Below are 60,001 nucleotides of genomic sequence, written 5' to 3'. Positions count from 1 at the left end.
CGGCCACCAGTGGGTACTAGTAACACCCAGCAGTCTGTGTTCTGACATATGTGAGTCGTTCCACTCTGATCTGCGGTGTATGCACTCTGGGGTATTGATAACTTACCACTGCATTTGCCAACGGTACTTGTGCGCCACCGCCGGTGTCCGTAACCGCTATCGCGTGAATTAAAAAAAAATTAACGAAATAAGAAAAGAATTCCAGGATGAAACGGTGTTCGAACCTGGGCCCTCTGCGTTGGAGGCCAGCATTCTACCGCAGAGCCATGCCGGTGTTTGAAACTGCTTTGCAAAAAGACCATGTCGGGAAGGAACCACATTAACATATGTAATGTAACGTGGTAGAAGAGTAAAATAACAACCAGGCATCACACAACGCGAATTCTGTAAACAAGTGTCACACAATGGGAATTGCACAACGAGTGGGTTGTTGAATGCTTCCAACCCATTACAAAGCGATCTGCGATAATTCTTCATTGCCATCAGCCACAGCATCAACGAAGTGCACATAGTGCCTTACAGGTGTTTAGCGGGTACCAAGATTCTCCGCAAAATGATGAAAAATGGCATAGTGGCTGCTTCCCTGCTTCACAAAAATTATGATGATTTATAGCGTAATGGGTTTCTCGCAAGTGCACTTCTATTGGTTGCCAAGGAAGCCCATAAGGACCCCATGATCCATTTCCTCAGGGTCTCAATAAATTTGTTGACAGTGTGCACTCCATGTGTGTCTTTTAGATGTGAAGCATCTTATAGCGGAGTTCAATCCGGTGGTGGTGGTGGTGGTGGTGGTGGTGTGCGGCGTGACCACCCTTACTGCGCATGCGCATACCCTCTCCACACACCTCCTCTCCACCCCTCCTCTCCACTTCCCCTCTCCCATTCCCCCCTCAGCACTTTCCCTCTCCACTCCTCCTCTCCACTACCCCTCTCCCGTTTCCCCTCTCCCCTCTCCAATCTTTGAAACGCAGGCTAGACATGCCGAAATTCTCTCCTGCGCAACGCCGCGATGAGCACCAGGGCATGTGCGCACCCTCCCCCTCTCTCTCCTCTCCTACGCTACCGCCCTCTCGCGCGCCTGTCGACCGCGTTCCCCGCTCGCCCTGTGAGAATTAACGGCCAGGCTAGAGAGAAGACAAGACGCGCGTAGCGTTCCTCTTCGCGTTGCAAGACGCGAGGTCGGTAGCATGCCCAGCGAACGCCAACGGAACGCGATCGTGCAAGTGCTCCGGCTTCGCATCGCCTCATGGTCCCCGTTAGCGGGAAATGGTGCAATTTGTGTTCCCTGTCTACGTCTTTTACGCGCAACAGTTTACGAGGATGACAAACCAACAAGCCCAAGTCGACGCCCTTCTTAAGTCTCAATAAAGTTCTTTCTCTCTCTCACGTTAACGCATGTCATAGAGCATGGTGGGAGAGTGAAATAACGACCGGGCGTCACACAATGCGAATGATGTAACTAGAGGGTCGTTTAAAGCTTCCAAGCCATTACAAAGAATTCCGCAATAATTCTTCATCGTCATCAGCTGTCACATCAACAAAGTGCACATAATGCCTTGCAGATGGTACCTCGCTTCTCCGCAGAATGACGAGTAATGTCGTGGTGGGTGCTTTGTCAAATAGAATGCACAAAACTGTGCAAAGATTTCATAGCTAATGCTACTGATATCTATAGGGGGAACAAGGAGATTGGACTGTGCAAAATGCTAGAGAACTCCAGGAAAACATTTGCATCAGTGTTTCCAATGCCCAATCTATGCTACATCAAAGTGATTTCACTTACAATGCTCTAGCACTACCTACCGTAAAATTCCGAGCAAGCCCCCCCCCCGCCCCCAACGAAGTCGAAATTGCCGGCAAAGTGGGGGGGGGGGGGGGGCGCTATCTCAAAACAGCACCAAAATTCAAGATGGCGGCAAAAGTTTCACGATTGAAAAAAAAAAAAAAAAAGAAAAAAGAAAGCACGCAGTGTACATGGCTTAAAATTTTATTACAGGGAACATTATTTAGGCCCAGGATTTATTGTAGTTTGTAATCGCTTTCAAAACCATCAAAAGACTCCTCCGAGTCAGTTGCAAAAAACAGGTCGCAGCATTCCTCTTGAAGTCCGCCGCGGTCTTCTGGCACTACAGCTCCAACATCGGGCAGTCCGCTGTGCAGGTCGCCGTCTTCCGAGCCATCGAGCGCGTTACTAATGCCGCATCCCTTGAAGGACCGTGCCACTGTCTCCTCAGGTACAGCAGCCCACGCCTCGGCAACAAAATCGAGCACATAATAGCGCGACGGCTTCTTCAAGTTTCCTTTCGGTGTTCGCACTTCCTCACGCATATACTGCTCCCACAAACGCCGCAAGGTGGACTTGAATGGCTTATTCCAATACACGTCAGCAGGCTGCAGGATGCTCGTGCACCCCGCAGGCAGGTAAAGCTCGTTGGTGTCGTGCTCCTCGAAGGCATTTGTAGCGGCTTGCGTCTTATGGATGGGCGCCTGGTCCAACACTAGTAAGCATCGCACGTCGTCGCCACTGTTGCCTGGGCGCGTTGTCGCGGAGCGGTGGAAGGGGGGGGGGGGCGTTTTCCCGGAACGGCACGGATATTTGAAATTGCCAGTGAAGTTGGGGGGGGGGGGGGGTGCGCTTGCTCGAAATTTTACGGTAAAATAAATCATTTTTTATAAGTGTGGAACAAAATGTCAGCGGCTGGCCTCACACAGTTACCAATGCATGCGCGCCAGCATGCCGAGATGCACCCACAGCAACTGTGCACTGCTGCTACTGGCAAAGTCCTGGCCTTTTTGCAAAGGCATCAGTGATCCTATTCCTGTAATCCCTTGCTACGCCAGTAATGAAGTGACAGCGAAGTAAACCAATGCCCTTTGTTGTCGAGCTGTCCACAACCCATCAGACAATGTGCTGGTGCCATTTTACTTTGGAAGCCACGAGACGATGTCTGCTCGCATGCTTGCGAGGTTTGTGTGTGCGCATACTTAATGATGTTCAGAGAAAACATGCATCTAATGTTATCATTAGTAGAAACAGTGTAACTGAACTTAAAAAAATACGGCAATAAGAAATGCATCTGCAGCTTAGTGGTTAGACACGCCGACATTGGTTTTAGTCTGCTGAGCGAGGTGCCAGTTTGGTGGCATGTGTGCCATTACCAGGGAGTCTACCAAGTTGAAATTTCTAAATTCCCCGAGTTTTTCAGGTTTCCCCCCGAGTGTTTTTGCTAAAATACCCTGAGTGAAACAGAACTTTGTTTTATGTCAAGATGGGTAGACACCATGTCACTGGATGATGTCACTCTAGTACGCACGTTAAAAAATAAAAATGACTGAATCCCATTTGAATAGTACAGAGAACAGTTAAACCTCAATATAGCGAAGTTGGTAAAAGCGGCAATTCACATTGTTACTTCGTTAAACTGAAATTCGACCTTTCATGCACGGCATAGTTGCCGAAGGACTAACTTTAAACTGGAAATGCCACAAGAATGCTCGACTAATATGGCAACATGAAAAAGCTTTTTTTTTTTTTTGCCTGAAAAAAGTCAATTTTGTTGAGCTTGAGGTGCAGCAATCACAATTACATGCCTTGGCAGAGTGTCACATGTAAAGACAAAACAAATGCAGGTTTAACGCACTGTGGAATTACGCTTATTCTGCTGCTGCGGCTTGTTGTCAAATCCTTGCGTGTTGCCTAGAGAAGTGCAACGCCTTTGGTATCATGTTGCCCAGCCAGAACATTTGCTCTCCATGAATGCGCAACATCGAAAACCATCACATGTTAAAAAAAAAGAGTCCCAGTTTCACCGCGAAAGCAAAATAGTGAATCCGATGGCAACAAATAAGAATTTTATATGAATATAGGCTAGCAGCTCACTCCTTCAGGAAACGCAGCCGCTGCAGTAAGAGAAGTGACCTATCTATGGCTCAGGGGTGGATCTAGGTGCCTACTGTGGGAGCATGGGGGGTCCATTATCCGATCGGGTAGGGGGGGGGGTACAAAGGCTGAAGCCACAACCTCAGCAGTGCATTTTGGTGGGTCATGCATATTTACAACAGGCCAGAGGGGATTATGGCGGTGCCTCAGAAGCCTTCGTTGGAAATGTGCATAGGGAAGCAGGAAAGGGTAGATCGATGAGGAGCGAGATAGAGAGCAGGGACAAGATTCTCTTTATCCCTTTTGGGCAGTGGTAGGCAAAGAAACCTGACAAAGGGGGCAAACTCAACAGGCAGCCTGACAAAGGAGGTGGACAACAGGCACTGAAGGGAGGGGGCAGGGCCTGGCTAGGGGGGGGGGGATCACTGCTACCGCCTCCCCCTTCCTGGATCCGCCACTGCTATGGCTTCAATGGAAGTTTCGCAATTAGAGCACAACACCTACAAAGGTATGAGCCATCTGCTGATCCCCTCATACCGTGGCACACGTGACCACACCCGCTGGTACAAAGTATGCACTTCCTGTCGGACTCAAGCAGCCCCCCCTCCCCAACCCTCCGGCTCCTATCTCCATGTGCCCATCACGCGAAAGAGACGGTCGGCTCGTTTCATCTCTGCTTACGCCCCGTTCGTTGGCAGCGCTCAATCACTTTCACTCGCACAGAGTATACGATGCGCGGGGTGATGTAATCGTGATTTAGACTTGATAAGGAAGGTCATGGCGAAGGTGAAAAATTCGCCTGGAGTGTCTACATAATTGCTATAGCAAAAAAAAAAAAAAACATATATAGCAATATAGCTGTGGGCTAAGATCACATGAAAGCACGGCAACAGCCTGAATTACAGCACATCAGATTATGGTGGCCACGTTTCTGTTTTCCGGCAACACACGCCGAATTGAGCAAGTGGGGCCCATGCCAGTGTCGCGAATTTCGGTCGCCGCTATGCCTTGGCTCTGAAAAGTTTTGTAATTCGGCTTTGTAGCAAAACATCCACGTGGTGTGGCTGGTAATTGCGAGCTGCAGCCTCAAAAAATACCGGTCGACTGCCTAAAACTTGTTTCAGCAGTGCTCTCACCAGAAAAAAAAAAAGGAAAAAAAGAAGAAAAAAAAGCTTTCACTTGCTGTAAATGGGCCTGTTAGTTATGCTCGCTCTCGCCTGGAAATTTATTCTATTCTTCACAGAGTCCTAAATAGCATCTCTGAAGCTCGGGATCATTTATTTATTTATTTTATTTATTTGAAATACCCTCAAGGTACATACAGTATATTATAGAGGGGAGGGGCAAGTACACGATTATATGTAACATGGAACAAGATACGAAGAGAGAAGAAAGAAAAGCATAACAATAAATCAAGTGAGTACAGTATCAATATACAATAAAGACAAAAAGAAAAGGATAACACCGATATAAACACTGGTTATACAAAACATACCGCTGGATTGACTAAATCAGATATGAATCTGTAATGATAAGAAGACAAAGTACAAGAGCACGAGCGCAGAGCACCAAAGAAGAAGAGAAAAAGAAGAAAAAAAGAAGAAAAAGGCAGAATTTTACAACTCTAGATCATGTTCATAAGAGCATGTTTCAAAAGAATTGGATTGCGTATGTTCACTATAGATGATGGTAGGTTATTCCGATAACTGCCAACAAGCGTCGTTGTCTTTTTTTCTTGCCGATCGAGATGGCTTGCAAGGTACCAGCCTTTTTGATGACATCCGCTTCCTGAAGAATCGCGATCACTTGCAAGATAACTCAAGCTCGTTATATCTACTGCTACCACTTCTAGAACTAATCACACTTGTTTCTTGACATGCGGGGACAACAAAAACACCATATCAGATGCGAACGCACAGCACGCGCGACAAAGAATACAGAACTACACTGCGTAGTGACAGAAGACCCTAACATTGCGCGATACGATGCGCCGTGGTTCATGGTTCCTGAATGCCAAGCATTAGCTGGATTCTCTCCCACTCCACCGCTCTGAAGGCGAGGAGAGCATCGATGTGTGCCCCTTCCCCGCAGCGGCCGTTCGATTTGAAAACAAGTTCACAAAATCTCGAGCCAGCTTTACCGCGACTTTTGTTCCATTTCAATAAAGTTACTGTGGATTTTCTCTGGGAGCACAATTTCCTCGACTTTTCCCTGAGTATTTCCAGACTATTCAAAATCCCTGAGAATTCCCAGTTTTCCCGGTTAGTAGGCACCCTACATTACTTGCACAGAAAAAACGCCAGGCCTGCGCGGAAAGCGCAGCACAGTCACAGCGAAAGCTGGAAGAGCGGCATTTCTAGAGCCCGTTGTAAACTCTTTTGTGGCTACTAATACAAGTACACTTGCAAGGTACCCACTATGCCATAAATCATAATTTTTGTGAAGTTGGGAAGCACCCACTACACCATTATTCATCATTCTGCAGAGAAGCGAGGTATCCGCTACCAGAGCTGCCATTTCCACTTTTAATAAGCGGATTTGGGCTTTTTTTTTTCGCCGAGTCGCTTGTGGAATTTGCCAGTCGCTTGTCGCCTTTTTTGGGCTTATTTGCATTTTCCCAGCAAATATAGTTATCTAGTGATCATAACGTTCACTAATAGCTTGTAGATTACTTTGAGTAGTTGAGTGTAGAAGCCAAACATACGTTGGAGGAATCAACAAATAACGTTAGTCATGAACTGGCAAACGCACATTCAATCGAATGGAGACTTCCCTGGAGACAACGTTAAAAAGTAAACATGTGCTGTCGTTCATAGTTGCGCATATTTTCGCTGTACAAAATAAGGTGATGTTTTTCAAGTTCCCTTCGTATTCGGGTGACACTTTTATTAGTATCAAAATATTTTCAATAGTGGGAAAATTCATTAAGTTACTGCTTCTCTTGGGCTTCTTGCGAAAGTCGCACTGCTTTTTATGGGCTTCTTTTGTAATGATTGTGAGCTTCTTAACTTGGTAGAATCTGGCAACTCTGCCTGCTACACATCTGTAAGGCATTATGTGCACTTTGTTGATGCGGTGGCTGATGACGAAGAAGAATTATGGCTGAGTCCTTTGTAATGGCTCAGAAGCTTTAGATGGCACACTAGTTGCGAAATTCGCATTGTGTGACGCCCATTTTTCGTCGTTTCGCGGGCAACCGTGGTACCCGCTAAACACCTGTGATGCATTATGTGCCCTTTGTTGATGCTGTGCCTGATGACGAAGAATTATGCCTGAGCCTTTTGTAATGAGTTGGAAGCATTCAACAACCCACTTGTTGCGCAATTTGCATTGTGCGGTGACTGGTTACAGAATTCGCTCTGTGTGATGCTTGGTTGCTATTTTACTCTTCTACCATGCTATATTATACATATGTTAACGTCGTTCCTTCCCAAAATGAAGCCTGTATAGGGCCTTTTTGCAAAGAAGTTTCAAACACCGTCATGGCTCTGTGGTAGAATACTGGGCTGCCAGCCAGACGGCCCAGGTTCGAACCCTATTCCATCCTGGAGATTTTTTCTTATTTGTTTTTTTTTCTTATTTCGTGCGATAGCGGTTACGGAAACCGGCGGCAGCGGACAACTACAGCGCCAAAAACGGCCGTTGTTGTGATCTCGCTATAAAAATAATGCTTTCATGTAGGTAATTGCCAGACATGAGAGCAATTCTTCATCATGCAATACTTGAGCTGCCTGGAAACCCGCTTTGTGGCCGCAAAAGCGGCAAAACTGTGAAGTGTGTCCCAACAAGCAAACTGTCCAGGCTATGCACTCAGTTTATGTCATTGGAAGAAGCAATGCACAACCTTACCAGCCTATCGATCAGTCTTGTGAACCTGTGTGAGCAAATAGCGTATGTAATGGCACATGCCAGTAGGAATGGGCGCTTGGCTCCTTTCCCCATCACCTTGCTACCGCAGGCTGAAGGGAGGCAAGGGTGGAGAGTGGCACTCCCCCTTTGTGAGACTTACTTGCTTGCCCTAATGGTTCGTGTGTTCGTAACAACCATAACAAGTTCAGAAACCAGTTGCATGAGCCAGTATCGTAGCATATACTAAACAACGTAGTTTGCATGGGACATTTATGAAAGTGGCATCATCATGAGATTTGGATCAACCATCATCGTATCATTGAGATTCTACTACAAATGTGGCAAACATTTCCAAATCATGACCGATGGCTTATATCAGTCTATAAGGAAGAACAGTCATTGCATTCTGCCAGTACAGTACTAATCTGCCAGTACAGTACTAACACATGAGGCAGAACTGAAAAGCTAGTAATGAAACAAGAAGCAAGAGGCTGTTGTTGATTTGGTTTTTTGTAGCGCAAAAGCAGCTGAGGCTATGCTGTGCCAGGCACAGGGTGTTAGGTAATGAACGGTGAAATGATGTTGTTTAAAGCTTATTTAAAAAGCCACATTCTCTTAAGAAGTTCAGCACAGTGGACAAGGGTACGAGAGAATAATCTCCAAGAAATTGAGCAGAGTGGATAGGCGTGTGTTTGTATACAGTGGAACCTCGTTAATGCGTACCTGCCGGGAACGCCGCATAACTACACACTAAACGGTAGTACGCATTAACCACCAAGTAAAAATTTGCATCTCCTCGCGTACGCCATCGCCGCCAGCAAAGAAATAAATACAGCGCCACAGCAAATATTGCCTAAAGTACCCACTGCAAAGCCTTTTCTTTCTTTTTGCCAAACAGGAGAAAAGATTCTGGTACTCTCGCACGACCGTCCAATAGTGCCGACAGCGTGCGGTGGCGACGCCAAGGAGCATTTCGGAACTATTACAGGGTCCGGTATACGCAGTGGCCAACGTAGCGACAGAACGGACAGTGTCGGCTTTCCATGATATATGTGTGAGCGTCTGTACTGCGATCTGCTACTAAATGAAAACTGACACAGTTCCAGTGAAACGCCATACGGCTGCGTGGAGCCGATCGTCTCCTGGCTAGTTGCGTGCAGCGTGTCGCCTTCTCAGCTCAAGCCATCACTGCCGGGCCGCTTGCTGTACCGCATGCGTGCATTTGTCGTGGGAGTGTTCTTCGTACCCACTTCGCTCCAGACCGTGCATAGATGCGGCGATGAGCACAGATGAGCTTGTTCGGTTAACGCGGCGATGACGAACTTCCTGCAAGCGATGCGCACTCCGCGACGCTCTAGCGGTCCTGGCAGCGGACGGAAGCGCGTTTGGGTGGTCGCCCAATAAAAGCGTGCAGTATGGTTACAACAGCGCTATGCTTGCTGAACCATACGCGTGCGCTTAGCGTGATAGCGTCTATGCAAAGAGGTTTCTCGTCGCCCACGACTAGCAACGCTCAACTCCGCAACAGCGAGCGGCTTTCGATTCTACAAAGCGGCGCGCGCTTGAACATGACCCCGCACAACGAGGCGGTAGAGATCGGAGGCCCAGCGCGTTCAGGTTGTCGCCTATTAAAAGCGTGCAGTAGGCTTAAAGCAGTGCTGCGCCGCACGCGTGCCCGAGCAGATATGTGAAGATACTTATTGTGATAAGGTTGTCGGCGATAAGTCATGCTGGCGCGTTCGTCGGTGGCCGCCGCCTCACCTTCGTTCTTTCCCAATGCTTACCCGCAAAGGCGTCGCCGCAATCGTGCGGAAGTCGGAATCAGTGATCGACTGATCTACGCACTTCTCGAAAAGACTGAAAACCTTTGGCGGCACATTGTGGCGTTGGAAAATTCAGCGGCGCAGTGAAATTTTATGGCACAAAACGTTATTGTGGTACGCCGGGTACGCACTAACCGGTAGGCGTACGGCGAAGCACTACGGCTTAAGCGGTCAGCGAATGCATTAGGCTCTATGAGACTCGGTCGGGGATTCGTCGCAACTACGTTTTAACCGTTAGTACGCTTAAGGCGTGTACATATTAACGAGGTTCAGCTGTAGTTGGCCGAAATATTTTTGTCCCTGCATAGCTGGTATGGGGAATGTGATTATGATGTGCATAACTTTTCTTGACATTTTTCACAGGTTGGTTGTTCATGGTTTGTGAGTAAAAAGTTGTGTGTCAGGCGTGCGTGCACAATTTGGCATTGGCAGAAAATGACCTATAAAATTAATAGATGGGAAGAGTAAATAGGGAGCAAACACACCTAGGGGACAATAAGAGGAAAAAATGAAACTGGGCAGGCCATGCATTGCATAGGTCAGAAAACTATCTGAGCAACAGTCAGACCAAGGAATGGGAAGCACAGCCTAAAAGTTAGACTGTCACTGATGAAAAACTAGCATGCTTGCTGGCATAAGATAGAACAAAACAGGGTCAATTAAACATCTGGGAGGGGCTTTTGCCCAGCAGTGGACACAAAAGTAGGCTGATGATGATGCGGGACAATTATGTATTAATTGCACAGGAATGCCTCTACAAAGAATGCCTGCAACATCACCAAGTGACCCCAGAAAGGCATACATGGCATGGAGGCTTACCATTTCTTGTGAACTTCACTGCTGAATGTCTGGCCACCTTCCTCGCGCTGAAAATGTTGTTCTGCTTGTACTACAATAGCCCAGGCCACACGGAGAGCAAACTGAAATGAAAATTTGTGTCAGGTAAACATAGGGGGCACCCAACAATACATAGAATTGAAAAATGGTCAAAGAATATTGACCAGTGTTATCCGCAACATGACTATCCACACGAAGCACACAACTGCTCGGCCTTGGCAGTTCATCCAGAAGTGAAAATATAATGACCTTATACTGAAAAAACAAAAATTCAGTAAAGAAATTACAGGAAGGCTACTGTCATCATACAGCAATGAGTTTCCTGAATATCCATACAGTGCCACAGTAAAATATTACAGAAAGTGAGCACTGACCATGAACGCTGAAAGAATAAGTGCTAAAAATTGACAAGCACGAAAAGGAGAACAGACAAAGGACTGGCGCTACTAACAACTGTTTATTTTTGTCACACCCACCGAGCTCAATACATATCGACGCCAGATACATTCAAATTACATGCACCAGCAGTTGCTACGCCCTCCACGCTGTCTATGGCGTGCGTGCGAAAGAGAGGAAGCAAAGCGTCGATGGAGCACGCCAGGATCACCGCTGACAACTCAGGCACATGCGAACTGCACGGGACAAGAAAAGAAGAAGAGGTGCCGAACTCTGGTGGAGAAGAGAAAGGCATTCTTGCAGTGTATACATAGGCATTTTTCTCTGACTTGTTTGTTTATAGGGCACAAGTTCACCCAGTTTAAGCTATTAATTAGGGGTGTGCGAATATTCAAAATTTCGAATATTTTTCGAATAGTGTTTGCTGTTCGATTCGCACTGGAATTTTACTATTTGAACTATTTGAACTTCCCAAAAACAAATACAGTCAACGTCCGATTGAAATGGACCCCTTCAGATTTTTAATATGCTTCACCTTATTACACTCTCGCATTGCGGCAAAGCTGCCTTTCAAGCTCCGTTACGGTCGTGCTTTACCAAGACACAGTGAACGTCAGATTGGAAGTGGTCCCTAGATTTTTAATATGCTTCACCTCATCACACACCGGTATTGCGGCAAAGCTGCCTTTCTAGCTCCGTTACGGTCGACTTTACCAAGACAGTCAGCGTCCGATTGGAAGTGGTCCCTAGATTTTTAATATGCTTCCCCTCATCACAACCCGGTATTGCGGCAAAGCTGCCTTTCAAGCTCTGCTACGATCGTAAATGTACTAATTCAAGAAAGCGCTGGTTCGAACGTGCAGATGAAAGATGTGGCAGAGGTGGGGGCTCAATTAATGCTGTTTTGGACCTGAAATTTGGGCAAGAACTCAGAAAAATCAGAAGCCGAAGCTTTGTAGCATCCAAAATTTCAGATGTTCTTATATATTGACGTCTACGAGGCAGACTTGGAACTCGGACTTGAAGGAAGCATGCCCTTGTCCACCACATCATTTGGGCTTCCACAAAAGTTGAAAGAGGAGGAGAGGCTGAGGAAATGGCATCTTTGCCTATCATGTGTAAAGTGTTGTCGGCAACACCTTGGTTGCACCAAATCATGTACATAAATAGAATTCGGCCTCTACATTGCCTCATTCTTGATAAGACAACTATGAAACACCACCCCGCCAGTGCTTCATCAACCTAGCGAAAAGAAACACTTTCACGTTGCTATCTCATAAGAATATGCTTAGGAATCCTCTCTTAACTTTTTTTTTCTGAAATTTTGCTTTGAACTATTCGAAAAATATTCTAGAAATATTCGAGAAATATTCGAAAAATATTCGATTCGATTCGCACTACCACTTATATATTCGAATTCGCTTCGCACCCGAAATTTTCCTATTCGCACAGCTCTACTATTAATTAAAGTGTGCTTCTTGAACTTTGCATGACAATATAATCACGGTGTTGCGTGTGCACAACATCGCATTGGAAACATAGAGCAAAAAAATCAAGTATAATACAAAAAAAGTAATATGCGATAACACATATTATCGTCAATTTTTAGCGCTGATTCTTTCACTGTTCATGGATAGCCAACTATCCCAACAGTCTGTTCTGCTAAAGCCCTAACCAGAGCGACAAATTTGTGATATGTCGGACTCTTGTTCCCAAGCACACAAATAATGCGTGCAGGCACAATGTACGTTTTAAAAAACCCCTGACACCAAAATTTAACCTCGAAACCCATTACCAGATGCGATGGTGATCCCTAGAGGCCGGATTTTTTGGCTAAAGGAGCACATTTTAGGTGCCAAAAATAGGCAGGCAAAACAATGTTTTAGGCCCCCAATATCATAAATATAGGCGCAATAAATTTTTACATAAATGCAAATAATTTTAAAGGAAGATGTGTGCAACCTCTATTTACGACAGGAAAACAAAAAAAAATGAACGTAGCTTGCACTGGAGGTGCAATGCTAAAGAGACAGTGGAGCTGATGGGCACCCATCTAGTAATGGCTTCTGCTGTTTTGCCAAGTATTGCAAATTTTCTCTTTCTTTTTCCTTCTCTGTTTTTTTCCATGTATTTTTTTCTCAGTTTATTTCTATTTATTCATTTTTCTTTCTCTTTCTTTCTCCTCCTCTATTTCTCGCTCACTTGCTCCTTTTTTTTTTTTGTTGGGGTCTAACGTCCAAAAACTACAACATGATTATGAGAGACGCCGTAGTGGAGGGCTCCGGAAATATAGACCACCTGGGGTTCTTTAACATGCACCTAAATCTAAGTACACGGGCCTATAGCATTTTCGCCTTTGCTTCCTCCATCTTCTATCCCTCTCTTATCTTTCTCATTCTTCCTATGCCATGCTTTACTCTCTTCCCTCCTCCTCATGCTCACTTCCCTTTCCTGCCCCGCTTGCTACACTATACTATACAAGGCTATGCTAAGCTCTACTAGCATGCCTGGATAGCCGAGTGGTTAAGATGCTTGCCTTCGATCGAGGGCAAGTGGGTTCGTATCTCGCCTCGTGAACAATTTTTTTTCACGAAGAATTTCTCATTTTCTCTTTCTTTCTCTCACCCATCACGGTACTACAGGCCACACCGGAGAAATTGTTCTGGGAGCGAAGCAGAAGAGGACGAAGATGTAGAGAGTGCAATTCACGATGATGATCATTTCTGTTTATGACAGACAAATCATGATGAGCTTAAACAGCTTCGCTGTTAACCCTTTATTGCTTAAGGTGGTACACAGGCACCAACAGTTGAATGTAGCCGTGCAATTGTCCTTTGTCATGCACGCTTTGCAGAACACGGTCTCTCCGCTTATTCTGTAGCATGGTGAGTCACTGTCAAATCAACACACACCTCTGTGTCTTTTTCGGCATGACTGAAAATGGTAGAGCTGGAGCAGACATCCAGATCGCTAAAAGACCAGAAGGAGGGCCTTCTTCCTATTGGCCGGGTCAAATTGTGTAGAACCAGTTCCTCCCCTGGCGGTAAACACTTTAAAAAGTACACTGCAAACTAAACAAAGGCCACGTGGCCTTTGAAGTCTTTCTTAAATTTCGCATTCACCAACCGCTCGGACCATGTCGGTGCGGCTGGCGCACCCCATTTCACAACTGCTAGCGGTTGTTTTCGGGAATTGGTTGAACCAGAGGACAACATTGAACCCCATAGAGTTCCAAACTGTCAATGCTGCATGGAAACATGAATAATGAGCTCAAACTGTACCAGGAAGTGAAACTTGAGGTTAAATAGTGTTCACATAGGTGCTGGTTTTGAAAATAGGCATTTACAAGCACTTATATGCATACAGGCATGAATGCCAAAAATAGGCATTTATAGGCACTATAAAAACACTATAAAAGCCCTCAGCATGTAATTCGTGCTCATATAACAAAGTGGCACAATAAGAGCGTAAGGAACAAAATAGGCGTTTGCCTAAAATCCGGCCTCTAGTGATCCCCTATGGTACAGAATTCATCTGCTTTTCATGCTCAAGGCTTTAAATTGTGAACTGCTCTTTTTAATTTCCAAGCGCAGTTTTTTAAACATGGCAAGACAACAAGTATCTGTGTATATGCACATATTGGAAAAAGAAAAGCCTTGCAGTGGATATGTTAGGCAACATGAGTCAGCAAGCACAAATTTGGCACTTAGTTCATGCCGATGTACTCCTGGTTAGTGTGCAGTAATGCTGTGTTCCTGGCAGTCATAGACGTTTCACTGTGATGCAGTGAGGATTGCTAACAGCAGGAAGAACTAACCACTGTGCAGTACAACCTGCAGCTAATGTTGTCGAAAAGTGGACTGCCACGCTGTTTCAAGAATGTGAAAGGTGTTCCGGTCCAATATGCAGATTCCACAAGGAGCGAATAAAAAATAAATAGTAATTAAACATTTATGCATTCATCATGGCCTTAGGGAAGCAAATCATGCACTAAATCAACAGGCTTTCCAAGAAGCATGAAATCTTTAAATAAGCTTCAGGTAGGCACATTTTGTATTTCAAGTTATCGATATATCACATTTACCGTTTCCGTTTCGCTTCTTTTCTCTGTCCGTGTGTGTGGTTGCGCTGCCGGTAAATATGAAGTACAACCAACTGGCCCAAGTTTTCGTTTTATTACATCGATATATCAGTGTTTCACTGATGTAACTCCAGATTTATATGTCGTCATTGTTCTGGGTGACATATGCTTGGTTTTGCATCAGAAAAAGAAAAACCCCGAACAGAGTTGAACTGCTAGACACTCACCTGGCACTTAGAGGAAGAAAGTATGTGCCCATCCAACAGTGTATCTGCACATTGCATGCTGCTCAAATTTACATCATGTTAACCTTTTAGAAACATTGTCACGTGGATGGCCAGGAAAGAAAAGAAGTTCTTGGAAATGTCATAGAAGGGGACTCACTCTGCTGGGAAATGCAGCATCTGGATTCATAAGCAAGCTGGCCGCCAGCTGAATGAGGTCATTCAGAGAAGCGTGCTCAATGACTGCCACGGCACTGAGCAGCCCTCGCTCTAATGTGCCATCGTGCCTGTCCTTGCGCTGTAACCATGATAAGTGGCGCAGCAGAGCTGCCAATGTTGCCACCTGGTGCTCCTGCACAGTGTGAAGCAACATGCAAAGCAAAGGCTCAATCCTTATGACAAAGTATGTGCCAAAATGTAGCAACCTTTAAGTGTGGGATGTACAAATGGTCTCTTTCAAAAATCAATTACTGTTACATTATTTCTGGCAGTGCATGAAAAGAAACAGTACAGCCAAGTAGAGATATACGGAGCCTGAAGGGGGTCACAATTCTCTTAGTATACAAGATGTGGGCCCCAAGTAGCATGCACGCCTATAGTTTCCACTTTAATTAATGCATTGCATGGCTGCGTTGCAGTGAAGCTTACTAAAGCAAATGTCATATGTAACACAAGCCTTTAGTGAAAAATTTTGGGGACTCTTGAGCTTCGCCTTCAAGAGTAGAATGCGTAATCGGGCCCCGTTCGCATCGCCTTCTCAATCGCTAGCCTGGCTTCGCTTCTCAATAGACAGCTCAGCCATGCTGCAAGGAAGGGAACCATAGACCCTTTCAAGCTATCCTAGAATGCGTACTGTACAGTTGCAAATTGCCCACTATGCCATAATTCTGCCTTTTACCAATTGCCAAAGTACCCACTACACGTACATAAGGCAACACGCGCACCGATGCAGCTGTTCGCTGTCTGTGTTGATGTTGCTGCTGATGATGAATAATTACGCCTGAGCGCTTTGTCATGGGTAGAACTTTAAACCACCCGCTCATTCCTCAACTCATATGTTTTGACGCCTGGTGAAATTCTATCAGGGTTCGTACAGGTTTCAAAGGAGAAAATTCAAGGATATTCAAGGAATTCCCCTATTAGGAGGATTTTCAAGGCCCTCTTCGACAGGTAATCTTTTTTTCCCGTGTCGAAGATCTTGAGAAACAGTGCTCTCCTCTCAAAAGGTCTGACATTTCTTGCACAAAGAAAATACATGTCACAATACAAATGTCACAGAGGCGCATTTCTTCTCACCACAAGAAAACGCCTTTGCCACTTCACTGTCTGGGAACATGCGTTGAGGTAACTCCCCTGCTTGGGATGACGACTGGTACGAGAAGTGGAATGTGACGACTTTCAAGGTACAAAGAATTTCTGCGTCAGTGACAAGCTCGTGCGTTTTAGAAGCATCATTTAAGCTTGGCGACTGCAACGGAGACACTGTAGTGGACTGCTCTGTCGCAACAGGCATCAGGTAGCTTTTCAACGCGCTCCCTTGCCCCATCTTGATTGCGCCAATATGCTTGGCACTTTTCATCTGACTTTTTAAAGCGGATTCACCCATGGCAGTCACATCAAAAGTTTTGCCGCAAGGCTTGCACTTAGCTCGATGCGGATTCGTCTTGTCAGGTGCAATCCAGTGCTTGTAGTCGCGATGATGGAGCCTCATAGTCTGAAATTTGCTTTTTCCAGCACTGTTTCACATATCAACACATCACTTGCACCCCTTGCACTAACACGTAGAAGGCACACTCATTCCAAAAAGCGCTGGTAGCACAAGAACACGACTAGGTTAAAGCCCGTGCCCAAACGCGGACGCCACGTTGGACTAGTCAGACGGAGACAATGGACATGCGATAGCAATGGGGCGACTGCGCTCACAGCCGATACTACTTCCGCTAGCACTGGTGGTGACGTTTTAAGTCACTGACACGGCGTCTACAGTGAACGCTGCCGCCGAGCTCACACCAAGTCCAATGTGGCCAGGCGCCCAACGATAGTCGGCTAAATAGGTACAAAAATTGGGACGGTTTCTAGGCCGCATTTCAGAACTCAAACAAAAGACAAAAGTTCAGCAACGAAAACCGTTTTCACGATGACAAATACCAATTCAAATTTAGCATTCAACAAATTCAAGGTTTTTCAAGGACTGGTTTGAAATTCAAGGTTTTCAAGGGCCTTGAAAACAGACTTTCGATTTTCAAGGGTATTCAAGGGTTTCAAGGACCTGTGCACACCCTGTCTATGCATCTGCCATGCAATATCATATGTGTTAATGACGTTCCTCGTACTACCTAACATTCATATAGTGTTTTTTTTTTCCGAAGCAATTTCGAGCATGGGCGTGGCTCTGAGGTAGAACACCTGCTTGCCCCGTAGAAGGCCTTTGTTCAATTCCCAGTTCAACTGGAGATTTATTTTAATATTTATTAATTTGCATTTATTTTGATTTTCCAGTCATGGACAATGCTGATTTTTCGCTAACAACTAACGACACCGACACACCAACACTGAAATTTCTGCGAAACGAGCTCTTTAGCTCTATCGTGTTAAAAGTGTTGGAACTGTGTTGGGACAAGCCCCAAATCAACAGCTACAAAGTTTCCAATGAAGTCAATTGAACTTTGACCTCTGCTGACTTGCCTTGCATGAATTGTGCAAGACAACTGTCCCATCTGCAAGTTGGCCCAAAGAAGGTAAAGAAAAATTCACTTTAGAAGTGATACTGCAGTGAACCTTCTTTAAAGGGCCAGTAAACAGGCTCCAAATTTTTTTTACTTTTCCCAAAGAAGCTTGCAAATTCAGGCAGAAAGCCATGGTGATCACATGTTATGAGTATCACAGCACTGTGCGCCATGCACTCTCTCCATTTCCAAAAAAAAAAAATCACAGCATATCCACGGGGTGAATGATGATGAGTGGGGCGAAGCTCCGGAGGGAATCATCGGTAAACCGTGAAACTCTTCCGTGAAATTCGCCCAGTACATCATATAAAGAGTGTGAAACACCGTGTATATATTAAACATCAAACTTTTATTGTACTGTTGGTTTACGTGGTCCCTTCATTATCACTGCTTTGTGATCGGTGAAATGCAGGGAAAGTGTCCGCTCCCGTGCGAAAGAGAAAGCGCGCCAAGAGCGACCGCATTCCCTGCTCGCCCTGTGAGAATTAACGGCAAGGCTAGAGGGAAGACACGACGCGCGTAGCATTCCTCTTCATGTTCCACGACGCGAGGTCGGTAGCATGCCCAACGAAAGCCAACGGAACGCGATCGTGCAAGTGCTCCAGCTTCGCGAACAATGCACGGCGTTTACTGCACATAAAGCGTCCCAAAATCAAACATCTTGCTCAAGGTGTGCTTTGCATTTTTCGTAGAAATAATTTCTTTATCATGTACATTAAGACAAAAAGTTGAAAGCTCACTAGAATATATCGCCCGCAAGGTATGTCTTTTAGTGTGATTAAATCAAGAAACGCTACGATGTCTTGTAAATTATGATATCTAGTGAATTGCTCATCTAGTGAGCAATTCATTAAACTAGAGCTGGCTACATACATACTACTACTACTACTACTACTACTACTACTACTACTACTACTACTACTACTACTACTACTACTACTACTACTACTACAGAGGAGGGAACGACCAACACCCTAAGGAGCTTCGCCCCTAAAACCATTCCTGCGCCTCTCTCCAGTGCCTGTCCAGTCCTCCTCGTCCGCAATGTGATGCCCATGGGCCACTTTATGCACCAACCTCGTCAACTGATCCTTTGCACTACGAAAGGTCTCTTGTGGTGAGCTTATACTGTGATGGCGATGTCACTAAATCTGCCACTGGCTGTTGCTAATGCCGCAAATGTGGTTTCGGTTTCGTACTTGATCGACTCGATTTGCGAAACGTGCTTTCCAAATAATGTCTTAGCGCCACAAAATCAGTGCAATATAAAATTCATTAGTATCACCCGAAAAATGCCTCAATATCAAGTTATCCAGGCTTGTGGCCATACTGCACGTTACGTCACCCGCGTCACTACCCAACAGCTAGCAGCACAGTTTCATTTTCAGGCAGCTGCCAAGAAGTGCATGGATTGTCATGCAACATTTTAACGCGAAACCGCTACTTGGCCAGGTTTGCAAAAGCGCAAACTTGTATGGTGTCTGCAAAAGCCGTGCGCGGAAAACACATAACCTCTCCTACCGGCACTGATGCCGGCTCCAATGTGTACGGCACTGCTTTAGTTGTACCAAATCATGTAAACACAATGCGACCTCCGCATTTTCTCATTTTTTATAAGACCTCTAGTGAACACGACTTAGCAGCACCCCTCCAGTGCTTCATCAACCGAGCCAAAAGAAACGCTTTCATGTTCCTATCTCGTGAGAATATGCTTAGGAATTTTCTGCAAACTTTCTGTGATTTCACATCAAGGTATGAGAAAAATATTCGAGAAATATTAGAAAATATTCGATTCGATTTGCACTCAAGCCATATTTATTGAATTTGCTGGCACCCAAAATTTTGCTAATCGCACAGTTCTACTTAACACCCCATTGTCCAAAGGCAGCCACCAGCGCTTGCAAACCAGAGGCAATGAAAGCTTGGCGTTAAAGTATTGCACAATACTGACATTTTTACCAGTACTGAGGGCAGCAACGTCTACAAACAAATGATTGCAATGTTAATATGTCACAAGGGTAGAAAAATAAAAAACTCACAGCTTTTAGCTTGGGCAGCACACGAAGCACCAAGGAGCGGCCTTTCCGCACACCCACCACCTGAATGAAGCGTTCTTCAGAGGGCTGTACCTCAGCAAAAAGCTTTTCTGAAATTTCTAGACGACGCTCTGCAGAGCAGCTGCTATCCTCATACTCCAGAACTGCGGAGTAAAGCTGAAAAACCACAAGAACATCCAGAACACTTTAGCGACAATGATGTATCTAGGAGATAGGATCATTTTTTGAAATATCAGCCCTCCTTGTGGAATGGTGCAAAACACATCCTTTAGTGCCTCACAACAGTATGCGCTTATTGAAAAATGAGTCATCGCTGATACGCACAACCTATCATCAAACCTGTGAAATACTGCACCAGCAGCTAAAGGCACTATATTACATTTGTGCCTTAAATTTCTTGCATTTAAGACAGTTGTTGAGGCGGTATGAAGGCAACAACTCCTACAGAGTGCAGCATGCCAGTAATACGGACGTGCTTGGTGATTTGCACTGATGTTCCTGCACAACATGAACAACTTGGGAAATAGGTACTGAGTGCCACACAAACTGGCTGAACTATGCCCACATATTTCTGGACCACCAAAGCTCCCTTGTTGGGAAAAAGCACGCCAGGACTAATGTTAAGCACGTGATTTGCATAGTACAAGAAATTGCATAGGCATGTGGAATGGGTTATGCAATGCAGACAATTAGACAAATCAATCACTAAGTGCACAAACATGAGCCGTCGATACAAAAAGAATAATGTCATAATGCATTTACTGGGCATTGCTGGTCCTGCGAAAGCCAGCCTTTGCTTTCAGATATCATAATTCTGGGCAAGATTGGAGGTATGCTAGCGTGCAAGTTAGTCAAAATGTTGCACATAAGACAGAAACAAAAGATGTGCATCAGTGGCACTGCTGTGAACTTGTTTATTTATTTAGTGATACTACAGGCCAATACTTTGGCCCAAGCAGGAGGGGCATTACAAGGAAGAAGAACATACAAGCATGCATAAACAAACTGTAAAAGAACTTGTAGTTGGGCTAGTTGGTAGAACATTTCAAAATATCAGACCGCACGCACACACTCAGGCACAAAACTCGTACAGCGCTTACTTCCAACTATTTATTTATTGCACGAATGCTTGAACAAATACATCATGTGGCACATGCGCGCATTAACACCAGCAAAGCCAGTTGCACATATTATCAAGAACATAGTTTTTTTTAAATGCGGAGCATTTCTTAGTCGCACCTGTGGCATCGGCCGCTGTCCACACCCCCACTGCGCATGCTCGGCTCGTCTCGTGCCCGCAGCAAGCCTCTCCTCTCCCTCCTTCGCATGCTCGGCTCGTCTCGTGCCGGCAGCAGGCCTCTCCTCTCTCTCTCCCTCCCTCCTTCCTCTCCGTCCCTCCCTCCTCTCGATCGAACACAGGCGGTGTGCATATAAGCGGCGGAGCGCGCGTTCGGAATTCAGTCAAGGGCATCTTTACTTCGCTTTCGCTTGACTTGACGCTTTGCTTGACTCGACGCTTTGCTTGACTCGAGTAGATGCGATGGAAGCAACTGTACCTTCAATCAGCGTCCCACCACTCGTTGAAGGCAACGTTACCCCACCCTCACCGTCGTCGGCGTCAACAACAGCAAGCAACGCAGAAGACAAGGCTGCGAAGAGACGAGCATACGATGCTGAACGCAAGCGTTTGAAGCGAGCTGCGGACCCGGAACTTCGTGCACGAGAAGCTGCTGCGAGACGGCAACGACGGGCTGTGGATCCTGAACGTCGTGCTCGAGAAGCAGCAACCGTTCGTGAACGTCGAGCAGCGGATCCATCACTCGGGCAGTGCGCGCTTCTGCGAAACCCAATTACGCAACATTCATGTGATACCCCCACCACTCTGCAACGCATTTACTCAAGTTCCCCCCGTGGGAAGATGCGGGCAACATTTTTTCCTTTTTCAGTGATGCTACCGAGGACTTCTGATTTGGAGCAATTTTTGGAGCAGCAAAATTTTCATTATGGAGCACTTTGGAGCAGCAAGAAGTTCCATGTTGGAGCACGATGGAGCAGCTAATTTCACATCCTGGAGTACACTGGAGAAGTATGTTGCACTTACATTCAATCATCTGAATGAATATTTTAGGACTCTTATGAAAAGCTAGAAATATTTCGATTCATTGCAAATCTCATGGAGAAAATCATCTCAGGAGCACTCTAAATTCAGTCAATAATGCAAAATATTGACGTCATGCATTTGATTGTTCTCGAATGAGCTATTCAGCAAGTTTTTTCTTCAAAACTAGCAAATAAACAAAATACTGGATACTGAAAAGTGTACTTTATGACATAACACTCTAAATACATCTAAGTAATTATCAGCAGAAGTGGTAGACAAACGCCAAGACATACAACAGTGCCTCAATGCTAAAGATTCACACTATCGCCAATGCACTTCCCTAAAGCGACTCAAAGGCAGAGGCCTGGTTCTTTTTCTCCTGGGTCGATTGTATTGCAGGGTGCAACATGACATCACTTAGCTGGGCTCAGAAAGCCAACTTCTTGCGACACTCGCTTCCCTCCTTCTGAGGCCCTCTCTGTGCTGTAGCGAGAGCATTCTCGCAGTGCTTCCAGACTATCGCTTGCGCATGCGCTGGGTTGCCTGAAAGATGGAGAATTGCTTTAAGGCGAGCATCCGCGAAAGTGTCTGGAAGTGCATTAAACGGGGGACTACATATGATTCAACAAACTTGGTGTTCCTTTTAAAGTGAAGCTGTATATGGCTAGGACATGCCCTAGTGTCCTCTAGAGAGCAGTGCAAAAAATAATGCGTACTGAGCGTTAACAGCCCGGCCGTTGACAACCCGCCCTTACATATCAAACTGGCGTCCACCATGAATGAAGGAAAGAAGATGACTCTTAGGGGCTCCTTTTCTTTGTTAGACACAATATTAATAAGAACTAACAGACAATAACTCCAAGGAAAGTATAGGGGGTGTTATCTGTAGTATTTAGAATATAAATGTGAAGAAAGTAAAGTGGACAAAAAGATAACTTGCCGCCGGCAGGGACCGAACCTGCGACCTTCGAATAACGCATCCGATGCGCTACCATTGAGCTACGGCGGTGGTCATCCTCCCGTCCACTTTATGGAGTATATATGTGCATTTAAACCTTGGAGTGTTAGTCAGCGCCAATCACAGCCATGGCGGCGAGTGTGGAACACTTTTTCTGCCTTTCTGGCGTCATGTAGCATGTGATCTTTTTACGAGCTGGCAGCTGACCAATAATCCCTCGCATACTACCTGAAGGCATCATCGGTCCCTGCCGGCGGCAAGTTATCTTTTCGTCCACTTTACTTTCTTCACATTTATATTCTAAATACTACAGATAACACCCCCTATACTTTCCTTGGCGTTATTGTCTGTTAGTTCTCATTAATATTGTGTCTAACAAAGAAAACGAGCCCTTAAGAGTCATCTTCTTTCCTTCATTCATAGCAAGGGGTCTCGTTCTGGCAGACTTGATGCCTTCAGGTAGTATGCGAGGGATTATTGGTCAGCTGCCAGCTTGTAAAAAGATCACGTGCTACGTGACGCCACAAAGGCAGAAAGAGAGTGTTCCACACTCGCCGCCATGACTGTGATTGGCACTGACTAACACTCCAAGGTTTAAATGCACATATATACCCCATAAAATGGAGGGGAGGATGACCGCCGCCGTAGCTCAGTGGTAGAGCATCGGACGCGTTATTCGAAGGTCGCAGGTTCGGTCCCTGCCGGCGGCAAGTTATCTTTTCGTCCACTTTACTTTCTTCACATTTATATTCTAAATACTACAGATAACACCCCCTATACTTTCCTTGGCATTATTGTCTGTTAGTTCTCATTAATATGGTGTCCACCATGTCATATCTGTGCCGGACGCTAAAAAGCTTCGCTGGTCGTCCAGCTTACAGATTGGAATGGCTCCTCATTTTTTAGCAGTGAAGCTGTTTGAAGCCATCGACAACTTGTGCTCCGTCGTGCAAAACTCTTCAGGTGGGTATGCGCGACAGAAATTGGGGCAAGCCCCACTACCGAGCAGGGACGAGCGTTAAAAAAGGTACGAGCAGGTACCAGGTACAGAAGGTACGAGCTTTAAACGAAAACTCTGTTCGGCGAAGTGGAGCACGTGAAACTCGTGAAAGAGAGAAGAGAGAAAAAGAGAGACAGAAAGATGGCCAATAGAAAGAAAGCGAAAGAAAAAAATAGAGAGAAGTAAAGGGAATAAAGACATAAAAAGACAAAAAGGCATAGAGAGAGAGAGAAGGAAACGACAAGACACGACAAAGAGATAGAAAGAACAGAGAGCAGGACTGAATGAAAGAAAGACAGAAATAGATAGAAAGAAGCAGAGAAAGAGATAGAAAGAAACAAGCAATAGAGAGAGAAGGCAAGAGAAAGAAAGATAGAAAGAAACCGATACAATAAAGAGATACAAGAAACAGAGAGAAAGAAACACCCAGCTTCCTTCAGGCTTGGCACCACTAGTGCGAAGCTGCCATAATCAATTTCTCTTTTTATTGCGATAGCAATTATACGCACACTCCCGATTGGGGTTTTGGCGTCGCCGTTGCCGTCATTTTCAGTATAAAGTCCAAATTGATAACATCGCTTCGCGCATAACATCTCCCCGCGCATCGTATGTTATACATGCGAGTAAAGGCTGGCAACGAGCGCGTCTGAAGCGGAGATGAGCCGGCCGTCTCCGTTGCACGGAGGGCGCATGCGATGACATCACTCCGCACGCGATGCTTGTCGCCGATTGCTCATCAAGCAGAGAGGAAACGCCCCGCCCGTCTTTTGTAAGGAGGATGAAGTGACGGGAGTGGAGGGGGAGGGGTCGCTGCGTCGCTCGAAAGGAGCGGTCGCTGGCGCACGCTATCTCGCCAGGCATCAGGAGACGGATCGTAAACTTACTGCGCTCGCAACGCTTACTTCACGTATAGAGAACTGAAAGTACAGCAACCACTTCGGTCTCAGAAGCGGCCACATTCTCTTATATCTGCGCTCTGTTGAGTTACGCGAGATCGGATCCAAAAGAGTTAGCTGCTAGCCTTACTATGCATAACAATACAATTTTTTGCTATCGCATTCACTGCTTCGCCTTTAAGGAAACTATTTTTTTTTAACCGTCAGCTATTGACCCAGGAAAGCGAGGGGCGGATGCATAACATAGCGTAGCCGTAGCCACTTCACAGTGGGCCTTACGACGCCTGGGCCGCCAGCGACGGGCCCGCTACTGACAGCTGCGCAAATTAAAACAGATTTAATTGCGGCTGCTCCGACCAGGAGGCATCCTTTTATTAATAAGATGACATTTGAAAAAAAAAAAAAAAACAACAAGCAAAATATTCGAATTTGGCTCCTAACACTCACGAACTCAAAAGGGCAGGGCCTTTCAGGGGGTATTGCCGCAAAAGCGATTACCAACCCGGATGTGCTGGTGGAATAAAATTACGAAAAAGCTCCTTTGGATGAAGATTCATGAATAAAGTATGTTTGATGAAAAGTGACAACGCGCACTGTTCAACGTGCTCTTCCATGGACGTGAAGCAAAACAAATTCGACACTGCTCTAGTTTTCCCTAATTCTATTCCGCGATGTCCAGAAACATCTTCCATGGACGTGAAGCAAAACAAATTCGACACTGCTCTAGTTTTCCCTAATTCTATTCCGCGATGTCCAGAAACATAAGTTACAGACATTCTAGCGGCGCGCGTGTAGATATTACTGAACATTGCTTCAATTGCGTGCCGTGCGACTCCTGAAACGAGCTATCAGCAGCGTTTCTGGAACAGACGACGTCTGCCGATGAATCGCCGCCTCACTTTCACACTGTCGATTGAGGCGTCCCGAGCTTCTGCGGAGGATGCATTTTGCTGTCGAGCCGACTTGCACAACGGAAGCTGCGTCGGCGCCGATCATGGCGTCATGAATCGAGACGCTCACGCTCGCGCTGTTTACCCAGCGGAATATTTCTTGGTCCATGGTTGTGACTTCGGCGGCCCCAAGATGAAGCTGCATGTTTTGACGCGCCCGTGGTGCGATTGCCGGCGATAGACGCCTCCAAACCCAAGACTCTGGCGCTGTTTGGCGCAATTGGCGCAGGAGTGGAATCACTGCTTTTTTTTCTCACAGCCTGGAATTGATGAACTGAATTTCACTGGGAAACAAAGATAGTGAAGGCACGCTTAATAGCGGTGCTCATCCTTTTCAATAAAAAAAAAAAGAGCCTCTAAAACCTCATGTGCTGTCTTTCTTGTGCTTCTGCCAAGAATCTTTGTCTGAGAAAATTGTGCGTTACACCCACACATATAGCATGCACAACCAGGTGCGCATACTTGACGTTTCTTTTACTTAATTTTTTGGGCATGGTCTTTTCGGCGCCCGAGAAAATCGGGAAGGTGTGCCAATGCACTTGCAGTAGCAAAAAGCGTGGCTGCGAGAAGCGTGACGGGCCATTTGTGAAATGTTCCACGGGGGTCGTGTACTCGGTACCCTTATCTTGTGACAAGGTGTACATTGGTCAAACCGAAAGATGTGTTCATGAGCAGTTAAGCCATGAAGAGTGGGTAAGCGCGACTAGACAGGGGCGTAGAAAAAAAATAGACAAGGACACAGAGCTATGTCCTTGTCTGTTTTCTTTCTACGTCCCTGTCTAGTTGCGCTTACACACTCTTCATGAATGCAAACGATGTAGCCCACCAGCATTTTTGACCAGTTAGGGAGCATGCCCAAAAAATTAAGTAAAAGAGACGACAAGTATGCGCAACTGGTTGTGCGTGCTATATTGTGTGGGTGTGACGCACAATTTTCTCAGACAAAGATTCTTGGCAGAAGCACAAGAACGAAACAGCGCATGAGGTTTTAGAGGCTTTTTTTATTGAAAAGGATGAGCACCGCTGTATAAGCGCACCTTCGTTATCTTTGTCTCCCGGTGAAATTCAATTGAGCAATTCTAGGCTGTGAGAAAAAAGAAAAAAAAAGTATGTTCTTGATAATACGTGCAGTTGGCTTTGCTGGTGTTAATGCACGCATGTGCCACATGATGAATATATTCAAGCATTTGTGCGATGAATAAATACCGTATACACTCATGTAAGGGCTGCACGTTTTTTTCCGCGATTTTGATGGGGTACGGCCCTTCCATGGAAGTGTTAAATTTTTGTTCAATTTTTTATCCACTTATGGAAAACCTATTTAATCGTGCCATATATACCTAATGATGGGATACCTGGCCGCTAGCTGCGGACATCCTCGCTAGATGTCTTCATTGGTATCGCTGCTGCTTGGGTCATCCGCCCGTTCATGTATCCAATTGTCCTCAGTGCTGTCCATAGTAGTGGAAACACCGGTGACCTATTGCCATCCGGTGGCTCCCGCAAAATGCGCCGTACGCGAGACGCGACAACGCTGCTGTTTGCTGGCGAGATTTTTTTCCGCAAAATTCGGACTGCCAAGTTGAGGGGAGTGGCCCTTACACGAGCGCAGCCCTTAGTCAAGTGTATACGGTAGTTGGAAGTGAGTCCTGTACGTGTTTAGTGCCTGTATGTGGGGGTGTGTGCGTGTGTGAATGTGCCATATGTTTGCGCTCAAATTATTTTTTGAAATTCCTTACACATTTAAAAAAACAACTGGAGCGCAACACACGAACATTTCAATGAGGCATAAAATGAACATAGTGCATAAAAAGAAGCAGTAATCACACTTCGACACTGCTGAAATCACAAACATGGTTTGTCAAAGCAGCCACTAAGTCATTTGACCCAATTACACTAATGGGAAGTGAACTCCACTAGCTCACTGTTTGAGGGAACAACCTTACTTCCAAGTACTTGTTCCAGCGAAAATTGGTGGAAGCAAATATTCGTGACTGTGTTTTGTTCTTCTCGGAGTGGGCCAACATACAGAACACCATATTATTTTTCCCAGCAAGAGTATGGTTTCCCCGCGTATGTATGAATATCACAGCTTTTCTTTGGACAAGTTCTCCAATGCCCTTTATAGTGTGTGGGTCACAGCAGTGCGCTCCTTTCTTTCTGCTTTATGTTACCAGCCCACTACATAAGTATTATACCCTGGTCGCACTGGCAAATTTAGTGTCATTTTGAGCGAGTGCACCGACACTCCCGGAATGTCACTTTGGCGGCGTGCTGCTACACGATTGGGAAAGGGACGTGTACTTTGGAAATGATGGTAACGGTGATGGGTCCTTAAGTGGCACAACAGATATTTTTTATTTCAGGCAATAGTTTTCAAGTAATAATGTGTTACAGCTATAAGCTGCCCTTAAAATAAACTTTACGTACAAACGCAGCGGCGTGTGCTGGGCATGCCCCTGGAAGTCGCGGATGTAAACTGCCTGAGAGCGAGAATAGCAGGGTAGTTTTTTGTGGTACTACAGAATGTTTTAATCCATAAGAATATTTCTAATAATGAAAATGATAGTTTAAAAAAATTCTATGAACACGGCTTTGGATAATACCTCATTTATTCTCGAGCCACTGCTACCGAGGCTAGAACTCCGTCGCAGCGAGTGTCACTAAGCGTTCCCGTGTGACAGTGTGCAAATGACACTAGCAGTGAAGTGTACTCCCTCAAAGTGCACTTAAGTTGCCCCATGTGGCAGGGTATTATTGCCTTGCACAAACTGCAGCCGAATGTCTGGGAACATTCCAGATTATTTTAAAATCTTCTGTTAGGCTTGAGCGTGCAAACACAAACAGTTCTGGAACTAACGCGGCGGCCACCAGTGATAAGGCTCGAATGTTTGATGCCACATGTATAAAAGCCGACGCACCTTACCACAGATCAAATTATCGACGGCCGACGCTCTGTTCGTCACTATCGGTGTACAGCGTGTATCACTTGTCATTTGACTTTTCATTTCCCAGGCACAGGTTCAGCCAAATAAAGAGTTACGCCTTTAATAACCTGACTACTCTCTTCTTCGTTGTCACAACCACGTGACAGCAGCTTATTCTAATTTACAGGGTGATTCCATGAGAGATCGAACATGTATGTCCAGTCAATATTTTACAGCGAAAGCTGTTATGAGATCACTTCAGCGGCCGTTTTTGGCGCCGTAGTTGTCCACCGCTGCCGCCGGTGTCCGTAACCACTATCGCTCGAAATAAGAAAAACAAAAAACAAAAACCAAATTAGAAAAAAATTCCAGGATGGAACGAGGTTCGAACCTGGGCCCTCTGCGTGGGAGCCCAGTATTCAACCTCTGAGCCATGCCGGTGCTTGAAACTGCTTTGCAAAAAGCTCCTATACAGGTTTCATGTCGGGAAGGAACCACACTACCATATGCAATATAGCGTGGTAGAAGAGTAAAATAAGCACGAAGTGTCACACAACGCGAATTCTGTAACCAGGCACCACACAATGCGAATTGCGCAACGAGTAGGTTGTTGAATGCTTCCAACCCATTACAAAGGGCTCCGCCATAATTCTTCATCGTCATCAAGCACAGCATCAACAAAGTGCGCATCATGCCTTACATGCGTTTAGCAGATACCACGGCTCTCCGTAGAACGACAAAAAATGGCATAGTGCCTGCTTCCCTACTTCTCAAAAATTACAATGCTTTATAGCGTAGTGGGTTCCTCGCAAGTGCACTTGTACTGGTTGCCAAGGAAGCCCATAAGCGCACGATCCATTTCCTCGGGGTCTCAGTAAAGTTCTTCGCCCCGCCCTCTCTCTCTCTCCCATGTCAACGTACGTTATACAGCATGGCAGGAGAGGGAAATAGCGACCGGGTGTCACCCAATGCAAATTGCATAACTGGTGGGCCGTTTAAAGCTTCCAACCCATTACAAAGGGCTGAGCCATAATTCTTCATCGTCATCAGTCGTCGCGTCAACGAAGTGCACACAATGCCTTACAGACGTGTAGCTGGTGTCTCGCTTCTCCGCAGAATGACGAACAATGGCTTAGTAGGTGCTTCCCAACTTCACAAAAATTGTGATTTATGGCGTAGTGGGTACCTTGCTAGTGTACTTGTATTAGTAGCCACAAGGGAGCTTACAACGGTCTCTAGAAACGCCGCTCTTCCAGCTTTCGCTGTGATTGTGCTGCGGTTTCAGCGCAGGCCTGGCGTTTTTTGTTTTGTCTGGTTTTTTATATGTTATGTTGGAACATTCGAAGTGCATGAAACCTGAAGTATTAGTTAAAAAAAAAAGAAACGCTCTCATCGCAGCAAAAGAATGACTGAGGGTGGCGGCACGGGCGTCCTATTTTTGCTTACCACATTCTTTTCCGATTTATATAAACGGTGCGTCAAAAATTTTATCTGTTAGATTTAATATGCATCACTGTGAATTACATCCATGCTTTTCTAATGCTGTCCTCAAATGAGAAAAAATGCGAAAAAATGGTAAACACAGCCCAAATCAAAACAGTTTGCCAACTTTGATATGCCTTGGTGCGTTTCCTATTTTACACAGAAACTTAAAAAAATTGTCTATTATAGAACAAGGCCTTTGCAACATTTCTGCGAAAGGTCGTACAGGCAGTGTAAAAGAAGAAAAAGATAGGTAGTTAAAGAAATGAGCTCTTAAAAAAAAGAAAAACTCATTTTCAAAAGTAAAATAACAAAAACTTGGTCTCAATTTTAACAAAAAAAATTTTTTTTTTTCGAAGAGCACTTACGTCCATCAAAACACAGTTTCAATATTATCAGGGGTGAGACAGCTGAAATCGATTTGGGAGCAGTTTTGGGAGCAGCAAAATTTCCATTTAGGAGCAGGAGAACCTTGTTTGGGAGCAGTTAGCGGCATTTATTATGCCATTTTTGGAGCTCGAAAAAACAAATTTGTAGCAACTTGGAGGAACAAGCACATGTTTTAATCGGCTTAGAATACACATAACATTCAAAGAGCCTTTGGAGAAAGCTTTTTTTTAACAGATTATCGCCAGGTATGAACTACCTTACCTTTTTACAAACCACGCAATTTATATAACCCGGGTAACAACATATGAAATATATAAAAAAAGTTTTTCCAACTAGGTTAACTTTACATTTGAAAATAAGAAAAAAAAAAACATCACACTTCTCAAATAATAAAAAAACTGATTGCACAAGAATTGTAGTCGCATAGAAGTAGGTCTCTGCTTTAGATAAGCAATACCATTTAGCAGATTACTGCCTTTCACTTTTTGTTGGTCTGCTTATTTAGCTTTTCAAGCTTCCCCAGAGCTTCCTCTTCTTGGGGGGGGGGGGGGGGGGGGGGGGGGGGGGTAGGAGCGCAAAGCCTGCCGCATACCGCCCATACTTTGACTTAATCGGGATTGGGGGAGCTGCGATGAACCTTCGCCCTCACTGAAGGGGAATGAACCCTGCATACGCCTATAAGCACGCCATCACAATAAAGCGCCTTGAGCTATCTGCTCGGCCGCGCGGGTGGCGTAGCGTCAAGTGCACCACACGCTTTTAATAGGTGATAACAAAAGCGCGCTGCACCACCGTTCGCTGCCACCTCGTGCGGCACCGCCTTCAAGAATGTGTCGCGAGCGATGAGAAACCTTACCGCTCGGACACTAAGTCGTCAAATGCGCGCGCGTACGGCGCAGCAAGCGTAATAGTTTCGAAACGCTCCTTGATGTCGCCACCATGTGCTATAGGACACTCGTACGAGAGAGCCCGAATCAGCGCTGCAGCAAACGAACAAACAAAAAAAGGCTTTTTCGTGCGCACTTGAGGCACAATTTACAACGGCACTGCATTTATTTCCTCCATGGTGGCGTCGACGCAAGCCAGGAGATGCAAATTTGAACTTGGTGGTTAGTGCCTACTACCGTTTAATGCTGCGTTCATGGCAGGTATGTTTTAATGAGGTTAATGCATGTAACCGGAAATATTCGCTCTATCCATACTCACCTTTGCTCATTCCGGGAGAACACACGCAACAACGTCGACACACACCAATACCTTAGCTAACAGAGGAACAAGCTATGCACAATAAAGAAACAGAGTGAACAACCCCGCTACGCGCTACGTATGCCACTCGATAGTTTTCGCTACGCGACAGTTTACAGTAGCACCAGAACACTCAGCCTACCGAGAAGCAGCAAGCTAGCGGAGCGCATTTTGGGGGGGTCACACATATTTACAACCGCTCAGAGGCAATTATCACAGCACTATGGAAGCCTCCATTACAAAGGCACGTAGAAGGACACGCTTGGGCGTGTTAACGTGTTCTGCAAATGTATCCCTGGTGCTGCTTCTAAAGTTACGTTTCCCACGCTGAAACTGACGTGGGCTCAAAAATTCTTGCTTGTGAGGCCATTCCGGCGCAGTTGAGCGCAATTTTTGCAATTTTTATACTTTTGGAGCAGGAAAACGGAAACGTATCAAAAATGAGCAATATGCGCAGCTGTCTCACCCCTGATATTATGTGTCCTCATTTGCTTTGTTCACAGGATATACCGGGCCAAAATGGCCTATGCTGTGTGCACTCACTTGGGTGCATTTGTTAATTGCTGTTATCAGCTTGCATGGTGCATAAATCTAGTTTTTGTCATTTTTCTGCAGCAAAACTTCGCTCTGGTGGCTTGTGTTCAAGGAAAATGTATTCTCAGATTTTATTTGCGTCTAGTGTGTGCGGGGATGGGCTGCTGCCACCCTCTAGAGGGCTAACGCGCACACAGATTGCAGCCTTCCCCGCCCCCACATTGTGCTCACACAACAAGCAGTTCGATGGTGCTCAGGCTCAAAGCATTCCGTTCTGGGTATATCCCAGTGTATCCAAGCTCTTCCATTCTGCAGGTAGCTGCCGAACAAATGAATGCACGGAGAGTACACAACAATGGAAGGAGCTTGACACCCTTGATACCCTCAGCACGAAACTCTGTATTCGTACCCAAGATTTTGAATATTTTTGCACATGGGCATGGCAATGGTTATGCATGCATGTAGTTATTCAGCTCCTTGTCCTGTGATCTTTGTCTTGTGCACCCGTTTTCTGTGCTTTCTATTATGGTACAAAACAGAATGGCGATAAACAGCGGTAGACAGTCCCTTTAAAATTCGAAGATGAATATCTGAAATTGTGCACAATTTTTTTTTATTTATAGAAAAATTGGTATGCCATAAATTGTGACGCCTATTCACTTTTCCATATAAACAACTTCCTTCAATTTCATACTAACAAAGTTAATTCACAAGTCCTTGTTAATCAGTATTTCCAATGTAACTTGCAATGGCAAAGTATTTCTGCTTCGACATAGTTTGTCTGTGAAGACTACAGGTGCCTTACTGTCACAGTATTTTTGTACAAAAGTGGTATTCTCTAACAACAGAAAAACACACTCAGCATATAGCACAGCTCGACTGACCTTCTCTATGTCAAGCAGAAGTTGGCGGAACCACAACAAGTGGCGATCTGGAGGGACCTTGCGGTCTTCATCTTCGGACAGCCGCTGAACACCCATGTCGAGGATCTTGCGCGGGTAGTTGACACTCACCACTTGCAACTTTCCCAACGACCGCTCAAACTGGACTGTAGGAAAGAGAAACAATGTCATTTGAAGAGCCTTTCATCACAAAGCAGTTTAGATGGAAGCACTGCATGTGATCTTGCCCATGGCGAAAATCAGTGCGCATGTGTGAGAATTATCCAGCATTATCGCTGGTGCTTGTGCAAGCTCCAAACTGTAGTCAACTATTCCCATTGTGCATGCAATCTGAGCAAAACAACTGAAAACATTCGAGAAGGTTCCAATGGAGTAACATGCATGACAGTTTCATACGGTCAGTCACCATCAAAAATAGAAACAAGTATGCATCTCAATATGCGTCAATGCAACACAAACATACTTAGCAGCGAAGCACACAAACAGCAGTAAGAACAATTGTGAAGTGGTACAGTGTGATGATGATGATCAATAGGTTTTTTTTGGCACAAGGGCCACTTTTGGCCAAAGAGTGCGAGACACAAGCTGGGAATGAGTTGACAATGATATGACTCGTTGGTGTAAAAGGCTGTACAGACGCCGAAAATCAATCGTCTAAACATGTATAAGCAGGGTGTCTACCACGTTGACATTTCTAAATTCCCCGAGTTTTCCAGGTTTTCCCTCAGTGCTTTTGCTAAAATTCCCTGAGTGAAACAGAACGTTGTTTTATGTCAAGTTGGGCAGACACCATGTCGCTCGATGATGTCACTCTCTAGTACGCACGTTAAAAAATAAAAAATGACTTAATCCCATTTGAATAGTACAGAGAACAGTTAAAACCTCAATATAGCGAAGTTGGCAAAAGTGGCAATTTACTTTTTTATATCAAAACTTCGTTTAACTGAAATTCAACCTTTCATGCGAGGCACAACTACCGAAGGATTAATTGTAAACTGAAAATTCCACAAGAATGCTAGACTAATACGGCAGCATGAAGAAACCTTTCTTCTATTTTTTGCATGAAAAAAAAATCAATTTTGTTGAGCCTGAAGTGCCGCAATCACAGTTAGATGCCTTGCCAGAGTGTCACGTGTAAAGACGAAACAAATGCAGGTTTAATGCACTGTGCAACTGCACTTATTCTGCTGCCGCGGCTTGTCATAAAAACCTTGCGCGTTGCCCACAGCAGTGTGACGCCTTTGCTATCATGGTGCCCAGCCGAACCATTTACTATCCAAGAACGCGCAACATTGAAAACCATCACACGTTAGAAAAAAAGTCACAGTCACAGTTTCACCGCGAGAGCGAAATAGTGAACCCGATAGCAACAAATAGGAATCCTGTACGAATATAGGCTAGCAGCTGACTCCTTAGGGAAATGCAGCCGCTGCAGTAAAAGCAGTGACCTATCCATGGCTCAGGGGTGGATCCAAGCGCCTATATTTTGGGGAGGGGAAGGGGTTCCATTATCCGATCGGGTAGGGGGGGGGAGTACAAAGGCTGAAGCCACAGCCTCAGCAGTGCATTTTGGTGGGTCACGCATATTTACAACAGCCCCGAGGGGATTATGGCGGCGCCTAAGAAGCCTTCATTGGAAATGTGCATAGGGAAGCAGGAAAGGGTGGAGCAATGAGAAGAGAAGTAGAGAGAGGGCACAAGATTCTCCTTACTCCTTTTGGGCAGTGGTAGACAAAGCAACCTGACAAAGGCGGGCAACTATACAGGCAGCCTGACAAAGGAGGTGGACGACAGGCATTGAAGGGAGGGAGGGGGGTGCAATCACCACTACACCCCCCCCCCTTCTGGATTTGTCCCTGCTATGGCTTAACCGGAAGTTTTTCAATTAGAGCACAACACCTACAAAAGTATGAACGGTCTGCTGATCCCCTCTTAATAATAATAATAATATCTGGGGTTTAACGTCCCAAAACCATGATATGATTATGAGACACGCTGTAGTGGAGGGCTCTGGAAATTTCGAACACCTGGGGTTCTTTAACGTGCACCTAAATCTAAGTACATGAGCCTCACACATTTTCGCTTCCATCGAAAATGCAGCCGCCGCGGCAGGGATTCGATCCCGCAACCTTCGGGTCAGCAGTCAAGCGCCATAACCACCATGAGGGGCCTGCTGATCCCCTCTAAACATACCGTGGCACGCGCGACCACACCCTCTGGTATAAAGTATGCACTTCCTGTCGGACTCATGCAGCCCCCCTCCCCAACCCTCCGGCTCCTATCTTTGTGTGCCCATCGCGCGAAGGAGACGGTCGGCTCGTTTCATCTCTGCTTAAAGGAGTACTGACCCGATTTTGAGACATCACATAAGGGACATTTTTCATTTCCTCGGTATGCAGTGTCAACGCTGTCCACACACCAGAGTCGGAGAACACGTATAAAATATTTTAATTTGACTTCGAAGTTTTCGTCGCTGAGCATCTGCAAGCCAGCCCCACTGCAAGGGACATTATCCTTACGAGTCAAGACTGTCCCCCAGGTTTACAAGTTCTGCGTCCTGTATGCAGCCTAAATGTAGAAATCACTGTCAGGGTCACTGGACAACAATTCACTCATCGTTGCTTATGTGCACCACGAGTAGATGGCGGATTTGCCGCTAGTACGTTGCGAGTTTCTGTATCCCCGTGATGTCACACTGCTATGAAACCTCACTGAGAAGCTGCCCCCTCGATATGGAAAACGAAAGTGTGTTTTTAAGGTAGCGGTAATTAAAACATATACGCAGTATTCCCAGGCACCACAATACTTGTTTTAGGTTTCTCGACACCAGTATTATTATTTAGAGCAACAATCCGAAAATTTTTAAAATTCGTGTCAGTATTCCTTTAAGTCCCGTTCGTCGGCAGCGCTCACGCACTTTCACTCGCACATAGAGTATACGACGTGCGGGGTGATGTAATCGCAATTTGGACTTGATAAGGAAGATCATGGCGAAGGCAAGAAATTCACCTAGAGTGTCTATATAATTGCCAAGAAAAAAAGCAAAATAGCTGCAAGCTAAGAATTATGACACATCTCATTATAGTGGCCACGTTACTGTTTTTTGACATCGCGCGCCGAATCGAGAAAGTGGGACCCGTGCCGGTGTCATGAATTTCGGTCGCCACTATGCCTTGGCTCTGAAAAGTTTTGTAATTCGGCTTTGTAGCAAAACATCCACGTGGTGTGGCTGGTAATTGCAAGCTGCAGCCCCAAAAAATATCGGTCGACTGCCTAAAACTTCTTTCAGCAGTGCCCTCACCAGAAAAACAAGGGAAAAAGAAAAAGAAAAAAAAAGCTTTCACTTGCCACAAATGGGCCTGATAGTTTTGCTCGCTCTCACCTGGAAATTTATTCCATTCTTCACAAAGTCCTAAATAGCATCTCTGAAGCTCAGGGTTAGAGTGAGTGAGCTTTCCAATAACCGCCAACAAGCGTCGTCGTCTTATTTCTTGCCGATCGGGATGGCTTGCAAGATACTAGCCTTGTCGACGACATCCACTTCCTGAACGATCGCGATCGCTTGCAAGATAACTCAGGGTCATTACATCTACTGCTACCGCTTCTACAACTAATCATGCTTGTTACTTGACATGTGGTGATAACAAAAACACCATATCGGGCGCTAACACACAGCACGGGCGACAAAGAATGCAGCCGAGTAGTCACAAAACACCCTGACAGCATTGCGCGACACGATGTGCCGTGGTTCATGGTTCCCGCATGCCACGCATTAGCCGGATTCTCTCCCACTCCACCGCTCCAAAGGCAAGGGGAGCATCGAGGTGCACCCTATCACCGCAGCCGCAGCGGCCGTTTGATTTGAAAAATGTGTTCACAAAATTTCGAGCCCGCGTTACCGCGACTTTCGTTCCCTTTCAATAAGGTAACTGTGGATTTTCCCTGATGGGGGCACAATTTCCCTGAGTACTTCCAGACTATCCAAAATCCCGGTTTTCCCGGTCGGTAGACACCCTGATAAGTTATAAATGTATTAAAATTATGAGAATGGTAAGTGAGGGTACCTATGACATTAAAATACACGAGGTGATAATCAAGGTAAGCCTAATTCCTAAGTCTAGGTGGGTTATTTACAAGCAGCACTAATGCGTGCACGTGCCTCCCGACCCTTGAAACCAAGGGTCGGGAGGCATGTGCAGTAATTATCACAGCCACAGTGGCAGCATCTGAAAAAATGTGGTGCTATGGGTCTTTTTTAAGGAAAGTGGAAATCTTAAGGGCTCGTTTTTCTTTGTTATACACAATATTAATGAGAACTAACAGACCATATGGTCTGTAACAGACCTATGGTCTGTTAGTTCTCATTAATATTGGGTCTTTTTTAAGTACTTCCTGCAAAAAGTGAGCATCGTTCAAAAACGCAACAACTGATCTCATGATAAAAAGCGAATCTTCTCCTAGGAACATTGCCGGATGAAGAGGAATACATTGTTGATCCAGTCGAACTCACTTACAACGATCTATTGGTTATAACGACCATATTTTGATGCACTTACGATTTTCCTATGCTACCCATTGAATTTGCGTCCACATATAGCGAACATTTTTCAAAGCCTCCTACTTATACAACGAACACCTCAGACACGGTCACGGTAAAAATACGGCGTATACGAAGCGAAAAAAAGTTAAAGCAGGCCTTCTAAAGCATGAGAGGCGCGTGCCCCGCTCCAGTTTACTTGTGACGAAGATACCTTAGATCGGCGAGCACCGCACGCTGATTTCGGACACTGCGAGCGAGGTTGCTCACTTTCCTGGCATTTCTGCAGTGGCAGAATGGCAGTGACGAAAAAAAAAAGAAATAGGAGGCAGCATGAAGCCTTGTGGTCAGCTTCACGTGGCAACCTTTTCTGGCACCGTTCTGTGCAGCTACGACCGCCTAAAATGAATCTATGCCTTGGAACGCAAGAAGCGATAAAATGCAATAGGCGATGACCGTGATAACTTTTCGGCGCTTAAAAGTTCACTGCGTCGACGTCACAATGTGCCGCAAAATGTCTTTCGTCTTTTGGGTAACGGCAGAGACCGGCCAATCAATGATTACGACTTCCACGCGATTGCGGCGATTCCTTCACTGATAAGCATCAGAAGAGAGCCAAGGCGATGTGGCGGCCGGCGATGAACGTGCCATTATGACTTATCGCCGACAACCTTATCACAGTCATCTGCAGTGATCGGCTCGGCTGCACGTGTGGTGTACACTGTTCGGACTGACGGCGGTAAAGCGGTACAAGCGTGCGATGCTGCCGTTCGCAAGTTCGCTGCCACCGTGCCGTGCGAGGTAAAGTGCATGTCACTTCGTAGCAACGAAAGTAGCTTGCTGGTGTTGAGTGGCACGGGCACCGAGAAACATCGATGCACTTACAGCGAGCGTATACTGCGTGTCTTATTAGGCGACAACCTAAGCGCGCCGCGCCTGTCATGCGGGGCTGTCAGAGCATCGCGGAGCTTGCAAAATGCTTGTCTTCGCCACGTTGAACGAACAGGCTACTCGCAGAAAGAGTGCACAAATGTGCGTAATACAGCAAGCGGCCCGGCAATGATGCGTGAGCTGAGTAGGTGATGCGACGCGCTGCACGCAACTAGCCAGGGATGATCGGCTCCCAGTGGCAGTACCACGGTTCAGTGAAACCACGGAGGTTTAAAAAAAACTTCTGGAGTGAAGGTCCCCTATAGGGGAGACCCGCTCAAGTTTGCCCGCCGACGCCAGCACTTGCCATTCCCCTGCCAGAAAAAGTGTACACTAGTAGAGTGTTGCGACCCTTCCGGTCCCTTTGGCTCCCACGCATTTGCGAAGCGTGCGCTGCACGTGAAACGCCCCTCGTTCCGCGATGTCACCCCGACAGAAAGAGGGGAGTTATTGCTATCTATTGCTGCGTCTTAAAGGGGCCCTGCAACACTTTTCGAGCATGCTCAAAAAGAGCTGCCGATCGGTAGTCGAGGCTCCCGAGAACACGCGAGCCAAATATTATAGCGATGCGCACGGCCTGGAATTTACAATAAATTCTCAGTCAGCTGAAAATCGCTCCCTCTTCTCTCGACAAATGATGTATTAGTCCGCAAAATATGACGCGATTGTCGGCAGTTCCGCCTTTGGCTGATGTTATAATCACGATAACACCCTCATTATTACTTTCGTTGTTAATTTTGAGTTCAATAAGTAGATAATATGTATGTTTATATTCTGTTATCGCGTTAAAAACACCGAACAAACATTAATATTAGCACTTCCAGTCTCACCGACAGCTCGTCTGCTCGTAGTTGCGTGGTTCCGTTTTCTTCGCCATGCGCAGTGCCGAAAACGTGAATATTTCTGTGCTTTTGACCATCGCCGGTTGCTGTTGAGAGTGGCAGCCGTTCGAGTGTTGCCTCGTCAGCTGAGAACTGCATCGTCGGCACGTTCTTACGACCGACCGAGGCAGGGGCGCAGCGTGTCTCCGATAACAATGCTGGCGTCCGGTAATGGCGGCACTTCGGGGTCGCCTGCCAGTGCTGTCTTACGAGGCGGTGTATCAGAGTATGGGCCGAAATCGATCTCAGCTGTCATTCGTTCCAAACGAGCGCGCAGGTTTGCTTCCATGGTTGGCAGAGCGATGAAAACACTACGGCGTTCGAGGTGCACACCCAACATTACCAAACCGACGCGCAGTTTTCAAGCACGCGCGATACACAGTGCGATCGGCTCCGCTCGACGAGAACGACGCAAGCCGACCAGAAGTGGCGGCACAGACCACGTGGTTGCGCCCAGACGTCAGAAAGAAAAAAATGAAGAAAAAAACTCCGCCGGCGCTCTTGGGCGGAGCCTCGTTCCTCTGCGCTCCCTCCCTCGACTCGCTGCCTAGCTTTCCGCGCGCTCGCGGCGTTGAGTTGAGAGAGAAAGCTGCGGAACGTGATCTCTATAATTTGGTAACACCACTTAGACTTGACGGATTGCAAAAATTTTTGCGGCATATGACTCGTGAAGAGTCATACGTCAATAATGAGACTATTCCAATATAACTAAGAAAGGTGTTGCAGGGCCCCTTTAAACTGTCACAATGGCCATGCAAACACGAAGGGGTCGGCTCCACCAGTGCAATTCTACCGATCCCCAAACAGATGACACAAAAAAAGCAGATGACAGGCATGGATGCGAAGCTCACGCTTGAGTGGGCACGACCACGACAACTACGAAAAAAGAAAAAAAAAAAACATTAGCCAAGAAAGCATTAGTGACCAAGATAATATACCTTGACAGCAATTGGCTCTTCCCTCCCGGAGATTGCGCACAAAAAAAAAAAAGTTTTTCTGAAAGCTGGGCGCTCGTCATTTTCCTATTAATAATGCTATGTCACGTTGATAGTACGCACGCTGTTCGTGACCTCGGAGTACCGGCTATGAGAACGGGGATAATGCAAGGAAAGACACGCGAGATAGATGTCAATTTTCGTTGCGGGAAAGAAACAAGTCCAAAATAGACCATTTATTTTTTAGTGTTGCGTACCGCACGATAAATCGAGTGGTTGCTAGTAAATTAAGGTATTCCAAGTAATAGTAGTCACAGCGCCAGGGCCGCTTAACCTAAAGCACAAGAAGCGTCCTTACCCATGCATCCAGTAACAAACATAGAGAGTACGTAGTACACACAGCAAGCCAAATAACGTCGTAAACAGCGTCGTCCTTCGCTTGCGAAATGCACTTCGCGCTGATGAGGACGGCGTCGTCTGCTATCACTTGCTCCGCATTTGCTACATGGCTGAGCAGACGCTGATCTCTCACCAAATTGCTGCCATGCGGACAGAAGCGTGTACATCCTTACCGCGCGCGACACGAAATTCTCAAAAACACGTGCAGAACGCGTGCAGCTTGCGAGCAAAGCAACGCGTTTTCAAGGCAGGTTGAAGGGGACAGCAGACGGGTCAATACTCGAGTAACCAGTTTTCTCCCCACATTGACTGACGGCGACCGGCACTGCAGCACCTCCCACAGCGTGGGTCTCCTCTATACGCGCCCACGCAAGCGGGTGAAGCCTGGGAAACCGGTTGGCAGCCATCTTGCTCCAGGCAAGAGGCAGCGCAGCTTGCGTGCGGGCAGCGTAATCATGAGCTTCCACAGGGGCGTTTCAGCATGAGAACGGGACAGTTAGTGTCACTTATGTGACCGATTTTTTTATTTATCCCGCAAGATTAAAGAAGGCAGTTTTTTACGCCATAGTTCATGGGCTGAAGCGTACCTTATAACACGTAGAATTCGCTTCCAGCATTCCCGAAGTAAAGGACATGGTGGAGTTAATAAGTGGTACATAAAATTTTATTCAGCCCCGGCTTTCATACAATTTCAAAAGAAAAAAGAAACATATACAATGTGATTTATACGTGAATTGATTAAGCAACAAGTTACACAATAACTTCAAAATGCATCATAATGCAGACAGTCACGAAACTAACCGTATGAAACACGCACCCTTAAAAACTAAACACAGCAAAAGAAAAGATACGAAAGCAGATTAATTGACTAGCTTGCTGCAGCTCTTGTTTACGCTCGTTTACAAATTTTTAAAAATAACAGTCCTTGTCAGCCGCGTTCTTACTGCACTCTGGGAGTTATAAATTCGAAGCATTTCTTAGCGAACCTTTGGCACTTTGAGCGTTTCTTTCTTTTTTTCTGTCTGTCTGTCTGTCTGTCTGTCTGTCTGTCTATCTATCTATCTATCTATCTATCTATCTATCTATCTATCTATCTATCTATCTATCTATCTATCTATCTATCTATCTCTCTATCTATCTATCTATCTATCTATCTATCTATCTATCTATCTATCCGCCTACGTCTGGGCGCTCTCATGATCGCGTCCTTGACTAGGTGCACGTAGACCAAAATCGGCACGGGAGGGTAAGAGTATTTGACGAATATGACTGTCGGGTCATGACATGAATAACGGAAAAATCCTGCCGCTTCGACTGGGTGGGCGTTGGACGCGCGTGCACTTTCGGAGTTCCATAAGTTTCGTTGTCGCCATATGTGATAGTGTCAAGAGCGACCGCGGTTTCCCCCACAGTGGTTATGGCAAACGATAACCACAGTTCTGACAGTGTGCGCGCTGGCCGCGTGCGTACTTCCGAGCTAACAGCATTCTGCTCTCGGCCGTCGCTCGACAGATTCGGTACTAAAGTTCGTATCACCCGCCGCGATGCGGAAAAATGTTCGGAACATCCAAATTTCGGCCCATTCGACACAGTGGAATTCGGCAGGGGAATTTCACGAATTCGTATCAGCCGGTGACGTTCACATCAACGCCCCCTAAATTGGTTCACTGTGGGTTCGCAAAAAGGATCGGATTGGGTTGTAATTTTTGTCAAGTCCAAATACGTCTGATATGCAGGTCTTTGGTGCTTTCAGTACATCTGCTGAATTCCGGTGCTGCTTCGTGGCCTCAATGTGCCTCTTGCTTGTAGCATGTAGCTTTATCGCTACAATACCATGCTGTTTGCGGTTAATATAGTCTGACTGCAGACAATGCAAAATCCACTGGCATCGCTGCCTTGGCGACACCAAGATGATATAGTGTCACCATTTTTGTCTATCTTGTTCAGGATATCGACACTGAACTTGGTGGAACGACCTGGGGCACTGAGATGGCGAAACACGAACAACGTGAAAAGCAATTCCCATCAAGAAACTTGTAGCGATACGCTTTTTGCTAATCCCGCCGACGACGGAATAGTCTTTGTTGATAGCCGTTCCACGGCGAACCTATAGTTTTCCACGAGTTTTGTAACAAGGTCGACAGCTGGGCTAGTTGGTAAGGTTTCATATTATTTAAAGCAGCGCAAAAGACGGGACGAAGGACAAGCAGTTGACACATGAACGCTTACTCGCAAATGGCACGTTTATTATCCAATGTGAAAAGCTTCTGAAGCAGGTAAAAGCGAAGTTTGTATCACAACAGAAGGATGAAAATCAGGGGTGTGTGAATACCGAATAGTAAGTCTCGAATTGAATACCGAATCGAATTAAGAAAAATAAAGCCGAATATCGAATCATATATCGAATATCAAGTTTATTTAAAAGAAGCACAAATGTTTACAAATTCTCATGCAAAAAAAGCAGCTGTTGTACGTGATCTGAGGTCAACTTCTCCCTCCGGGCCGTAACAATGTTACCAGCCGTTGAAAACAACTTTTCACTTGGTACACTTGTTGCGGGAATGCCCATGTATTTCATGGCCATCTTGCACAATTCTGGGAAGTGCTGCTTGCCTGTTTCTTTCTACCATGCTAGAGGGTCTTGGTCCTTGCTGCAAGTGGGCTCTCGAAGGTACCGCTTAAACTCCTTGATGTTGGCTGCAGGGGCGTAGCCAGAAATTTTTTTCGGGGGGGGGGGGGGGGTTCAACCATACTTTATGTACGTTCGTGCATGCGTTTGTATGTGCGCGTGTATATATACGCAAGCAAAACTGGAAAATTTCGGGGGGGGGGGGGTTGAACCCCCCACCCCAACCCCCCCTGGTTGGCTGTTTCAGTGCAGTGTCTTCTTTCTGATGACGCCACCGGCTTCTCAATGCTGTTCCAGATGCTGCTGACACGCTCCTTGTGAGCTGTAGATGTCCACGCTTCGACACAGTCACTTGATTCTTCTTCTGGAGGGAGCTGCAACTATGTTCTTGCAAGCTCCAAGAGCCTGTAATGTAATGTTTCAGTACAGAAGAGGTTCTTAAACCTTGGGTCACAGGTGGTTGCCAGCACATACTCCTTGCACTTGCACCATTCTTTTGCTCCAGCTTCAAGTGGCACAACAAACGCTGGGAAATAGACCCAAGAGCCAAGCGCGGGAAACCCGCCACTTCTAATCTTTCCACCTGACGCATGATGCTTTTGCTCATAACATGCGCACAGGACTTCTTGATAGCTGCGCAAAGACACGCCATGGCCAACCCATTCTTAACAATCTTCGAATGAGCAGACTAACAGAGCGAAACACTTGGCAGTACGTGGTGTCTGGTTTCCTTCAAAAACACCTAGAAGCATTAACGGTGGTCGATCCGTTTCTCGTACGCAACTCGGAAGAAGTGGTCAAGGTGTCCACTTAACGACTACTTAATGAGTTGCATGAAGGAAACTATCACTGAGGATAATGACGAGAATTCCTTCAGGAACAATGCTGGGACTCCAATAGATAACTTTCTAGAGCTGTTATGGTTTCATTTAGGCTCGACTGTTGTTTCCTTCGAGAAGGACCTGTGTGTACAAAAGTCGGGGGTGTGTATTGGCTCAAGAGTGGCACTTATACTCAGCAGTATTTTTCTAGGAAAGGTTGATCGTGCTTTTCAACATGACTTAGACGGCATTGCGCATCATTTGTTTAGGTATGTTGATGATTACAGTCAACTGCCGATTTAGATGTGAAGCATCTTAGAGCGGAGTTCAATCCGGTGGTGGTGGTGGTGGTGTGCGGCGTGACCACCCTTACTGCGCATGCGCAAACCTTCTCCACTTCCCTTCTCCACTCCCCCTCTCCACATCACCTCTCCCCTTTCCTTTCCCCTTCCCTTTCACATCCCCCTCTCCTTTCCTCCTCTCTACTTCCCTCTCCCTCCTCTATCTCACCTTTCCCCTCACCACTCCACCTCTGAAATGCGGGCTCTACATGCCGAAACACTGCTTCGCATCGCCTCATGGTCCCTTTTAGCGGGAGATGGTGCGATTTTTCGGACTCCCTAGGGACCGCGAAATCGTCCGAAAAATCGAATTCATGCTTTTTTATTTAGCTGAAGCAGTCAAATCGCCCCAGCAATGTCCGAAATAGCTTTAATGCCTCCCAGTACAATTATCAGGCATTTTGGTGCGCTCCCAGGCTCTCGCAAATACATTCGGTACCTGCTGCAAACCCCGCTTAACTACGTAACGTGCCAACCACCACTTTTGCATCTCGTGATGAGCGCCGCTGATAACAGCAAACCGCGGAATGGATTACGGCTATCTCGCATGAAGCGTTTGTAAACGATGACATGGAACACAAAGACTGTGGCGGAAGAGCGGACGCCTCGTCCGGCTTTCTACGATGCGTGTGCGCATGTAAACGATGCGCACACACATTGCTGAATCGCCGCCGATACGGAGTATTTGCGCTGCCGTGTCAAGCCGATCGTTTCTAGTTGTGTGCAGTACATCGCCAACTAAGCTGACGCCGTCACTTTACTGTTGCTGTATCGTACGCACACATTTATCATTAAAGGGTTCGTGATGCGCGGACCTGACCGCACGTGGCTGATCCTGACCGCACACGGGCGCGGCAATGGCGAGCTGGTTTCGTCCGCGAAGGCAACGCGTCTATGCGGCGCACTTAGCGGTCTCGCACAAAGACGAAGTAGGAATGGCAGCGCGGCGCATTTGGGTTCTTGCCTATTAAATGCGTGCAGTACGCATGCAACTGTGCTAGGCCACGTGCACTACCGAGCAGTTAAGTGAAGATGCTTATCGTAAGGTTTGTCAGCGATTAAGCCGTACTGGCGCGTTTGCCAGCTGCTGCCATCACGCCTCCGTGCATTTCCGCTGCTTATCCGTAACATCGCCGCGACAACGGCCCCTTTGAATTCTGGTCTGCTTCACCCCATAACGCTTCGGTATTGCGGCAAAGCTGACTTTCAGACTCTGCTACTGTCTCAAACAGATCGACTCGCGAAAGCGCTGGTTCGAACCTATGAGATAATAGACGCGGCAGAGGTGGTGCTTCAAATAATGCCTTTCGGACCTGCAATTGGGCAGAAAGTCCGAAAAATCGGACGCAGAATAGCTTCAGCGTCCAAAATTTCGGACGTTCTAATACACTGAAGTATATGCGGCTGGTGACGGTGCAGCAAAAGCGTCCGAATTTTTGAGCATGTCCGGAAAAATCGGGCGTCCGAAAAATCGGCAGTTGACTGTACCTTGTGTTTGTAGAGCGAAGAAATCTTCCCGTGCTCAATGATTCATGTACTGAAGTTATTCAAACAAAGGGGCTGGGGTCTGACATTCCATCAGAGGTTCCAAGGAACGATGTTCTTGGCAATTTCTTGACCTCTCCATTAGATTCCAAGCAGCACATGTTTGCTGGGCGTATCAGCCACGTTTCTGTAAAGAAGCTTTTTAAGTTACAAGTCTGCTCATTCGAAGATTTGTTAAGAATGGGTTGGCCATGGCGTGTCTTTCTGCAGCTATCAAGAAGTTCTGTGCGCATGCTATGCGCGAAAGCTTCATGCGTCAGGTGGAAAGATTAGAAGCGGCAGGTTTCCTGCACTTGGCTCTTGGGTCCTATTTCCCGGCGCTTGTTGTGCCGCTTGAAGCTAGAGCAAAAGAATGGTGCAGGTGCTGCGGCTTTGCCTCCGGAAAGACGTGGCAAGTTTGCAGTCATTCCCTATTTGCACACTGTTTCGCATCGCCTTAAGAAGGTAGCTAGTCATTACGACATAAATGTCGTACTTCGTGCCGGCAGGAAGCTCGGAAACATGCGTGTGCGCTTCCATTGACAGAAGGTGCAAAAAAGAGAGGCGAGTTCAGTAGATGGCGAGTGTTCCATGAAACATGCCAGACAGTTTGCTGACTGCGCCTGCGGCATTGTGTACACCATATCCTTGTCCTGCGGTAGTTCTTACATTGGACAGACAGGGAGGTGTCTCAACGTCCGTTTGAGAGAGCATGCTAGCTCTTTGAAGGGCGCGCCATCTTCACACCTTGCTCTCCATTGCCGACAATGCGACTGTGCTCCCGAGCTGGAAAAAACGGTCGTGGTGACTAGGCACAAGAGCCAGCATACTCGGGAAATCGCGGAGGCAATTGAGATGATTAAAAAGAAGGACACGTGCGTGAGCTGCCCTTCTATCACTTTGATTGATGAGGAAATGTCTTTCCTGGAAAGGGTGTAGTTTTGTAAGTATACACATTTTATCTGTCAATTATCTTTGGCGCATGTGCGGGTTTGTGTTTTTTTCTCTTTCTTAGACATACAGTAAAACCTCGTTATAACGAAGTTGAAGGGGGAGTCGTAATTACTTCGTTATAACCATTAGTTCGTTATAGCCAATATCATTTCTACCGACATTAGCACACAAGAGAGGATGTGCTGACCACGAAATCCCACAGCAGCCCGCCACGCAAAAAAAACGGCCTTCGCACGGAGAAAAACTAACAAAAGAAAAAAAAAGAAAGAACAGCAAGAGACTGCTACTTTATTCACGCCAAACTCGGCACACCAGCTGGCGGCTCACTTAGCAGAAAAATAGGCCTTAACAGACTTCTGCCGTGTCTTCCTCAGACGGATGATGGCTTTTTCTGCCGCTGCCGCTATGTCGAGTCCGTCCTCGCCGTCATCGTGAGCGCCGAAGAAGCGGCGCAGCAGGTCTGCCGCATCCAGCGCTCGCGCGGACGTCGGAACATCGGGTTCACCAACTCCGGGCTGTCGTCGACACATTCGTCACTGTCGTCATTCACTACCCCTGTCACCGCGCGCACAATTTCAGCCTCTGTCAGCTCTTCGGTTGTCACCGCGTCAGCATCGGCACTGACGTACGTGCAGAAGGTGTCGCAGTCGGGCACACCCACTCCGGCGTCAAGGAGAGCGTCCCACGACGCCAGGTCTTGGTCACCCGCGGCACCCTCATTGGCGGCAGCACCGATAGCTTCGCTGTCACCGCCGCTGTTGACGCCAAATGAGGCATGCCGGAAGCAGTTGGCGATCGTGCTTTGCTGTACAGACATCCAAGCAGACTGTAGCATCTCGATCGCCATGTAGAGGTCGATTGTAGTCTCGCGCTTCGTGCTCATATTGAGTAGAATTCGGTCGATTACACGCTTGCGGTACCGTGCTCAACGCTACGCCGAATCTTCGGCAAGTTTTTCTTCTTGACGCCGGACTCAACGGCTTCCACATCGCCGCCTTCTGCTCACTTGTAATCGTTTTGCGCTTTCGTTTGCCGTTGCCGTCGTCCATCTCTTGTCTAGCGGCGGAACCGAGAGAGACGCTGTTCTGATGCACACGCAGCGAACGACAGCAGAAAGGCCCGCGCCCACGCCGCGCGGTCCGCGGACGCACCGTCCACTGCGCGCGACAGGAGAGCGGGCGGGTCCACGAGTTCCGCGGGAGAGGGGAGGCCGGGTGACGTGCGCGGGTGGGTTCCACGAGTTTCAGTGGAAGGGGAGGCAGGCAGACGCGCACCCTCGCGGTGTTGGCAGGCGGCTCCTCGGAGCGCGAGGCGCGAGTTTTGAATTGCCGCATCCGTGATGAGACGTAAACCGTCGCGCGCTATAAGACATTGACTTGCCGGCTACCAATATGGTCAGTAAATGCTCGGTGGGGGAAAAAAGGGTTCGTTATATCCATTGCGAGGAAATTTTAGCTTCGTTAAAACGAGGTTTTAAATACATGGGCGTCTATGGGAATTTCAAGGGGAATTACGATTGCTTCGTATATCCATTAGTTCGTTATATCCCGCTTCGTTATAAACGAGCTTCTACTGTATTCGAATTGGCTTCGCACCCAAAATTTTGCTATTCGCACAGCTCTAGTCAAAATGCATTCACCTCTTCAATGCAAAACTAATATCGCTTCATGGAAGACAGTATTATGCTGTGTAAATTACTTTGACTACCCTAATTCCTATGTTTTCCGATGATTAGGAAGTTTACAGCAGCATTTACTGGACAAGCACGAGAAGCGGAAAATGTGCCACAACTCCCTCGAGCGATGGCGCAGACTCACGAGGTCAGTGGAGACGAGGATGCGGCAGCGATAGGCCTTCAGGCACACCAGGGCCTTGATGCGCTCGGACTGCGCCTGGGCTCCACTGAGCAGCTGCACTCTGTGACCTGCATGGCGAAGCCTCTCCTCCAGGGACTGCGCTCTTCAGAGAGAGAGAACGGGTGTGCGCACGTCAGAGGATTTGCAAGTGAACGTGCATTGTCCCAACAAAACACTTCGGTAATCATGAACGAAAGAAGGGAATTTCCTCGGTAACTATGGTGACATTAAATGACTTGAAAAACTTATGAAAATCAAATGGCACAGTATCAAGCCACCACTGCAGCTTAGCAGCTCAAATGTTTAAAAAGAAGCACTCGAAGAGAACCTTCTAAATGCCATTTTTTTCTTTCACTTTTAATCCCACGCCCTAACAAAGTTGATGCATTCTACATTATCTTTTAAACACCTTCTCTTTTCTTATATATCTCTCGTACTCGAGGAACAAAGGACAGAGCACACCGTTGCACAAACCAATGAAAAGACGGGATTTATTTGCACCTTTTACATAGTAAGCCTGCTAGCCAAATTATACAGATGATAGCATGCTAATTCAGTACAACAAATATGACAAGATCGATATATTTGACTCACCATGCGGGATAACGAACGAGTAGAGGTCCTCAACATCAGTTGCACGTATGTTGAAATAAATTTGATTTGATCGATTTAATTTGATAAAGTTTGCCCCTGCCAGGAAATCACGTCGTTCAAGAGTCAGGTCAAATGAATAAAGGCGCATTCAGGCGAACGGGAAGGAGTCCGCAGGATGATACTGCAGAGCTCCTTCTTCATAGCGGGTGCGATGAGGAACTCTGACAGCATAAATCATAATATTCTATTCACTAAACTCGAGTCAACTGGCATTTTTGTTTCTTTTCCTTCAATACGAAAAAGCTACTTATACAACAGAGTTCAGGTTGTTTCTATTTCCAACGTTTATTCTCGCAAGCGAACCACTAACATCAGTGTGCCCCAAGCTTCTATCCAGGTTCAACTTCTGTTTTTGATTTATATTAATGATTTATGTAATTGTCTTTCTTCTATCCAGTGCATTTTGTACACTGATGACACCACATTTACCCCCCCTAAAGATATCTCATCTCTCATAAGAAGATGACTTTCAAGGTCTCGTTTTTCTTTGTTAGACACAGTATTAATGAGAACTAACAGACAATAATGCCAAGGAAAGTGTAGGGGGTGTTATCTGTGGCAATTGGGATATAAATGTGAAGAAAGTAAAGTGGACGAAAATATAACTTGCCGCCAGCAGGGACCGGCGGCAAGTTATCCGGCGGCAACAGTTTACGGTATGCGTGTCTTAATTAAAACGTGCCCTCACATACCCATTACTGTCTCTCATTTTACTTATGTTGGGGAAATACTTACAATAGAATATCTCCAGACTGTTCAAAACCAAGCTATAAGAATAATTACATGCAGTTCATGCTTTTCTAATGCCAAATCCCTACTACATGAGAATAAAATCCTCATCATTTCTGAACGCACTAAATACAACCTAGGTATTTTTTTCGACAGATTTATCAATAATGAACTCCTGCCGGCCATATTTCGGCCTTCTAACCTGATGATTTAGAGCACGACCCGATTCGTCTTCAACAATAATTTTCTTTTACCAAGAATTCGTATTAATTGGAACTATAACATTCACTTCTATTTCATTATGGAATACTTTCCTTGTTATCATGAAAACTGCATGATCATTACAGCAATTTAAGAAGAGCTAAAAATGTACTTACTTCATGCAGACTACCTAAAAGACTTTCATTTAATGCTTGCCTTGTTGTTCGGTGTATTTTTGATCAAGGCGAATAAATTGTTGCTTCACTTGTTTTTTTCCTTTTAATTTGACTTGTTATCCTGTCATATGCTAAAACCGTACTATTTCATGTACTGTATTTACTCGCATAATTTGCACACTTTCTTTCGCGAATTTGGAGCTCCGAAGAGGGAGTGCACAAACACATCTGAAATAATGTGCAATACATAGTCCTAACGGTTGCGGCATATACATTACAAAAGAAAATAAATTATAGCACGAAAGAAAGGTACTTGTTGATTTAACAGAATTAGCATTTAGTTTGACCAGTTAGATCCGGTTATGCGTGGTCTAGTCAGAATCACTGGTCGAGAAGTCCGACAGGGAATCATTGCCACGGCCACTGTCACTGCCCTCCCAAAGCGCATCGTCCTTTGTTCCGTTGAGTGCGTTCGACAGCCCCGTCTCGTTGAAGTTCTTCTTGACAATGCTGGGAGAAACAAGGTCCCACGGCATGGCGATACTGGTGGACCTAAGCTCTCGCACATATTTGAAAAGGTATTCTTCAACGGCAGGAAACTTTCTGCGCTTTGGTCCTTGGAACACTCTCCTTCCCGGTCTCGTATTAAAAAGCAAACTCTTTTGCTTTATCCAGTACTGAACGTGACTCTCATTACACTGAAGTGCTTGACGGAGGCACGGTTCCCGTATTTTTTGCCAAACTCTATAAAAGGTGAGCTTGAATTTTGCCGCATAGTTATTGTAGCCCAGCGCAAGAGAACAGTGAAAACTTGACTGGCTGTTGGCGGAACCTAAAGTTCCGAAATCAACGAAGGGAGCGCTGCACCGTGGACATGGCACGGACGCAGAGAACAAGGGGCCGTGAGCGGAAAAGTTGGCACAACTGGCCCTCGCACGCCTCCAATGCAGAAAATAGTCCGTGCTGTGTTGTATGCATGCATTCTCACGGCGGGAGAAGACTCGAGCAGTTCCGACAACCCGTGAACAGGTTTGAATGTTCGGGTATGGTCCCTAGAATACAATATTCTAGGGACCGTAGTTCGGGGGTTTCCGGAGAATAGAACGAAGTAATCGGAAGAAGGGACTTCGCACTCACAGCCTGTCTTGTGTACGACTGCGCTTGCCTGCTCAGTGAGGGGCGTGGCCGTCCAATGACTCTCTGTGCGCGCGCAGCGGCGAGCTGGTTCGGGCAGGCGCACAGAGAGACATCCATAGGTGGAGAGCAGCTTGGGCTGCTCTCCGATTATGGATGTAGCACCTTTTGGTGAAACCTAGTTGGTTTTTCATACCCATGACTGATTAATCAACTGAATGTGTTTAACAGAATGTTCCTGTTGCACCCGTGCTATGTTTGCTTGCCTTATTCAGAATCAACCGTACTGTTTGCACACAGTAGTATCAACTGTAGCAGCACACACCTGGCCTGCGAGTTGAGAAACACCAGACACTGGGAGAAGGGCATTCGACGCAGCAGTTTGTCCAGCGTACGCAGCTTCTTCGAGAACCAGGCTGCCTCGTGGCTGCCCTCGGCCACGCAGTACCACTGCGACACCCCTGCAGCAGTTGGGAGCAAAAAAGGACCACTTGGGATGCTTCTGGCAAACACAGTTCAAGAGTACCTAGTATACAAAAGATCTCGAACCTTAGCTCTTACACTACACCCAAGTTTGATCCTGAAACCTGGCCATGCTTCATTTAGCACTGGCGGCACAGACTACCCAGGGTCACTCTTAAGCTTGTCCCCTGGATCAGTGCAGTATTTTACTTTCCAGGGTGCATCTCGAGGTGGTGAAGGGCAGCAGCACCTTAAACTCGGCAATGAAAGATCGCAACAAGTTACTGTAAGTGCACTTTGACTCCGGATGCAGTTTTAATTCAAGTTGCTGTCAGAAATTTCTTTACATTTTATTTACCGTTAGTACATGTGAAATTTTGATTTTGGTAGATGTTGACAAAACACCATGCATTATGTCAACACAGTGGAATGACATTAATTAAAATTCCATGGGGACTGGAAATTGGAGTGAATACAAGATATGGTAGGCTCTCGATAATTCAACCTTGAACTGACCCCAGGATTTTCTTTGAATGATCAGAAGTTCTCATAAATATGACCTGTGGCAATATACCAAATTGCGTCTTAATAAAACGTTCACAAATACCTACATACCCTATTTTCTTGCATATAAGCAGCACCCCAAACTATAAACAGCAGAAATATACAATTAAAAAAATAAAACCTCAGTGTATTGCCTTATTGCCTTGCATTACTGTGAAGTAGTGCCATGAAGCCAACTTGCAGACCGAAATTTCCATATACCCACACCCCGACTTTGGCTCAACATTTTCTGCATATTTTGCGTTATATGTATGAAAATACGGTATCAGCCAGCCTGGGGACCTCGAAAATTAGGAGAATAGTAAAATGGTAGGGAGAGAGAGAAGAGGGGGGTACGTATCAAAAGAAAACTGGCATGCGTTTTTATTTTCAGCGTCATAGACGGCTCTCAATGATCACCACTAATTAGCACTAATTAGCACTAATTAGGAACACAGTGACTATTCTGTGGTCCAGACCACAGAATAGAGTGCAGCTTTATTCTGTGGACCAGACCACAGAATAGAGTGCAGCTTTATTCTGTGGACCACACAATAAACTTGCGCGCTGTGGGCTGTGCTGAAATGTTCTGTAGCCCAAGCAGCCCACCTCTCTTGACGACGGTTTCTGCGCACCAGACCACAGAATAGAGTCCCAGTCTATTCTGTGGACCAGACCACAGGGTAAACTGCAGCTTTGTTCTGTGGACTAGACCACAAAATAAAGTGCAGCTTTATTTTGTGGACCACACCAAAGAGACTTGTGCTGTGGACCGTGCGCACCAGACATCGCTGTAGCCCAAACAGCCCACCTCTCTTGACGACGGGTTTCTCTCACAAATTGGTAGGGTTTATTCTGTGGTCTAATTCCCAGAATAAGCACTGCGCCCTCCTCTCTTGACGACAGCTTCTCTCGCGAATCGCAATATTCGCTCGCAGCTTTGTGAATAAGTCCGGACCAAGGAGGCCATTTCCGGGCATAGTACGCGAGGTGGAAGACGCTTATGCGTGAAAGGTTCGAAATGCGAAGGCGAAGCCCACCTTTGGCATGCTTGCTGGTCTGACATGCCAAAGCAGGTAAACTTGTCGTGAATTGAAGCAGCAAAAAGAAGGCGTATAATAACAAATGACAGCGGTTCTAAAAATTTCTGGACCTGATCTATCGAGTGCGGAACACTTAAGTCACTTTCACCACAGTACATTTGTGTCATGCAAAAAGAAAATGTGCACTAAGATCTGCACGGGAGACTCAAATTTTGAGCGATCCCCCCAATTGTGCGAACACAGCCACAGATCTCCTTAAGAACAGCGTCAACGACACCGCGAGAAAGGAATCATAACGACAATGGGCGACACTACTAAAATACTCTGGCCCTGATCTCTCGCGTCAGGACACACTTCAGTCACTTTCACCGCAGTGCATTAATGTCGTGCAAAAAAAGTGCACTGAGATTGGCAAGGGGCTACTTTAGCTGTTTCTGTAAAGTTTTCAGATGTTGACGATCATACAAGCACTCGTAATTATACGGCGCGTGCAAGTGTATCTAATTAAGTGATAAAGTGTGCTGTGTCCAGTGACGACTAGCAGGTTCTCGCCAATCTTGCTGCGCTTTTTTTTGCTTGACACAGGTGTACTGCGGCGAAAGTGGCTTAAGCGTTGCGTACTCGATGGATCAAGGCCAGAAAATTTTATACACGCTGTCATTTGTTATTATTGTTTTCTTTTCGCGGTGGCGTTAGCGTTCTTTTACGGGTGATTTATGGCCGCGCCCATTCAGAAGGATTGCTCAAAATTCGAGTCTCCCGTGTAAATGTTAGTGCACTTTTTCACATGACACTAACGTACTGTGGTGAAAGTGACTTTAGTGTTCCGCACGCGATATATAGATCAGGTTCACGAAATTTTAGAACTGCTGTCATTTGTTATCATTATACGCCATAACGATTCACAAAACAGCGAGCACATATTGAGATTCGCGAGAGCAGCTGTCATCAAGGGAGCTCGAGCGTTGGCAAATCGAAGTCTTCATGGGTGGGTTCAGTTCCTTCTGAGGGCAGTAACAGTGTGTGTTCTGTGGACCAGACCACACAATGAACTTTTGCAATTTGTGACAGAAAACCGTCGTCAAGAGAGGTGGGCTGCTTGGGCTACAGAAAATTTCAGCACAGCCCACAGCGCGCAAGTTTATTGTGTGGATCACAGAATAAAGCTGCACTCTATTCTGTGGTCTGGTCCACAGAATAAAGCTGCACTCTATTCTGTGGTCTGGACCACAGAATAGTCACTGCGACACTCGCACTTGTTATATGAGGCATGCATGTGTGTGTAATTATGTGTTGTTACGCGACAGCTGGTAGCCCCTTCCCAACCTTAGTACGCTTTTCCACACGACGCCACTGTACTGCTCTGGAAGTGACTGGAGCATCCCGCAGACTCAAGGCCAGGCAGTCTCTCTTTTTTTTTTTTCCTCGATCAACACGAGATTGTTAGTGCACATTGTGTTTGTGATACTGCGCCTTATTTTCCGGTACGGACAAGCAAAAGTATGAATTACCCGAATTAACGCGATAGAGCAGCTTGAATTAAGCGGCTTTAAAATACATTAAAAACATTCTGCACCCACCAAAAATTTGAAATTTCTTTGAATTAACTGAAAGTTGGAATTATCGCGAGTCCACTGTAGTTCAAACATGAGAGAGCCCCTCTGATAACACCCGACAACCTGAACAGTGTGCCTGGATGTGCTCTCATGCTAGCAGGTGCAGTGGGGTTGGTAGAACAAACTGGGGGCATTTTATTGTGAGAACCTCACTCGCATTTCTTGTGCCAAGGCAAAAAAGAAAAGCTCACGTGATCACAAATACCTTGGAAAACCCGTGTTGACAAGGCACATGTGGAGTGGGCACAAAAAAGAGGGCACAGGAGTGTCAGCCGAGCTATGCGTGCGTGCTTCACACGTTGATGGTCACAGCAGCCACTGCTTCTAACCTTCCAAGTAAAACACAGCAGGTACAAAAGCCAGGCAAACCGAAATGGCTGGCTGCTGCATGTGCAATGTGCTCCCAAATGCCCAGAGTTGTGCCATCTCAAAGATAGGTTCGTGTGAGAGGCAGCATAATGTGACCTTTTTCCTGAAAGGCACAGAAATATAATTCAAAATAACCGTTTGGTTGATATTAGGTAGAAATCTTGTGGGAGTTTATCTCATTCAAACCCGTAGAACTTTCCTGGGACCAGCTGCGAAGTTCGATTTATCCATCCATTTGAACTAAGAGATTTCAATATATATTAAAATTATAGTGTTAACACGGCATGGTTATGTGCGATTTCATGCAAACGAAACGCGAAACACTAAAATGAAACTACTGCTGATGCCAATACTCAGACGGTTCCATTGCATACGGTGGTCTGTGAATGCACCTTTGAAATTGCACGGCCCCCAAAAGTGAAGTGTGCGCATGTTGTCATGCGAAAAGTCAATTAAAAGAACATCTCTTAACTGTGTGGGTGACCAGGCCCAAAGGGCGCCCACACAGCAACAATCTGACACTTTTGCTATCAGACAAAACCGCGCGATTTGTAGTCACACGCAAAAAAGATCCCGAAGAAAAAGCACTGCAAGCTCTATCCAAAAATTTCAACGCCACAGGCCTTGAATACAAAGGACTAGAACAGATGCGCAAGAATGCAAGCAAGTTATGTGGAAGAATAGACCTCGGGAAGCTTCAGAAACAAGTCAAAGACAGCAGAGATGTTGCATATTGCCCATTTTTCTCGGTAAAAGCCCATAAGAAAGACAACCCCTTCAGGGCAATCGTAGAAGACAAAGAAACGTGGCAAAATCAAGTGGAAAGGTATTTGAAGACCCATCTATCCTTTCTGCCAGTCGACGATCCATACCTTATTGATGGTTCTAAGAAGGTAATAGAATTTTTAAAAGATAGCCCTCCGGTTACGTGCGTATCAGTGGACGTCCAGGACATCTTCTACAATGTCCCGCAATGTGAAGCAATAAAATAAATGAGCGCCCGTCCTGTGTGCCTCTTGTCTATGTCCCCGTTCCATAGCGCTCGTTTGTTCCGCATCAATAAAAGCTGTCGAAGAAAGCATCGACACCTTTGGCAGCACTAAATTTATGAATCAATGTCTCATTGGAGTACAAGACTTTCTGGAATTGCTCCGGACATACCTGCAGTCACTATGTGTTGAATACGAAGGAACTGTGTACGTCCAAAAAGATGGCATAACGATCGGCTCGTGTATTGCCCCCGTGCTGTGCAACTTCTTCACGGCAAAAGGGGACTGTATGCTCAGACAAAAAAATGGAAGACAATGGTGCGATAGCATGTTTTCAATATGTGGACAATTTCCTGCTCTGTTTCAACTTTGATGTTGAAACTTCTGTGCATTGCGTATTGGTTTTTTTCCGTGAATCGTTCAGTGCATTAGAATTTACTGTTGAATTGCCGAACAAGATGGTCATACATTTTCTGGACATTGAAATCCACTTAAATTCCAGCCAAATGTGCTGGGCATAGATGATGAAAGGCGAAAAAGGGTTGATGAACTATTGCAGTGGCCATTCAAAACTCATAAAAAGAAGTCTTGCGCAAAATTGCTTATTTCAGTCAATTAAAAAATCATGTGAACATTTTATGTCAAAAAGTTCGCATGTACAGGTGGAAAGGTTGAAAAGAAGCGGTTTTCCGGACTCTGCAATTGCATCTGTTGCGGAAAAAATGTTACGGGATATGTCAGTAAGAAAGAAGAATGTTGAAGCCGAAAAGCAAAAGAAGCGACCAGTGGTGATCCCTTACGTACATGCGGTACTATGACATAGACGGAAAAAGAGAGCGAACAGACATGATGTTCCTGTTGTATATTCAGCACCGCAAAAGCTGATAAGTCTTAGTAAAAAAATCAACAATGCAAATGAAACCCAGAAATGCAAGACATGTAAAATAAAACATGCGCAGAGGTTTGTCGAGTGTTATGTCGAAGTAGTGTACAGTATACCACTAACTTGCGGAAAGCAATACATAGGAGAAACTTCGAGATGCATCAACACAAGACTCAGAGAGCATCGGTACAATTGCGAACAACTAAACCATCTAGGTAATCTAGCTACACATTGCAATTGATGCTCATGTGCGCCTGAATTTGCTAAAACAAAAATCGCTAAACATGTGAAAAACGACAGAGAGAGATTGGTTTGTGAAACAGCTATCGTGGCCTCTCTGGGTGACGAAAATTGCGTCAGCATGCCATCAACACATCTATCTTCTGCAGAAGTGAATCTCGTGTTTAAAACGCAAAAAATGGATGTCGTGTAGGCAAGAGTGCTGTGTTTTTATTACTCTGATGTGTGCCTTGCACTTGACATATACAGTCGACCCCGACTATATCGAACCCGTTTATATCAAATTATCCCGTATATCGAACAATTTCTAAACACGGTAAATTTACACTGAGAATATATAGCAAAAGTTACTGTTACAGTGAACGAAAATAGCAACGACAACCGATATATCAAACTCCATGTGCCTCAAAAGTGCCCCAGCAAGTTGGCTTTCCCTTGCGGTGGCGGGGAAAACTGCCGGCGCCACCCTAGAAAAAGTGGTTTACACCCGGTTGTGCACGGGCGAACACCCCCCTGCAAGAAATGATCCTGGCCCGCTCGCAGCGCTTACAGCCAATCAGAGGCCGTCGTGCTTTCTCCGAGGCGCGGAGGCAGTAGAAGTGAGCGCCATTTTTTCTTTTTTTATGTTTCTGTGCCTGCTGCTGCCTGTTTTCCTCGAGTCCTCATTCAGCGTGGTCCGTGCTGGTGGTGTTGCCTGTTGGTGCTCTGTGAACTTTATTGGCGCGCTGTTGTCATGGCTTGCGCAAAGAGGCAGAATTTGCCATTCGCCGCGAAACTCGAAATCATAAATCAGGTCGAGCACGGTGAAAAGAAGTCCGACGTCGCCGCCGCGTACAAAATTCCAAGGAGCACCTTGAGTACTATCCTGAAGAACAAGGCAGACATCAGGGCCAAGTCGGAGAAAAGGCCAGGTGCCCGTGGCGCCCGACGTGTGCGTACTGCTGTGTACAAAGATGTTGAAGCAGCCGCTTACAAGTGGTTTGTGGACGTTCGGTCGCGAAACATCCCGGTGTCCGGCCCTATGATCGATCAGAAAGCCAAGGACCTTGCTTTCCTGCTTGGCAGGAACGATTTCCAAGGCGGTTCAGGCTGGCTCCAATGGTTCAAAGAACAGCACGACATCGTTGGCAAAGCTGTTACAGGTGAAAGCAGAGCGGCGGACCTGGACAGCGTAGACAAATGGCTCGAGAAAAACTGGCGAGATATCGCAGCAAGATATCAAGCCCAAGATATCTTCAATGCGGATGAAACCGCTCTATTTTGGCAAATGTTGCCAAACAAGACACTTGCGTGTCGTGGCGACAAGACTTGCGGCGGCAAGGCAAACAAAGCTCGTGTGTCCGTGCTGTTGGCAGCTAATTTAGATGGATCGAAAAAGCTTCGACCTCTGGTTGTCGGGAAAAGCACGGCACCGCGGTGTTTTCGAAATGTGCTGTCGCTTCCAGTTACCTACCAAGCAAACTCAAAAGCGTGGATGACCGGGGAGGTTTTCGGCAGGTGGCTATCGTCGTGGAATGATGATTTGGTAGGCGAAAATCGCAAGGTGTGCCTGCTCGTGGACAACTGTTCATCGCACCACTGCAGTACGACCTTCAGCAACATCGAGCTGCGTTTTTTGCCCCCAAACCCTACGTCTGTACTGCAACCACTGGATCGAGGCGTTATACGCGCACTGAAAGCCGGCTATCGGAAGCGCCTGGTGGAGAGGCTGCTGCAGAACCTTCGTGTTGGCAGGGAGCTTAAGATCGACTTGCTTGGAGCTCTTTCTATGTTGAGTAGATCGTGGGCAGATGTCACGAAGGAGACGATCCAGAACTGCTTTAGGCATGCTGGCTTCCGCATGCCTGGTGATGACACCCCAAATTCCGATGACAGCACTGAAGACACCGCAGGTGTT

At 46.1% G+C, this 60,001-nt stretch overlaps 2 protein-coding genes across 2 annotated transcripts; one reads left to right on the top strand and one right to left on the bottom strand.

Moving 5' to 3' along the window:
• Nucleotides 1–10,371: 10,371 nt before the first annotated feature.
• LOC119376685 (protein PAT1 homolog 1) lies at nucleotides 10,372–50,830 on the bottom strand (the record flags this gene model as incomplete). Its single annotated transcript, XM_049411462.1, has 7 exons — nucleotides 50,826–50,830; nucleotides 49,027–49,168; nucleotides 48,216–48,294; nucleotides 33,241–33,404; nucleotides 19,856–20,029; nucleotides 15,251–15,442; nucleotides 10,372–10,472 (listed from the first exon to the last, which is right to left on the bottom strand). Coding segments are annotated over exons 1-7 (857 nt in total), but the record flags the coding sequence as incomplete, so codon positions are not given.
• A 7,964-nt stretch (nucleotides 50,831–58,794) lies between these two features.
• On the top strand, nucleotides 58,795–59,964 carry LOC119376686 (tigger transposable element-derived protein 6-like; the record flags this gene model as incomplete). Its single annotated transcript, XM_037646437.2, has 1 exon — nucleotides 58,795–59,964. A coding segment is annotated over exon 1 (1,127 nt), but the record flags the coding sequence as incomplete, so codon positions are not given.
• Between the last annotated feature and the right edge of the window lie 37 nt (nucleotides 59,965–60,001).

Source organism: Rhipicephalus sanguineus, unplaced genomic scaffold (assembly GCF_013339695.2).
Source record: "Rhipicephalus sanguineus isolate Rsan-2018 unplaced genomic scaffold, BIME_Rsan_1.4 Seq192, whole genome shotgun sequence".
NCBI lineage: Eukaryota > Metazoa > Arthropoda > Arachnida > Ixodida > Ixodidae > Rhipicephalus > Rhipicephalus sanguineus.
This window is presented reverse-complemented; position numbering and strand designations above follow the sequence as displayed.